Below are 72089 nucleotides of genomic sequence, written 5' to 3'. Positions count from 1 at the left end.
AACGACCACGGTAGGTCGGCGCGAACGTGAAAATATAATGTGAATTGTCCAGCACGCTAACCACTACGCCACAGAGCACTGCAGCTTAGTTTAGTGATTTTAAAAAACTTCACATGAAAGAACTACGAAGCCAAACCGGTGTTCTCTTCTCAACTGTTCCTTGTGAACGATCCCCAAACGGTGTTAAGTGGTGGCAGGGTGAGGAGGAATTTATTAGAGAGAAAATATTTTACCACTTCCATTGATCTTAACCGATTTTGGCCGTGACTTCTCAGCAGAAAAAGTATAGAAATCTAAGATTATCGAGGAATTTGAGAAATAATAAGCCTATAACACACCTCAGATATTGTTCTGCCGTTTGTGCATATTATATTTGCATGAAATATCTTGATTTTTAATCCTATTAATGTCAAAATCAGACGGGAAAAAATGAGTTCATTTTATATATATATATATATATATATATATATATATATATAAATATATATATATATATATATATATATTTACAATTTCCTTTTGTTTTATTGAAAAGTTTTTGACGTTGGTGAAACCCCATTAAAATATCTAGTAAATTTGCATAGGCAAATATTTTTGTTACTATTACTTACATTTCCTAATTGTACTCGTATTTAATGAGTATCCAAAGGATGTTTGTATTTTAACAGATAGTCAGTACTAGAAATAACTGAAGCAGTTTACAATTTTAACAACACCTCACTTTTTTCTTTCTAAAAAGCTTATTTTCAACTTTAATTTAATGTTCAGAGAGGCTAAGTTGCTGTTTAACATAACCCAACGATTTGCATTCATAGTCTTGTATGTCATTTTACATTTATCCCTTTTTGAATCTTAAGCAGTTTCGGCCATTTCCGGGACTGACTCGGGATTTTTCATGAAAGTACTGAAATCCTTTGCATACTCAAAAAAGGTTTAGGGTTAAGTTTAAAAAGGATGGTAAATGCTGTCATTTTCAAATGCTTCCTTTATAAATTTTCTCTGCTTTACTATTCAGCCAAACCCAATTGAGAAAAATGTGGATTCTATTATCCTCCCCGCCATTGTGTGATTTGTAAGCAAACAATACAGAAAAAAAAAAATCCCCAGAATTCCTTTCCAAATTTAACATTCCATTTTTATTTCTTTGTCGTTCTCATTCTTTCCTTGTGACAATTTTACGCATTGCTAAAGACCAAGCCTTCACAAAATACCGAACTTAAAAGGAAACAAAAAACAACAAAAAAAGAACGATGGAGAAATAACTTTTGCACAAAGAAAAATCTAATTGCGACATTTCTATTAATGAAATTGTCCACACCCAACCTCCAGCTGGTATCATTTTCTAAAGTGGATGAATTCTGGAATTCTGACACTTTTGAGTTCTTTGTTTCCTCAGTTTTATCGAAACACAGACTTGTTTTGCCATGATTGACTAAACAGCAGTTATAGTTATGTTATCAAATATTTCAAACGTGAAAAATAGTTTTGCTTTTAGAAATTCTACAACGCAGAAGCATATAAATAACGCGAAAGCAAATTGTTATGCAGAAACTGGTTAAGAGCAAAATGACATTTTAAATGATTAAATCACCAGAAACATGTAAGTAAATGCTAAATAATACGATGCACTTATCAAGTAACGCTTATATTAAAGGCATAGACGAATCCAATGAAGCACTGATTTATACGACGGAAGTATTTGTCAATCACCTGATGCGTTCTGATAATAATCAAGCATGTTCACCATTCATACTATCAACATGGATCTTAGAAAACCATACTTTCTACACCTGATAACTTAAAATAGCGTATGTTTATCTAACTTTCTTGGAAAGGAAATCTTATAACATTAATGGCAAATCACACGTGATATGATCCTAATAGATTTCTCTCCTGTAACTAAAGTTTCTTTCAAACCTTCAACAAGACTAATGTGACACAAAACTAATGTAAGAGAGGAAGTCATTTATTCAATGTGATCTTCGTTTGAAATCATTGACCAGTAGGAGAAGAGAGATAGAGAGAGAGATAGAGAGAGAGAGAAAAAGAAAGAGAGAAAGAGAGAGAGAGGGGGAAAGGGAAAGGAGAGAGAATGATGTCATATCTTAGTCTTTTGCAATTCCTATTTTTCGCACTAGTTTTTTGTTCTTACCTCTGATTCTTATCGACCTTTACGTTGTTCCTTTTTCCTTCTTTATCAGGCGCCACATTTAGCATCTCTTACTTCAATATCTTATATATTTCCAACGCCACTGCTATTTAGTACAATTAGATAGGGTTGGCATTCAGAAGAGATGGTAACAATTATATCTTATTTGAGCTATCCGTAATTATAAACGTCGAATCATTATGCATAAATCATCGTCGGGTGAATTATTAGCGTGGGTTACTATTTAAGAGAAATGGAAAATTGTTATTTATGTCATCCTGATCTAATAGCGACCGACTTGCTTAAACAATTGCAATGCATATCTGATAAAGATCAAACAATATCCAGTCACTAAGAAGATGGAGATTGCAAGCCATAAAATAAACGAATGCTCAATAATCTCTGGGGATTAATAACATTTGCTTACGCTTTTCTCTTGACATTTTTGTTTTAGCCTCGCATTTTGCGAAATTTCAACTTAAGGAAATCAAAAAATAAAGTTTTATATTTTGACACGCGAAGAGCTTTTTTTAGGTTCAAATAGTTGCACAACTTGATGCGTTTATTCAACATTAATTCAACTACATGTGAAGTTTATGAGTTTAATGGTTGTTTCTTACTAAACCGAATCGATTTATTTCACGAGTAACATTTCACGTGTTGTAATAAAATAACATTAACGTATTTTTACTTACAAACGATTATTGTAATATAATCAAACTTCGATCATTAATCGAATTTCATTTTATTTTATTACACAGAAAACTTTTTTCATTCAAACAAAATATTGAATCAAATAAAACAATAAAAACATGTAAAATATTAAATGCTTTTGTATGCTTTTTACATGTTTTTTTATGGAGGTCAGATGTTTTAGAGAAAATCTAGTACATTGAGGAACAAACGCTTAATTTTAAACAACAGATGATTTTTTTTACATTTGATGCATTGTAATCTAGAAATGTGTCATGCTGACATTTCGTCGTTGATTATATTTCACAAGAATACAAGTCGGATATGTGTGTGGTATATTGCTACTCTCGCATATGATGGAATCCTTGCGTTTTGTAAAAAGGATTAACAGCTGCTTGAAGACTTTCCATATAGCAGATACATCGTCTTTTAATTGTACACGTTCGCCCACTGGAATGACTTATGCTTACTTAGTATTGAATTCATTGATTCCTTCAAGATCTGCAACAACTCTTTTCATCGGAGGTTGATTTCGACAGGTGTTGCAGATGAAGTTAGCTGCATCTTTTGCGATGCTACTTGTTGCATGCTCTGCATTTGATGAAGGTTTGTGTCAGGTTCAGGTTTACAATCATTTCTGTGGAACAGTTATGATCTCTTTAGTGTCAATTATTATATGCTACGTCTTTTTCATATTAACCTATCAAGCCCCTATCAAGTGCCGATTTCCTCCCGAAAAATTGTTCTGTCGCCTTAGTTGCACCGATAACAATATAATTCACATATAGAATCTTCCATGGAATACCATGTCCGTAAGTTTTTGTCGGTTTCTCAAGGACAGTTATAAGCCAAAATTGGTAATGTTCAGACAGTACATCAGCAAAAGTTAAGGTTGTGGTCGATTTATCGTAGAGTCTAGAAACTGCATCGGAATAAGCTTGCACTTGAGAAATAGTCTGTTTATGGCATCTTGTTATAGGCCTTTACCAGATAAATGAAGACATGAAAATGTTGAAGAAATTTCTCGTCAAGTTGCTATCGCAGAAAAAAAGCACTGCAAAATCTGCTTGTTTCGATAAAGAGATGATCGGATTCACGAGTACCCTTTTATAAATCTTTTATCGATTCTCATAATTATTAAGTAGCGCATAGCAAAGCGATGCCTTATTTTATTAGTAATTGGGAAAAGCAAAAATACACTTTGAAGCTTTAATAAATTTAGTTTGCTGAAATTAAAACCGAATTTACATCGGCTGGATCTGGAATTCCATTCAAATATACTGATTTATATCAACAAATGTTTACACAAATGATGTTTCTTATGTCAATATTCGCTCTAAAGTATTTTGATATATTACTCGAACATCGTTGATGTCACAGTTTTGAAACTTGTTTATTTTAGTATATTTTTACGTAATGTGAAATGTTGGAAACACTTTTTAAAACGATCCACATGTTAGCAGACATTCTATAATCAATCTAGACTTTAATAACCGTCTTCATTGGATCACAGGAGAGCTCGACTATTATTGTGTTTTTCGGTCTGCGTATGTGAAATGAACTTGCGTAACAACTTACAAAAAATGAATAAAGTATTACTATTCACGTGGTAATTGTATTTTAAGTCACCAATTTTGATTTAATTCAAAACAAACAGAACAAAAGAAAGACTGTGTTGTTTTCTCTCTTTACATCACGAGTTCTTCATCAGGAAAATACTATTGTATTATTATTTTAACGGATGGAAATAAAAAATATTTATTGTTTCATGTTGGGAAAAATACTAAAATTCCCGACCGTTTTTGTATTGCGTAATTAGCGAGTTTGTCACACAAAACAAGAGATAGTGACTATAGTTTGTATGCGGATACAAGATTCTATTAAAATGTATTTAATATACGAGGTGTGTCCGAAAAGTAATTCCAAATTATAAACGACATAGTTTATCCTCCAATGATAATTCCTTCCAATGTAAATACAGTTTTGTCATTCTTCTCTGTCATACTTCTGTAAGCTGCTGGAAGGATTTCTCTGTAATGCCTCTCAGCTTCACGACCTCATTAATGTCCCATACGGATTCAAAATATAAGACTTAAATTATTTCTTTTAGCTTGTGCAAAATTAAAACACACCAGAAGTAAAATTTCATTAATAAAGAAGTTGTTCCAATACGATGATGTTTTAGGCCAGAAACTTCTGGGTGTTCTCGGCGTTGTGAGAAGGTGCACTGTCGTAGTGAAAGATACATCATATTATATGATAAGATCCCTTTTTCGATATGGTTCACACACTATACCCAGTCATTCATTGTTGCAGACAGACTTTGTATATAAATATAAGTACGTTTGTATGTTTTGTTTGTTTACTAATATTTTAAGAGCAATAAACTTGAAAATTGGAAGGAATAAACCCCAATCTATACATATCGCCAAAGCCATTCATGTTAAAGTGATTTTGACACTATTCTAACGGCTTTTAATTATGCTGTAATTTTAAGATAACCATCTTTGATTTTTAGATATTTTATTCTTGTTAAGGTTTGTTCGCTGTGTTTAGTTCACTTTTACCTTATATTTTCCAATTTTACCTTATACTTTATACTTTCCAATTCTTCAGTGCCTTGATCAGGTCAAATACATCGCATAGTTAATATTTTTGTTTTCTTTTCATGCAGTTGCACATAGTTGATACGCAGGGCATCATTCGTACCAGTCCTATATAAATCAGTACTGCTTGTTACACGGTCTGTTCTCAGCAACTAAACTGGTTCCCCAAGCAGAAATGTATGCCGCGGAAGGTATTAAATTACACGTAAGGATAAAACATTAGATCAGCTGTCATATCGAACAGCAACTCCCAGCTACCTTGTTGTTATTATAGATAAAAAAAAAGTTATGAGAGAAAACCACAAGTAAAAAAAGTCGGTTTTCTGATAACCTTCAACTTCGTTAGGCCAAAACCTGCAGCCATCGACGCTGAATGTTTTTCGTGAATCATTTAACACTGTAAAAATGTAAAAAATTCTGTTTCGAACGAGTGAGTGAGATTACCCCCTTCCCCATGTTCATGTACTGCAAAATATTTGTGCTAAAGTTATTGCGTGTAAGAATTTTCGAATCCAATCATTTACAAAGACAGGTGTGTTTCCAGCGAGATTGAAGTATGATTATAATTTTATCAGTATTCTGGATTCTACTGAATAATCTGTTTAAGTTATCAAATCTCACGGGATTCATCCAATAATAATAATAATAATAATAATAATAATAATAATAATAATAATAATAATAATAATTAATTCAAAATTCACAGAAAGAGGAAATTGAGATGGGAAGAGAACTTTTTCTATTGCATGTGGACCTCTTGATTAAATTACTCTGAATCATTTTCTCATTGGCGAATGTAAATCACCTTTTTGTGTCATTCATATCTCAGCTGAGAGTTGAAAGGCGCCATTACCGACTGGGAGGAAATCTTTGTTTGTTGTTTAAAAGACAATCGTCAAATGACAAGAACTGCTCATTTAAAAATTAAATGTCAATTATATGGAATGCCGCTGCGTGAAAAAGGTTAATAAATGATGACAACGAGACACATTTTGAACTGTTAGTCTTTTCAGGTAATCAAACACTAAAATTGCCGAAGAGCAACCGAATATACATTGCCTTATAAAAATTCGTGTACAAAATATAGATGACACAAAAGTCTTCAATTTGTTATGCTCAACTCTCATTTGAATAACCTTTCTCGAAAAGTGTCATAATCCAAGCTTCACTGGCGTTTTATCGTTTGGACTGCTCGTACTTTGTATAGAATAAGAGAAATTATTCAAGAGTCACCGTACTGACGATCAGGGTCAAGGTCATATTCTTAACATAATTCCTTTCGGAAAGTGGTTCTCAAATTCTTGCAAAACCAACAATGATTACTGTTCTTGTAAATGAAACATTAGATGAATAAATGATTAGTTCTTGTGAACGCATACTAAGTCAAATAAGCCTTTCTGAGGAAGCAAAATTTTTTAATTTTCAAAGTAAATCATGCAATTCTGTTTTCTAGATCATTGCTAGAACTTGAGTAACAGCTTTTTATAACCAATTAATTTCTTAAACAATACTTAGCTCTTCAATTGACTATAATGACGTTGCTCGTTAATAGTACTACAACTGGAAGCTATTTTTATTTAACTTTAAAAATATATTATTACTAATGAATATCCGGCGATGGTATGAGTAACGAACCTTCTGGAAATTATAGACAGCATTATAGAATTTCATAAAAATATTGTGAACAGTTAATTAAAAACAGTTATTGTTTATTGTTTTGTTTTGACCAGAAATACTTATAAAACATTAATAAGTGCAATATGTAAATGATAGTAATAAATAAATAACAATAACAGATAACTTTTTTAATGAAAGTCCATATCACTTCTCATGGTTTGTCTTTCTTGTTTCACTTTCATATGTTCAAAAAGGAATAACTTCGAATATAAAATTAACAAAACACATCTTTTACAATTTTCGAAATGATTCAGTGATGACATGATGAGACTGTGCAAAAGCAACATTTTAAAATTAAAAAGGATACTGAGAAACACTCAGTTCGGGAATTAGTGAATCAAGAAGAGTGTCAATACCTCTGAGTCTACAAAGACGATAAAGTCAAAGAACAAATAAGAAGAGAACATTACAGAAGTTTTCATACGATGTTTGAACACATAATTGAATTGGTAAGATAGAATATGAGTTATAATCACCATAGCAACTCTGTGCTTTAATACAATTTCAATATTTTGAATAGACAATCTATATATCTATAAAAGTGAACGTGTCTGTGTATCTGTCTGTGTGTCTGTCTGTGTGTCTGTGTACATTTTCCTACGCAATAACTCTGTTAATTTTAAGTCTACAGATACGGAATTTGATATACAGGATACTGAGATTTGGGAAAATCTTTATAATCCGTTTTCGCCCAGAAATTTTTCTGTTAAGGGGGTCAGAGTTCAACGATTTGACCTTTGAGAACTCTACCAAACTTCTCCGCCAATTTTTTATGTAAACACTTTATATTTTAGATATAGATTCCTTGGACATGGATCTAATTTTATAATTTAATTTGAGCCCAAAACAATAAATGTTAAGGGGTCATAATAGGGGTCAAAGTTAAAAAACATTTGACCACTGCTGTCTCTACCAAATTACTCAGACAATTTCTGGTCTAAACATTTGAAATTTTACATAAAGAGTATTCAGAGATAGGGCAAGCTTTTTAATCGGTTTGGGTCGAAAATATTTTGTTATCTATATATATAAATCCCAAATGTCTGTGAGTTTGTATGTTTGTATGTAACGCTAAAACTTTTGAAACACACAACCAGACTTGATAAATTTGGTATCATATCGAAGCCCCGTGTCCCGGATGACAAATATCGAAATTTCACGTCAAACGGACGAGGAGAAAGGGGTAAACGTATCAGTTATCTCCAAGGGGGTCCCAAAAAAAACTGTCATTGTAATGCTTTTTATTACGTAATTCTTGAATGATCCAATGTAATTAATACGTAAAAAAAAAAAAGCTTAGTCATGTCACGTGACGTGACGTCAACGTCCACTAATGGCGAACAATTGTTAATAAAAAAATCTTTCTCCGATACTTTTGCATTTTTCTCTTCGGCTCAGTTATATCTTTTTTTTTACTTTATGCCAATGTGTCCATCGTTATTACCTGGTTAAAAATATTATTTATACAAGAGTTTTAACGAAAAATGTCAGGAAAAAATGTACGGGAATAAAAAAATTCACCTTCCAAAATATTAGACGATTATAAAAATATCGTAATATTTATGTAATGTAAAATAATTAGCCATTTTGTATATTACCACGTGACCTCATACCTCTTAAGCTGGAAGGGGGGGGAGTAAAACCAACACCGTCTCTCTCTCTCACACTTACTCTCTCTCTCTCTCACTTTCTCTATCACCCTCTTTCTATTTTTCTATTCGTTTAAAAACGCTTAGTCATGTCACGTGACGTGACGTCACGGTTTGGTTACTATGGAAACACTTACTTTTTGTGCTGCTTCGAAAAGGAACAAAATTCAACATACACCGCTTCCTCTTCCCTCCCTCCCTCTCTCTCTCTCTCTCTCTCTCTCTCTCTCTCTCTCACACACACACACACACTTTCTTCGGTGTGTTTTTGTTGTTACGTACGTATTTTTTTATATTTTTATCTCAGTAATTTTTATTATATTTAATAGCATTTTCTTTTTTTTTTTTTCATGGGAAATTATTTTTCTATTCGTTTTAAGAAAATGCTATTAAAAAATAAAAATGCGATAAATTCTGGCAACAGTTATTTATTTATGCTATTCGCAGCCGGCCGGAAGAAACGCGCATAGACATTTTGTAAACATTGTTTTTAAAAAATAAAAAATAATACTTCTATTATGTTTTAAACGACTGTAATAGTTTATTTTGGAAGTATACAAAAAAAGTCCATTAATTTGAACTTAAAGCCTGTTTGAATAAAACTTATATAAAAAAAAACCGACACTTCCGGCAAATGGCTATGTAAACAACTGGTGGCATTTTTCGAATACATCGGTAAACACTGTATGTTTTTCGAGCTGAATAAATATGTTACAGTGATTAAAAACACAAAAAATATATCCAGTTGGATAGAAAAGTAACTTATCTTGCCTTTCCTAACATTTATTTGTTATATATTTGTCTTTTGACCGTCCACTAATGGCGAGTAACAAACTAAACTCTTTTATTTATAATAAAACTCTTCGACAGTTTAAATGCTTTCAAAATCCTATGTAAGTATATCGTTTTTACTGTACACAGATTCGAAAAAGTTGTCATCAAACAAATATATGAATATGACAGAGTTGAATAAATATGTTACATTGATTAAAAACACTTCTTATTAGCATTTTCTTTTTATATGACAACGTTAATGTTCATGAATCTCTCTTTTAATCATTTTTATCGACTATCAGCCAAATAACCGGGGTCTAAAATTTGGGAAATTATTTTTCTATATTTTTCTATTCATTTAAAGAATATGCTATTAAAAAAGAAAAAGTCGATAAAAGTTAGACATAAACAGTAAAAAAATAGAAGATATTATTATTAAATAACAATAATTATTAAAAATAAATATTAACATTTACAATAATAAAATGAGTTAGTATTAAAAATAATTATTAAAATAAAAATGAGTTTATTATTAAAAATACATATTAATATTCAAATAAAATTGTTTTTATTATTAAAAATAAATATTAATATTTAAAGTAGAATAAAATGTGTTTATTATTATAAATAAATATTAATATTTAAAATAATATGTGTTTATTATTAAAAATAAATATTAATATTTAAAATAATATAATGTGTTTATTATTACAAATAAATATTAATATTAAAATAAAATGTGTTTATTATTAAAAATAAATATTAAGGAAGGTCAACAGGTGGAGGAAAAATAGTCAATGCAGGTCATACCACCTGACCAGCTAAAATCGCCTTTTTATATAAGGCAGACAGTCAGACTATTTGCCTTGAGGGCGGGCTAAGCCCTCCTACCCCCCACCCCCCCACCCCAAAGCTGAGAGCTGGGGAAACTTCTCTCAGAAGGGGTATGGGAGGACAGGGAGACCTTCCCTCTTTCAACTAAGAGATAGATATCCTTTTGTATGGTTGATTGACCCCCCCCCCCTGTCGGTTCTGCTTACTCCATTCCGAAAGAGATCAACCTTACACAAAAAAAAAAAAATATGGGGACAGGGAAGCCTTCCCGGGCCCCCTTTCTGGGAGGAGAAGTTCCCCGGCTCCTACCTTTTTGGGAGTGCTCAGCCCGTCCTCCAGTCAACCACAATATTTGAAGAATAAAGATATTTTTGTTTTTGTGTTTTAGGTGGTGAAGGTGATCTGGGGAGTGTTTTTTTTTTTCACAAAAAAGGTACTTTTTACGAATGGGTATCCAAGAAAATTACAGTATTTTGTCAGAAATTAAGATTTTCATTGACCACTCTCAATACTATCAGAAATGAAAAAAGTTAATTAAACAGTCTACACAATATAAACTAACTGTTTTGTTGGCTTTTTATTCTAACTCCAAACTAACCCATAACTACATTTTTCTTTTATTTTGCAAATTTGATTTCCTTTAGTTTATATTGTGTAGCTGAATCAGAAATTGATTTATCTTTTGTCATTTGTAGTTAACATGCTATCAGCGCAATTACTACAGTGTAATCACACATGATCTACCAAAATAAAAACACTTCAGATAAAGTCTTAAATAGAATTCAGTTCCTTACATGACATCTGATGAAGTCAGTACAAACGTTACAAACTAATACTTGAAAAACAATTTGACATTTACTGTACTACAATATCACATTTGTATAGAAGTAGAAATCTGGATACCTATTCTGATACCTAATAAAAGAAAGGACACTCTTTGGGGCGGATTTTGATGATAACAAGTCACTAATTAGAAATTATAATAAACATTGAAATAATTTAAGAATTTTACCAAAATAAAATTACTTGGTAATCACCCAATTTCTGCCACAAAATTTTATTTGGCAAAACTCATAAGCATAAAATATATATTTTCTAATTTCATCTTTTTTTTTTTACATAATCTGGTTTGATGTTTTCCTAAATATTCAAATCACTATATTTTGCTGCTTAATATTAAATACAGCAAATGAGTTATTTTTATGCATCAAACAATTACATTTTCTCATTCATCCAAACTAATCACTGAACATCAATTTCATATTTTCTTCACTAAAATATTACTATGCTTGATGTCATCAAGTAGAGCGGATCATTTTTTTTTACATTTGTTTACACATTTTTTACAAATGTTTTTGAGAGTCCATACAAAGTTATAAGTGTTCAACATTTTTTTTCATTTGAATATATTTTGTCTAAGATTCTTAGCCTATGTCATTGCATACCAATTTGTTTCTTGAAAGTTAAGTTCACTGTAAAAACATCTGATACACCAAAATCCCTGATACCTGTTTCTTATAAGCGCCAAATAACTATCACTATTTCGCTTTGTGTTTCATGAGAACAATTCAATATTGATACATTATAAGAAACATTTCCAGTGCTTTTCTCTTTTTAGCAATAGTTGGTTGATAATTAGAGGACAAAACTAACCCTATACTATGCTTTACTTTGTTTTGTATATATATTTTGTATTGTGTGAAATTAACAAAGATTCATATGCAGGAATCTGTTGATACATTCCAAGAATCCCAATGCGACCAACAAACTTGAAAGACTACAATTTCTTTTTACTATGACCAATAAGAAAGCTCAAGGACTATATATAATATTAAGCACACCATACCAAGACCACTATTTGAGCATCTAATAAACTGCCTACCAAGACCAATGTTTTCAAGTGACAATGGAGAGTATTCATGTTATGTTTCACATTTTTATGTTTTGAAATATTTTGCTGCTTAATATCAAATTCAGCAGATGTTTACTTTGTTTTGTGTATATACTTTATATTAGGTAGAATAAACAAATCTTAATTTCGCTACCATCATTATTTGTAGTGACATGCACTGTTAACATAAATAAAATCACTGGTGACAATCCCTGATACCTGTTTCGTATAAGCACCAAATAACTATGATAATGTGTTATTGTTGATACATTATAATAAACATTTCCATTGACTGGTCGTTTGCTTAGCTTAGGTTTACATCATTTTTTCACAATGTTTCTCTACTTGCTTTCAGCATGAGAGCAGATCATATTCTGCACATGTTTCATGCATATCACAAAAACTTATAATATTTGATCAACATTTGACTAACAATTTTACAAAAAAGACCTACCACCTTAAGGGGGGTAAAGGTAAGGCTCCCCACATAACCATAAAAGAAAGCCGCCCCCCCCCATACAGTGGGAAAGAGCTCCCTTCCCATTCTGGGGCAGAGAAGGGGCAAGGAAAACTCTTAAACATAAATGGTCAACGGAGGGTATACACCCTGGGAAACTAAAAGTCTATATGGAATCTGCATAAATTAAAATATCCTGTTTAAGCGAAAAGGAAAAAATGTACGGGAATAAAAAAATTCACCTTCCAAAATATTAGACGATTATAAAAATATCGTAATATTTATGTAATGTAAAATAATTAGCCATTTTGTATATTACCACGTGACCTCATACCTCTTAAGCTGGAAGGGGGGGGAGTAAAACCAACACCGTCTCTCTCTCTCACACTTACTCTCTCTCTCTCTCACTTTCTCTATCACCCTCTTTCTATTTTTCTATTCGTTTAAAAACGCTTAGTCATGTCACGTGACGTGACGTCACGGTTTGGTTACTATGGAAACACTTACTTTTTGTGCTGCTTCGAAAAGGAACAAAATTCAACATACACCGCTTCCTCTTCCCTCCCTCCCTCTCTCTCTCTCTCTCTCTCTCTCTCTCTCTCTCTCACACACACACACACACTTTCTTCGGTGTGTTTTTGTTGTTACGTACGTATTTTTTTATATTTTTATCTCAGTAATTTTTATTATATTTAATAGCATTTTCTTTTTTTTTTTTTCATGGGAAATTATTTTTCTATTCGTTTTAAGAAAATGCTATTAAAAAATAAAAATGCGATAAATTCTGGCAACAGTTATTTATTTATGCTATTCGCAGCCGGCCGGAAGAAACGCGCATAGACATTTTGTAAACATTGTTTTTAAAAAATAAAAAATAATACTTCTATTATGTTTTAAACGACTGTAATAGTTTATTTTGGAAGTATACAAAAAAAGTCCATTAATTTGAACTTAAAGCCTGTTTGAATAAAACTTATATAAAAAAAAACCGACACTTCCGGCAAATGGCTATGTAAACAACTGGTGGCATTTTTCGAATACATCGGTAAACACTGTATGTTTTTCGAGCTGAATAAATATGTTACAGTGATTAAAAACACAAAAAATATATCCAGTTGGATAGAAAAGTAACTTATCTTGCCTTTCCTAACATTTATTTGTTATATATTTGTCTTTTGACCGTCCACTAATGGCGAGTAACAAACTAAACTCTTTTATTTATAATAAAACTCTTCGACAGTTTAAATGCTTTCAAAATCCTATGTAAGTATATCGTTTTTACTGTACACAGATTCGAAAAAGTTGTCATCAAACAAATATATGAATATGACAGAGTTGAATAAATATGTTACATTGATTAAAAACACTTCTTATTAGCATTTTCTTTTTATATGACAACGTTAATGTTCATGAATCTCTCTTTTAATCATTTTTATCGACTATCAGCCAAATAACCGGGGTCTAAAATTTGGGAAATTATTTTTCTATATTTTTCTATTCATTTAAAGAATATGCTATTAAAAAAGAAAAAGTCGATAAAAGTTAGACATAAACAGTAAAAAAATAGAAGATATTATTATTAAATAACAATAATTATTAAAAATAAATATTAACATTTACAATAATAAAATGAGTTAGTATTAAAAATAATTATTAAAATAAAAATGAGTTTATTATTAAAAATACATATTAATATTCAAATAAAATTGTTTTTATTATTAAAAATAAATATTAATATTTAAAGTAGAATAAAATGTGTTTATTATTATAAATAAATATTAATATTTAAAATAATATGTGTTTATTATTAAAAATAAATATTAATATTTAAAATAATATAATGTGTTTATTATTACAAATAAATATTAATATTAAAATAAAATGTGTTTATTATTAAAAATAAATATTAAGGAAGGTCAACAGGTGGAGGAAAAATAGTCAATGCAGGTCATACCACCTGACCAGCTAAAATCGCCTTTTTATATAAGGCAGACAGTCAGACTATTTGCCTTGAGGGCGGGCTAAGCCCTCCTACCCCCCACCCCCCCACCCCAAAGCTGAGAGCTGGGGAAACTTCTCTCAGAAGGGGTATGGGAGGACAGGGAGACCTTCCCTCTTTCAACTAAGAGATAGATATCCTTTTGTATGGTTGATTGACCCCCCCCCCCTGTCGGTTCTGCTTACTCCATTCCGAAAGAGATCAACCTTACACAAAAAAAAAAAAATATGGGGACAGGGAAGCCTTCCCGGGCCCCCTTTCTGGGAGGAGAAGTTCCCCGGCTCCTACCTTTTTGGGAGTGCTCAGCCCGTCCTCCAGTCAACCACAATATTTGAAGAATAAAGATATTTTTGTTTTTGTGTTTTAGGTGGTGAAGGTGATCTGGGGAGTGTTTTTTTTTTTCACAAAAAAGGTACTTTTTACGAATGGGTATCCAAGAAAATTACAGTATTTTGTCAGAAATTAAGATTTTCATTGACCACTCTCAATACTATCAGAAATGAAAAAAGTTAATTAAACAGTCTACACAATATAAACTAACTGTTTTGTTGGCTTTTTATTCTAACTCCAAACTAACCCATAACTACATTTTTCTTTTATTTTGCAAATTTGATTTCCTTTAGTTTATATTGTGTAGCTGAATCAGAAATTGATTTATCTTTTGTCATTTGTAGTTAACATGCTATCAGCGCAATTACTACAGTGTAATCACACATGATCTACCAAAATAAAAACACTTCAGATAAAGTCTTAAATAGAATTCAGTTCCTTACATGACATCTGATGAAGTCAGTACAAACGTTACAAACTAATACTTGAAAAACAATTTGACATTTACTGTACTACAATATCACATTTGTATAGAAGTAGAAATCTGGATACCTATTCTGATACCTAATAAAAGAAAGGACACTCTTTGGGGCGGATTTTGATGATAACAAGTCACTAATTAGAAATTATAATAAACATTGAAATAATTTAAGAATTTTACCAAAATAAAATTACTTGGTAATCACCCAATTTCTGCCACAAAATTTTATTTGGCAAAACTCATAAGCATAAAATATATATTTTCTAATTTCATCTTTTTTTTTTTACATAATCTGGTTTGATGTTTTCCTAAATATTCAAATCACTATATTTTGCTGCTTAATATTAAATACAGCAAATGAGTTATTTTTATGCATCAAACAATTACATTTTCTCATTCATCCAAACTAATCACTGAACATCAATTTCATATTTTCTTCACTAAAATATTACTATGCTTGATGTCATCAAGTAGAGCGGATCATTTTTTTTTACATTTGTTTACACATTTTTTACAAATGTTTTTGAGAGTCCATACAAAGTTATAAGTGTTCAACATTTTTTTTCATTTGAATATATTTTGTCTAAGATTCTTAGCCTATGTCATTGCATACCAATTTGTTTCTTGAAAGTTAAGTTCACTGTAAAAACATCTGATACACCAAAATCCCTGATACCTGTTTCTTATAAGCGCCAAATAACTATCACTATTTCGCTTTGTGTTTCATGAGAACAATTCAATATTGATACATTATAAGAAACATTTCCAGTGCTTTTCTCTTTTTAGCAATAGTTGGTTGATAATTAGAGGACAAAACTAACCCTATACTATGCTTTACTTTGTTTTGTATATATATTTTGTATTGTGTGAAATTAACAAAGATTCATATGCAGGAATCTGTTGATACATTCCAAGAATCCCAATGCGACCAACAAACTTGAAAGACTACAATTTCTTTTTACTATGACCAATAAGAAAGCTCAAGGACTATATATAATATTAAGCACACCATACCAAGACCACTATTTGAGCATCTAATAAACTGCCTACCAAGACCAATGTTTTCAAGTGACAATGGAGAGTATTCATGTTATGTTTCACATTTTTATGTTTTGAAATATTTTGCTGCTTAATATCAAATTCAGCAGATGTTTACTTTGTTTTGTGTATATACTTTATATTAGGTAGAATAAACAAATCTTAATTTCGCTACCATCATTATTTGTAGTGACATGCACTGTTAACATAAATAAAATCACTGGTGACAATCCCTGATACCTGTTTCGTATAAGCACCAAATAACTATGATAATGTGTTATTGTTGATACATTATAATAAACATTTCCATTGACTGGTCGTTTGCTTAGCTTAGGTTTACATCATTTTTTCACAATGTTTCTCTACTTGCTTTCAGCATGAGAGCAGATCATATTCTGCACATGTTTCATGCATATCACAAAAACTTATAATATTTGATCAACATTTGACTAACAATTTTACAAAAAAGACCTACCACCTTAAGGGGGGTAAAGGTAAGGCTCCCCACATAACCATAAAAGAAAGCCGCCCCCCCCCATACAGTGGGAAAGAGCTCCCTTCCCATTCTGGGGCAGAGAAGGGGCAAGGAAAACTCTTAAACATAAATGGTCAACGGAGGGTATACACCCTGGGAAACTAAAAGTCTATATGGAATCTGCATAAATTAAAATATCCTGTTTAAGCGTATTGTATGACAGGGAGGGAAGGTCAACAGGTGGAAGAAAAATGGTCTACGCAGAGCATACCGCCTGACAAGCTAAAATCGCCTTTTTATATACGGCAGACAATCAGACTCTGATTGCCTGGACGGCGGGCTGAGCAATGAATGTGGAAGCCGGGGAACTTCTCTCAGAAGGAGGATGGGAGGCCCAGGGAGCCTTCGGTCTCCTCCTAAGAGAGGGATATCCTCTTACTCCCTTTGGAAAGAGATCAACCTTACACAAAACAAAAAATATGGGAAGAGAAGCCTTCCCGGGCCCCCCTCCCCCTTCTGGGAGGAGAAGTTCCCTGGCTCCAACCTTTTTTTTGGGGGGGGGGGGCCTAAGCCTGTCCTCCAGGCAACCAAATGAAAAAGAAATTTACCCATCCCACCTTTGTAGGAAGTGTGCTCAGCCCACCTTCTGAGCCACTGTGAAAGTTTCCTTCCACCAAAAGGGAAGGGAACGAGGAAGGAAAAGTCTCTGAGAATCTTCATGCAATTTCTTTGACAAAGAAACTGTTTTCACTTGATTCCACACAAAATTTTTATTGCTTTTTCATCTATTGTCTTATATTAGGATTTCTTTATGCATGTTATTTTATTTAAGAGTACTAAATAGCTTTTCAGTTTCTTGAGACTCTTTCAACTGTCTGGATTCTGCAGCAACGTTGTGGAGTGATATGTAAAACATAAATTGGTACTTTATAACAATAGGTATGTAGAATTCTAACTCGCCAGTGTTGATCGTTTCAATTATTTACAAATTCACCAGGTCCTGGATATGACCATAAACTGTATCCAAACATGGGGCTTTGTGAAGTGTGAAGCCACCATTTAATTGCTATTGCTACCAGGTCCACTCTGATCTGGAGTAGTAGTACCTGTTAGGGTCCCAATTATGAGTTAAATAGAAACCAACATTAAATAAACAAATATATTCTAGGAAAAAAAAATGTCACTAGATTGGGCATGATATAGTGTTGATATGTCATAAAACAAAATGAACCAACAAATTCAACAATCGACACAATATCAACAAATGTATCTTTCTTTTCCTTATTCTGTGCTTATTTCTTGGTACTAAGCTTATCATTAACTAACCCTGACATTTCTTTTACTTTGTTTTGTGTATATATTTTATTTTGTGTAGAATAACCAAAAAGACATTTAGCTACCACATTTGCAGCGAAATGTTAGCATACATAAAATCACTGGTGACAACCCATGATGTTTTTTCTTATGAACACGAAATAACCAACACGCTTTCCATTGGTTTTTCATGATAACAATTTAATATTGATAAATTATAATAAACATGTCCATTACTTTTCTTTTTTTATCAATAAATATACTTGGTTGATAATTAGAGAACACAATGTTTATTGTAATAAAACTTGTGATCTATAACATCCAATTCTAAAAATTAAACTTTCCTTTCTCAATTGAAACAAACAACATACCCCACACTATGTTCCTAAAAATGAGGATTTTACTATTGCGTTTACATAATTTTTTAGCTATGTTTCTCTTACTTTCAGCATGAGATCATTTTCTACACGTGTTTCATGCATACCACACAAACATTTTACCTCTGACATTTTTAATTTTTTTCCAATTTCCTTTCACCATGAACATTATCATTAGTACAGTTTTCATTTAAAATGAAGCTGTACATGGTTACTATTACTTGGAAAGCAGATATAAAAAAAAAAAAAAAAATACTTCTATTATGTTTTAAACGACTGTAATAGTTTATTTTGGAAGTATATTTCATAAGCAAAATAAACAACCCACTTTAAAAACAGAAATTACGAGTTTTATATATTTTATTCGCAGTTTTTTGTTGGGGGTAGTCCATTATGTCTGTAACAGTTTGTTGAAAAAGTGTAGAATTCAATTAAAAAAACAACACCGTCTTCTTTTTTTTTTTTTTAAATAAAACTAAAAACTTTATTTTTAAAATTTCGATGTTTGACAAACAGTCCATTATGTCTGTAACAGTTTGTTGAAAAAGTGTAGAATTCAATTAAAAAAACAACACCGTCTTTTTTTTTTTTTTAAATAAAACTAATTTTACAATTTCGATGTTCGAAAAAGAGTCCATAAAGAATAAAACAGTTATTAAATACAAAAAAAAGTCCATTAAGTTCAAATAAAGCCTGTTTGAATAAAACTTATATAAAAAAAAAACCGTCACTTCCGGCAAATGGCTTTGTAAACAACGGGTGGCATTTTTCGAATACATCGGTAAACACTGTATGATTTTCGAGCTGAATAAATATGTTACATTGAATAAAAACACAAAAAATATATCCAGTTGCCTTTGATAACATTTATTTGTTATATATTTGTCTTTTGACAACTTTTTTGAATCTACGTGTACAGTAATACAACCCCAAATATTTTTTTTTTAAACAGTAATGAATTTTCCGAACTCAATATTTTACAATTTTTTAAATTTTAAAATCTATCAAAATTTTTCTATTGATTCTATTTTTACGATATTTTCAGGGTCAATGTGAAATTTTATGTTCTTTCCAATAAATCGAAAATAATATTTTAGACTATCGTTTTTTTTTTTATATTCACGAACCCCCCCCCATGTACATTTTTCGAATACATCGGTAAACACTGTATGTTTTTCGAGCTGAATAAATATGTTACATTGAATAAAAACACAAAAAATATATCCAGTTGCCTTTGATAACATTTATTTGTTATATATTTGTCTTTTGACAACTTTTTTGAATCGACGTGTACAGTAATACAACCCCAAATATTTTTTTTTTAAACAGTAATGAATTTTCCGAACTCAATATTTTACAATTTTTTAAATTTTAAAATCTATCAAAATTTTTCTATTGATTCTATTTTTACGATATTTTCAGGGTCAATGTGAAATTTTATGTTCTTTCCAATAAATCGAAAATAATATTTTAGACTATCGTTTTTTTTTTAAATTCACGAACCCCCCCATGTACATTTTTCGAATACATCGCTAAACACTGTATGTTTTTCGAGCTAAATAAATATGTTACATTGAATAAAAACACAAAAAATATATCCAGTTGGATAGAAAAGTAACTTATCTTGCCTTTGATAACATTTATTTGTTATATATTTGTCTTTTGACAACTTTTTTGAATCTACGTGTACAGTAATACAAACCCAAATATATATTTTTTTAAACAGTAATGAATTTTCCGAACTCAATATTTTACAATTTTTTAAATTTTAAAATCTATCAAAATTTTTCTATTGATTCTATTTTTACGATATTTTCAGGGTCAATGTGAAATTTTATGTTCTTTCCAATAAATCGAAAATAATATTTTAGACTATCGTTTTTTTTTTAAATTCACGAACCCCCCCCCCATGTACATTTTTCGAATACATCGCTAAACACTGTATGTTTTTCGAGCTGAATAAATGTTACATTGAATAAAAACACAAAAAATATATCCAGTTGGATAGAAAAGTAACTTATCTTACCTTTGATAACATTTATTTGTTATATATTTGTCTTTTGACAACTTTTTTGAATCTACGTGTACAGTAATAATACAAACCCAAATATTTTTTTTTTTAAACAGTAATGAATTTTCCGAACTCAATATTTTACAATTTTTTAAATTTTAAAATCTATCAAAATTTTTCTATTGATTCTATTTTTACGATATTTTCAGGGTCAATGTGAAATTTTATGTTCTTTCCAATAAATCGAAAATAATATTGTAGACTATCGTTTTTTTTTTAAATTCACGAACCCCCCCCATGTACATTTTTCGAATACATCGCTAAACACTGTATGTTTTTCGAGCTAAATAAATATGTTACATTGAATAAAAACACAAAAAATATATCCAGTTGGATAGAAAAGTAACTTATCTTGCCTTTGATAACATTTATTTGTTATATATTTGTCTTTTGACAACTTTTTTGAATCTACGTGTACAGTAATACAAACCCAAAAATTTTTTTTTTTAAACAGTAATGAATTTTCCGAACTCAATATTTTACAATTTTTTAAATTTTAAAATCTATCAAAATTTTTCTATTGATTCTATTTTTACGATATTTTCAGGGTCAATGTGAAATTTTATGATCTTTCCAATAAATCGAAAATAATATTTTAGACTATCGTTTTTTTTTTTAAATTCACGAACCCCCCCCCCATGTACATTTTTCGAATACATCGGTAAACACTGTATGTTTTTCGAGCTGAATAAATATGTTACATTGAATAAAAACACAAAAAATATATCCAGTTGGATAGAAAAGTAACTTATCTTGCCTTTGCTAACATTTATTTGTTATATATTTGTCTTTTGACCGTCCACTAATGGCGAGTCTTTTTTTTTTTTTTTAAATAAAACTAATTTTAAAATTTCGATGTTCGAAACACAGTCCATAATATGTCAATATAAAAATTCTATTTTTGTCTGATAAAAAGAATAAACAGTTAATAAATACAACAAAAAAGTCCATTAAGTTCAACAAGCTAAACTCTTTTATTTATAATAAAACTCTTCGACAGTTTAAATGCTTTCAAAATCCTATGTAAGTATATCGTTTTTACTGTACACAGATTCGAAAAAGTTGTCATCAAACAAATATATGACAGAGTTGAATAAATATGTTACATTGATTAAAAACACTTCTTATTAGCATTTTCTTTTTATATGACAACGTTAATGTTCATGAATATTTAAATAAAATACATTACTGCACATTTATTAATATTATCTCTCTTTTAATCACTTTTATCGACTATCAGCCAAATAACCGGGGTCTAAAAGTTGGGAAATTATTTTTCTATTCATTTAAAGAATATGCTATTAAAAAAGAAAAAGTCGATAAAAGTTAGACATAAACAGTAAAAAAAAAGAAGATATTATTATTAAATAACAATAATTATTAAAAATAAATATTAACATTTACAATAATAAAATGAGTTAGTATTAAAAATAATTATTAATATTTAAAATATGTGTTCATTAATAACAATAAATATTAATATTTAATATAAAATAAAATGTGTTTATTAATGAATATAAATATTACTATTTAAAATTATAAAATGTGCTTATTATTAACAATAAATATTAATATTTAAAATAATATGTGTTTATTATTAAAAGTAAATATTAATATTTAAAATAAAATAACATGTGTTTATTATTAAAAATTAATATTAATATTTAAAATAAAATAAGTGTTTATTATTAAAAATAAATATTAACATTTACAATAATAAAAGGTGTTTATTATTAACAATAAGTATTAATATTAAAAATAACATAAAATGTGTTTATTATTAAAAATAAATAATAATATTTAAAATAATAAAATGTGTTCATTATTAAAAATAAATATTAATATTAAAATAAAAATGTGTTTATTATTAAAAATAAATATTAATATTTAAAGTAGAATAAAATGTGTTTATTATTATAAATAAATATTAATATTTAAAATAATATGTGTTTATTATTAAAAATAAATATTAATATTTAAAATAATATTATGTGTTTATTATTACAAATAAATATTAATATTAAAATAAAATGTGTTTATTATTAAAAATAAATATTAAGGAAGGTCAATAGGTGGAGGAAAAATAGTCAATGCAGGTCATACCACCTGACCAGCTAAAATCGCCTTTTTATATAAGGCAGACAGTCAGACTATTTGCCTTGAGGGCGGGCTAAGCCCTCCTACCCCCCCCACCCCAAAGCTGAGAGCTGGGGAAACTTCTCTCAGAAGGGGTATGGGAGGACAGGGAGACCTTCCCTCTTTCAAGTAAGAGATAGATATCCTTTTGTATGGTTGATTGACCCCCCCCCCCTGTCGGTTCCGCTTACTCCATTCGGAAAGAGATCAACCTTACACAAAAAAAAAAAAAATATGGGGACAGGGAAGCCTTCCCGGGCCCCCTTTCTGGGAGGAGAAGTTCCCCGGCTCCTACCTTTTTGGGAGTGCTCAGCCCGCCCTCCAGTCAACCACAATATTTGAAGAATAAAGATATTTTTGTTTTTGTGTTTTAGGTGGTGAAGGTGATCTGGGGAGTGTTTTTTTTTTCACAAAAAAGGTACTTTTTATGAATGGGTATCCAAGAAAATTACAGTATTTTGTCAGAAATTAAGGTTTTCATTGACCACTCTCAATACTATCAGAAATGAAAAAAGTTAATTAAACAGTCTACACAATATAAACTAACTGTTTTGTTGGCTTTTTATTCTAACTCCAAACTAACCCATAACTACATTTTTCTTTTATTTTGCAAATTTGATTTCCTTTAGTTTATATTGTGTAGCTGAATCAGAAATTGATTTCACTTTTGTCATTTGTAGTTAACATGCTATCAGCGCAATTACTACAGTGTAATCACACATGATCTACCAAAATAAAAACACTTCAGATAAAGTCTTAAATAGAATTCAGTTCCTTACATGACATCTGATGAAGTCAGTACAAACGTTACAAACTAATACTTGAAAAACAATTTGACATTTACTGTACTACAATATCACATTTGTATAGAAGTAGAAATCTGGATACCTATTCTGATACCTAATAAAAGAAAGGACACTCTTTGGGGCGGATTTTGATGATAACAAGTCACTAATTAGAAATTATAATAAACATTCAAATAATTTAAGAATTTTAACAAAAATAAAATTACATGGTAATCACCCAATTTCTGCCACAAAATTTTGATTGGCAAAACTCATAAACAGAAAAGTATATATTTTCTAATTTCATCTTTTTCTTTTTTTTTTTTTTTTTTTTTTTTTTTTTTACATAATCTGGTTTGATGTTTTCCTAAATATTCAAATCACTATATTTTGCTGCTTAATATCAAATACAGCAAATGAGTTATTTTTTATGCATCAAACAATTACATTTTCTCATTCATCCAAACTAATCACTGAACATCAATTTCATAGTTTCTTCGCTAAAATATTACTGTGCTTGATGTCATCAAGTGGAGCAGATCATTTTTTTTTTCATTTGTTCACACATTTTTCCAATTTATATATATTTTGTCTAAGATTCTTAGCCTATGTCATTGCATACCAAGCTGTTTATTAAAAGTTAAGGTTCACTGTAAACACATATGTTACACCAAAATAAAAACGCTTCAGATAATGTCTTGATATTCAATTCAGTTTCTCACATGACATCTTATGAAGTTAGTAGAAATGTTACAGACTTTTGAATCTCAAACATTTTCAATACTGAGCACTGATATTTTCTTTTTTGGAATATAAGCACATTCATGATTTTTTTTTTTACAAACGTCAACAAATTTCACATTGTGTAGCAATGTACTGAAACAATTATAAAAATATTTGTTTTTATTTTGGATGATGCAGGGCATCCGGAGAGAGATGTTTCTAACAAAATGAAAGTATAATTTTTAGCAATAGGTATCTAAGAAAAGGCCACTACATATGTTATAAATTCCAAATTTCCACAACCTGGCAAATACTGGTACACGCTAGCAAATTTAGATTTGCAATTACAGAATATGATTCTAATTTTTTCCTTTGCTCTTTATTCTAACACTACACTAAGTTTACTGTTTTATTTCGCTACAGTTGATATTGTGTAGAACAATAAGAAAATCATAGTGAACAATGCATTCAACAAAATTTCATACACATTTCTAGATACCTATATCTAATAAGTTCAAAAGAAAGGACACACTTAGGGAGGTATTTTGGTGGTCAAGTCACTAAATAGAGATTAGCTGGTTTCCCGGCATAGCCCAGGATGTAATAAAGATTGACTGAAATACATGTTCTAGCTGGTTTCTAGGCGTTGCCAGGGATGTAATATAGACACATTATGTTGTATATTACCTGTTCTCTTCTCCCTAAGGTAAAACAATTTCATATACATGCTGTAAATTACCTACGCTAGGGATAAAACATGAACAATACCAGTCCTAGGGTAGATAAAACAAATAATACATAGAGATGAAAGATTCCTCTCCCCTAAGAATAAAACATATATTCAATATCTGCTTTTGTTTTTTCATTGTTTATACGGTCCCGAGCAACGCCGGGTAGCCCTGCTAGTCTATATATATAAATCTCAAACGTCTGTGAGTTTGTATGTTTGTATGTAACGCTAAAACTTTTGAAAGACACAACCAGACTTGATAAATTTGGTATCATATCGAAGCCCCGTATCCCGGATGACAAATATCGAAATTTCACGTCAAACAGTAGAAAGGGGTGAACTTATCGTTTTTCTCCCAGGGGGGCCCCCAAAAAACCTGTCATTTTAATGCTTTTTATTACGTAATTCTTGAATGATCCAATGTAATTCATACGTAAAAAAAAAACGCTTAGTCATGTCACGTGACGTGACGTCAACGTCCACTAATGGCGAACAATTGTAAATAACAAGTTCTGTCTTCGATACTTTTGCATTTTCTCTTCTCCTGCGTTATATATATTATTAAACTTTATGACAATGTTTCCATCGTGATTAACTGGTTAAAAATATTATTTATACAAGAGTTTTAACGAAAAATGTCAGGAAAAAATGTACAGGAATAAAAAAATTCAGCTTTCAAAATATTAGACGATAATAAAAATATCGTTATATTTATGGTAGAAAATAAATAGCCATTTTGTATATTACCACGTGACCTCATACCTCTTAAACTGGAAGGGGGGAGGAGAGGAGGCCGCTTCAAAACCAACACCGTCTTTCTCTTTTCTCTCTCTCTCACTCACCCACTTACTCTTCTCTCTCTCACCCACTGTTAAACTGGGGGGGGGGGGGAAGAGGCAGCTTCAAAACCAACACCCTCTTTCTCTTTTCTCTCTCTCTCACCAACTTACTCTTCTCTCTCTCTCACCCTCTTTCTCTTGACCTCCTACTACTGTTAAACTGTGTGTGTGTGGGGTGGGGGGAAGAGGCAGCTTGAAAACCAACAAAAACAGTGCACAGTTTCCCAAGCATTATCTCCTATTAAAAAAAAGATGCACACTTTATAATTACATAGTGGGGTGGGGGGGAAAGAGATTAGAACCGCTTTTGTCGGGAAGGGGGGGAAAGAAGCCAAGTGCACAGTTTCCCAAGCATTACCTCCTATTAAAAGAGGAAGCACACTTTATATTTACTTAGTGGGGTGGGGGGACGAGATTAGAACCGCTTTTGTTGGGGGAATGGTGGGGGGGGGGGGAAGAAGCCAAGTGCACAGTTTCCCAAGAATTATCTCCTATTAAAAAAAAGATGCACACTTTATATTTACATAGTGGGGTGGAGGGGAAGAGATTAGAACCGCTTTTGTGGGGGGAAGAAGCCAAGTGCACAGTTTCCCAAGCATTATCTCCTATTAAAAGAGGAAGCACACTTTATATTTACTTAGTGGGGTGGGGGAGGGACGAGATTAGAACCGCTTTTGTGGGGGGGGGAGAGGGGGGGGAAAGAAGCCGTGGGGTGGACGAGATTAGAACCGCTTTTCTGGGGGGGGGGAAGAAGCCAAGTGCACAGTTTCCCAAGCAAGCACACTTTATATTTACTTAGTGGGGTGGGGGGACGAGACTAGAACCGCTTTTGTGGGGGGAAGGGGGGGGAAGAAGCCGAGTGCACAGTTTCCCAAGCATTACCTCCTACTAAAAAAAGATGCACACTTTATATTTACTTAGTGGGGTGGGGGGAAGAGAATGACACCGCTTTTGTAGGGGAGGGGGGGGAATAGGCCGAGTGCACAGTTTCCCAAGCATTACCTCCTATTAAAAGAGGATGCACACTTTATATTTGAGTGTGTGAGAGAGAGAGAGAACAATTCTCAACCTATATACTCAACAAATTTTTTATCTACAGATTTGAAAGTTTGTATATAGGGTATTCAGACATATGGAAATATATCTAGCATAATCAATCTATTATATCTATAAAAGTGAAAATGTGTGTGTGTGTGAGGTAGCCAGAGAGAGAGAGAGAGAAGGAGAGAGAGAGAGAGAGAGAGAGAACAATTCTCAACCTATATATTCAATACATTTTTTATCTACAGATTTGAAAATTTGTATATAGGGTATTCAGACATATGGAAATATATCTAGCATAATCTATCTATTATATCTATAAAAGTGAAAATGTGTGTGTGTGTAAGAGAGAGAGAGAACAATTCTCAACCTATATACTCAACATATTTTTATCTACGGATTTGACCATTTGTATATAGGGTATTCAGACATATGGAAATATATCCAGCATAATCTATCTATTATATCCATAAAAGTGAGAATGTGTGCGTGGGAGAGAGAGAGTAAGTACAATTCTCACCCTATATATTCAACAAATTTTTTATCTACCGATTAGAAAATTTGTATATAGGGTATTCAGACATATGGAAATATATCTAGCATAATCTATCTATTATATCTATAAAAGTGAGAATGTGTGTGAAAGAGAGAGAGAGAAGAGAGAGAGAGAACAATTCTCAACCTATATATTCAACTAATTTTTATGTACAGATCTGAAAATTTGTATACAGGGTATTCAGACATATGGAAATATATCTAGCATAATCTATTATATCTATAAAAGGTAGAATGTGTGTGTGTGTGTGAGTGAGTGAGTGAGAGAGAGAGAGAGAGAGAGAGAGAGAGAGAGAGAGAGAGAGAGAGAGAGAGAGAGAACAATTCTCAACCTATATACTCAACAAATTTTGTATCTACAGATTTGATAATTTGTATATAGGGTATTCAGACATAAGGAAATATATCTAGCATAATCTATCTATTATATCTATAAAAGTGAGAATGTGTGTGAGAGAGAGAGAGAGAACAATTCTCAGCCTATATATTCAACAAATTCTATCTTTACAGATTTGAAAATTTGTATATAGGGTATTCAGACATTTGGAAATATATCTAGCATAATCTATTATATCTATAAAAGTGAGAATGTGTGTGAGAGAGAGAGAGAAAGAACAATTCTCAACCTATATACTCAACAAATTTTTTATCTACAGATTTACAAATTTGTATATAGGGTATTCAGACATATAGAAATATATCTAGCATAATCTATCTATTATATCTAGAAAAGTGAGAATGTGTGTGTGTGTGTGTGTGAGAGAGAGAGAGAGAACAATTCTAAACCTATATACTCTACAAATTTATTATCTACAGATTTGAAAATTTGTATATAGGGTATTCAGACATATAGAAATATATCTAGCATAACCTATCTATTATATCTATAAAATGACCATGTGTGTGTGTGTGTGAGAGAGAGAGAGAGAGTCAGAGAGAGAGAGAACAATTTTCAGCCTATATATTCAACACATTTTTTATCTACAGATTTGACAATTTGTATATAGGGTATTCAGACATATAGAAATATATTTAGCATATTCTATCTATTATATCAATAAATGTGAGAATGTGTGTGTGTGTGTGTGTGAGAAAGAGAGAGAGAGAGAGAAAGAGAGGAAGGAAAATTCTCACCCTATATATTCAACAAATTTTTTATCTACATATTAGAAAATTTGGATACAGGGTATTCAGACGTATGGAAATATATCTAGCATAATCTATCTATTATATCTATAAAAGTGAGAATGTGTGTGTGTGAGATAGAGAAAGAGAGAGAGAGAACAATTCTCAACCTATATATTCAACTAATTTTTTATCTACAGATTTGAAAATGTGTATATTGGGTATTCAGACATATGTAAATATATCTGGCATAATCTATGTATTATATCTATAAAAGTGTGAATGTGAGTGATGGAAAGAGCAAAAAATTCTCAACCTATATTTACAACAAATTGTTTATCTACAGATTTGAAAATTTGTATGTAGGGTATTCAGACATACGGAAATATATCTAGCATAATCTATTATATCTATAAAAGTGAGTGTGTGTGTGTGTAGGTGTGTGTGAGAGAGAACAATTCTCCACCTATATACTCAACAAATTATTTATCTACAGATTTGAAATTTTGTATATAGGGTATTCAGACATATAGAAATATATCTAGCATAATCTTTCTATTATATCTATAAAAGTGAGAATATGTGTGTGAGAATGAGAGAGAGAGAACAATTCTCAACCTATATATTCCACACATTTTTGGGCACAGATTTGAAAATTTGTATATAGGGTAGGCAGACATATAGAAATATATCTAGCATAATCTATCTATTATATCTATAAAAGTGAGAACGTGTGTGTGTGTGTGTGTGTGTGTGTGTGTGTGTGAGAGAGAGAGAGAGAACAATTCTTAACCTACATACTCAACAAATCTTTTACCTACAGCTTAGAAAATTTGTATATAGGGTATTCAGACATATGGAAATATATCTAGCATAATCTATCTATTATAACTACAAAAGTTAGAATGTGTGTGAGAGAGAGAACAATTCTAAACCTATATATTCAACAAATTTTTTATCTACAGATTTGAAAATTTGTATATAGGGTATTCAGACATATGGAAATATATCTAGCATAATCTATCTATTTTATCTATAAAAGTGAGAATGTGTGTGTGTGAGATAGCGAGAGAGGGAGAGAGAGAGAGAGAGAGAAAAATTCTCAACCTATACATTCAACAAATTTTTTATCCACAGATTTGAACATTTGTATATAGGGTGTTCAGACATATAGAAATATATCTAGCATAATCTATCTATTATATGTATAAAAGTGAGAATGTGTGTGTGTGTGTGTGAGAGAGAGAGAGAGGACAATTCTCAACCTATGTATACAACAAATTTTTTATCTACAGATTTCAAAATTTGTATATTGGGCATTCAGACATATTTCATTATATCTGGCATAATCTGTCTATTATATCTATAAAAGTGAGAATGTGTGTGATAGAGAGAGAGAACAATTCTCAACCTATATACTCAACAAATTTTTTATCTACAGATTTACAAATTTGTATATAGGGTATTCAGACATATGGAAATATATCTAGCATAATCTATTATATCTATAAAAGTGAGAATGTGTGTGTGTGTGTGTGTGTGTGAGAGAGAGAGAGAGAGAGAACAATTCTCAACCCATATACTCAACAAATTCTTTATCTACAGATTTTAAAATTTGTATATAGAGTATTCATACAAAAAGAAATATATCTAGCATAATCTTTCTATTATATCTATAAAAGTGAGAATGTGTGTGTGTGTGTGAGCGAGAGAGAGAGAGAGAGAGAGAGAGAGAGAGAGAGAGAGAGAGAGAGAGAGAACAGTTCTCAACCTATATATTCAACAAACTTTTTATCTACAGATCTGAAAATTTGAATATAGGGTATTCAGAAATATCGAAATATATCTAGCATAATCTATTATATCTTTAAAAGTGAGAATGTGTGTGTGAGAGATAGAGAGAACAATTCTCAACCTATGCACTCTACAAATTGTTTATCTACGAATTAGAAAATTTGTATATAGGGTATTCACACATATGGAAATATATCTAGCATAATCTATCTATTATATCAATTAAAGTTAGAATGTGTGTGTGTGAGGTAGCGAGAGAGAGAGAGAGAGAGAGAGAGAGAGAGAGTAAGAACAATTCTCAACCTATATATTCAACAAATATTTGATCTACGGATTAGAAAATTTGTATATAGGGTATTCAGACATATGGAAATATATCTAGCATAATCTATCTATTATATCTCTAAAATTGAGAATGTGTGTGTGAGAGAGAGAGAGAGAGAGAACAATTTTCAACCTATATACTCAACAAATTTTTTATCTACAGATTTGAAAATTTGTATATAGGGTATTCAGACATATGGAAATACATCTAGAGTAATCTATCTATTATATCTATAAAAGTGAGAATGCGTGTGTGTGTTAAAGAGAGAGAGACAGAACAATTCTCAACCTATATATTCAACAAATTTTTTATGTACAGATCTGAAATATCACATTTGTATAGAAGTAGAAATCTTGATACCTACTCTGATACCTAATAAAAGAAAGGACACTCTTTAGGGCGGATTTTGATTATAACAAGTCACTAATTAGAAATTATAATAAACATTCAAATAATTTAAGAATTTTACCAAAATAAAATTGCATGGTAATCACCCAATTTCTGCCACAAAATTTTGATTGGCAGAACTCATAAACATAAAATATATATTTTCTAATTTCATCTTTTTTTTTCTTTTTACATAATCTGGTTTGATGTTTTCCCAAATATTCAAATCACTATATTTTGCTGCTTAATATCAAATACAGCAACTGAGTTATTTTTATGCATCAAACAATTACATTTTCTCATTCATCCAAACTAATCACTGAACATCAATTTCATATTTTCTTCACTAAAATATTACTGTGCTTGATGTCATCAAGTGGAGCGGATCATTTTTTTTTCATTTGTTCACACATTTTTCCAATTTATATATATTTTGTTAAAGATTCTTAGCCTATGTCATTGCATACCAATCTGTTTATTAAAAGTTAAGGTTCACTGTAAACACATATGTTACACCAAAATAAAAACGCTTCAGATAATGTCTTGATATTCAATTCAGTTTCTCACATGACATCTTATGAAGTTAGTAGAAATGTTACAGACTTTTGAATATCAAACACTTTCAATACTGTGCACTGATATTTTCTTTTTTGCAATATAAGCACATTCATGATTTTTTTTACAAACGTTAAAAACTTTCACATTGTGTAGCAATATACTGAAACAATTATAAAAATATTTGTTTTTATTTTGAATGATGCAGGGCATCCGAAGAGAGATTTTTCTAACAAAATGAAAGTATAATTTTTAGCAATAGGTATCTAGGAAAAGGCCACTACATATGTTATAAGTTCCAAATTTCCACAACCTGGCAAATACTGGTACACGCTAGCAAATTTAGATTTGCAATTACAGAATATGATTCTAATTTTTTCCTTTGCTCTTTATTCTAACACTACACTAAGTTTACTGTGTTATTTCGCTACAGTTGATATTGTGTAGAACAATAAGAAAATCATAGTGAACAATGCATTCAACAAAATTTCACACACATTTCTAGATACCTATATCTAATAAGTTCAAAAGAAAGGACACACTTAGGGAGGTATTTTGGTGGTCAAGTCACTAATAAGAGATTAGCTGGTTTCCCGGCATAGCCCAGGATGTAATAAAGATTGACTGAAATACATGTTCTAGCTGGTTTCTAGGCGTTGCCAGGGATGTAATATAGACACGTTATGTTGTATATTACCTGTTCTCTTCTCCCTAAGGTAAAACAATTTCATATACATGCTGTAAATTACCTATGCTAGGGATAAAACATGAACAATACCAGTCCTAGGGTAGATAAAACAAATAATACATAGAGATGAAAGATTCCTCTCCCCTAAGAATAAAACATATGTTCAATATCTGATTTTGTTTTTTCATTGTTTATACGGTCCCGAGCAACGCCGGGTAGCCCTGCTAGTCAATATATAAATGTATGTATGTATGTTTGCATGTCTGCCTAAAACTTTCGACAGAGGGGACGGATTTGACCAAAATCGGTATCATTTGAAGTTCGACCTTTCAGACGACAAATATCGAAAAATTGGCTAAAAACATTGATATCTTCACCTTCAACTGGGCACTTTTCTACAGGAGGGTCCCTTTTTTTGAAAGTCATCCTCTCCTTTCGATTGTCTAGCCTTAATTTAAACCTACATCACTTCCGGTATGGCGGTGGTCGTAACAGCAAAGATGTCACATTCTTTTCCTCCTTTGCAGGAGCCTGCCTTCCCACTACCGCCTTTTTTTTTGTTCAATATGCACTTCGAAACACCTGGGCAACGTCGGGCTGAAATGGTAGTGACATTTAATGAATAAATGTTAAAACGAGCAAACTTATTTTTTATCACATGCGTCATTTTATCGGCGTAAACCATGCGGGCGAAATGGTTTAGTTAAACTAAAACCTTCATATAACATGACAACCTAACCGGGTAGATTACTACAGGAAAGAAATAAAAGACTCTAAAATGAGATAAAAAGTCAACAAATTCTTATTAGAACAACAGGCGGGTGAAAAATGGGTGTAACTTAATCGGTACAATATTTCAACAAGGAATATGAAAAAATCCTACATAATTGATCACTATGCAAGATAATATGCAGGATAAACATCTACTGCGCCAATAAATCATCTGTATTGAATAAATTAACGGAAGAAGAAACCACTGAGCCATACATGTAGCGTCATGCTTGATTAATAAAGTGAAATAGAGCTTTTTATTCTGAGTGCAGAGGATCAATTCTGACTAAATAGACATTATTAAGCAAGCATACTGGAAGTACTGTTGGCCTCAAATGCAGATTATGCGAGGAATATACAGGAACAATTGATAATCTTTAATCAAGTTGCTAAGTGTCCATCGAATATGACGCTCAGCATGATATCGGTAGTCATTGAAAATGTTCATGATATTCTGCACTCAATTGCTATAAGCATCATCCAAACCTGGTTAGAAATGTATGTGTTGTAACAATTTTATGGGGCCTTGCAGGCAGAGCAATCAAAGCTAAACGTTCAGACTGAACAAACATTTTGTAAACGTTGATAATTGTTTATAATTGCACGTATTACTTTTGATATTTTTGTCTGTCAATATGTCTATTTTTTATTTGACAGTTGAACTATCTGTAGTCACCAAAAAGTGAATAACTCTTGATTTAACTTCAAATAATTGACCACCAACTTGCAGTTTATTAATAAAAATTGTTTTAATGCTAAAACTAATATCACATTCTCTTATTCCTGCATTGGTTATTAAAAAAGATGATGCTATCTCAGTTTTTCCATAAAAAATAGGGGTTTGCATTTGCATAAATCTCGACATTAAATGTGCTTGCCTTAAAAATGTTCAGTTCATGCGCATATGTTGAATTTTGAACTAACAGGACTCATAACTCCACGTTACTCGGAAAAACTGAAGAAGATTATTATGAATTTTACATCTTTCTATGACGTGTAATAATTTAAACTGAATTGATAAATTAAGGCATAGCAAAATAAGCCCCAACGCGGAAATCTCAAAGCCCTATTTTCCTAAATGGTTCGACGTTTGCAATTGCTATTATGCATAGACAGGAAGTATTACTTTGTTTTAACCGTCATAAGTCAGCTTATAGTATGTACTAATTTGTAACACCAAGAAACGACTGTGATTATGTAATAACCGTAGTTAAGAGTAAGTATACCGAAATTACTAGAAATCAAATCACGTCACAGAAACTAAGAAATAGTACGATAAACGATGGACAATCAATAATTCCCAATTATCTAACAACCATAATATCGCTTCTACAGAAACGGATAGAGCTTAACTGTTTTTCTAGGTGGTTTGCGCAACACACCACCTAGTACCCCATAAATACCTTCATCCTCAATTTCACACTGCAGACAAAACCGCATTGGATGATCAACTCATCAAATTTTATCGCCATTAGCAAAACATAACACCTCCAAAACATGCGTACAAGATATTATCTCTTCTATAATATAAAGGAATGCTATTAGGGTTAGGGTTCATATCCTCTCCTAACTCTATAATAAATATCTGGTAGATTATTGCTTCTTTGATAGCTGGAAAATTTTATCCGTGTACCAACTTTCAAAAACTTTGGAGAAAGAACTAATCTGCAAAATTAGCGGTCTATATGTCACCTACTTCTCTTTGCAAAAATTTTAATAAATCTAACGATAATCCAGCACCTCGAAAATGAAAAACTTCCATATGACTAACGGTATGGATTTAGGACCCCCTTTTTCTGGCGATATATTAAATATCTTTGAGCGCATATACACCGATCTGACAACAGAGCGACATACTCACTAACAAGATAATCTTTCTATTCGTAATGCGAAAATACCTTCATATAAGTGCTTCAACAAATGGTGAAAAACGAAAAATAATCGCTTTGGTGGACACCAAAAAAAGTTCTCCAAACTGTATTTAAAAAATAAATTCGGTCAGTGTTCACCATTACGCCAACTCAAGACGCCTTAACATTTTTCAATAAATCGACAACTTTTAAAGGTTTTTGCGTATGCTGAATACGAATATCGCTCAGATGAATACTTTTCGAGATATTAACACCTGTAATATGTAACGTAATTTCTAGTAGTTTGAATTGACCGCCATATTTGTTATTTCAACGAAATGGGATAGTGAGTATGCAGGCGCACGCTGCAGTGAGCATGAACAGACGATCTGTGTACTAAAGTCTACGAGATGCAAACGTTTATTCATCATTTCTTTTGGAATAAACTTCCCACCTCCCTCATGTTAAGAACGGCTTTCGGAATAAAAACCCTCCCTAACTTCCCCATGTTAAGAACAGCTTTCGGAATTGCGCTTAATAAAATGAGGATCGACGACTTTTATAGGTTTTCGGGTATGCTGAAAACAATTATCACAGGGAAAATTAGCGATTAGCGCAGGCAAATAGTTTTTGAGCTATTTTGATATGTTATTCACTGGCGATCATATTGTTAAACTTTCGTTATTTCAAGAATCTTAATAAAATTTCAGTTCAGCTTTATGCTTATAAAGCGCGCCAGGTTGGAGGAAAAAATTTGTGGAGTAATCTTGTGGTGTCAGTTTAGCTTTTAATGAACAGGTATCTGGTTAATATCGAGCCACAAGCGTTCGATATTCTACGTGTGCACACAAGCATCATGTTGGTCAATAAAAGTTTTTGAACAGTTGATAGTGTGATACGGTGTAGTATTTATGTAGATTTACATATGCTTTTCAGCAATCGCTATAGCGTACCGATCCTGGAAGAACAAACTATTTTAGGAGTAAAGTTTGCTTGTCCCTTTTTTTTCGTATGCTCGTGTTAAATCTATAACTAAACTACGCTCAATTCCGCCAAATAACCAAAGTTGGCTGAAGATTCTACCTCGGTTGTATTTACGCCGAACTATCAGGGTTTCATCCATCTCGACGCATACTCTTTCGCCACCTATGGGCTCTTGGTGTTGGAGCCAGTGTTCACACACTTCGCTGCTGTACAACCTACGTATCGTCCTTTGGTCTTAATGATGGCTTAGGAAATGATTTACAAAAATGACTATTTTTCAAGCTGGCATTCGTGCAATGAACGTTCCAGCATTTTCACTAACACTGAAAATGCAACACTTTTGCTTCTTCGTTTTTTTGCACCACTGCGAAGTTCATGCATCGCCACATATTGTTGTTCTTGCGAAATGCACACAGGCTATTGCATCTAGGGCATGTTACAGTATTTGATAAAACATCGTGGTTTCTGAGAAGCTCGCGGCTCCTTTCCTCTTGTTTGTTTAACTCAGACATAGCGTCGATGTAATTGTATTCACACTGGACACAGAATATTTTCTTATTTTTTCTTTCTTTCAACTTTTTCTTTGAAAAATTGTTTTAATTTTTGACTCATCTTAATTGTTTACGATTTACTATAATCATGAACTAAACTGACTGTTTCCTGACAAGCTGACACATGTGAACAACTCATCATTGTACTTTTTGATTTTCTCCCCACACCCGCTCACTTAGCCCGTCTTCCGTCACCATTGGATAAGTAACCTTAAATTAACATAATACCCTTTAGTATTGATCAGGACTTACTTTGGCCTTTGGCTAGCAGACCGGGCGTTGGTCATAGAGCAAAGTGTATAATCAAAAGCAACCAGCAATTTGTTCTGTCGAGCATTCAAACACAACAGTTTCTCTCGACGCAAAACTAACAAATCGCTGTATCATCAACGTTCGATCTTCGAAGCCCCTGGACTTGATTGCTGGGAATGTTTTCAGATCTTCATTAACAGAGTTTCATTCTAACACAAACAATGTCTTCTTCATTGAATCATTAAACGCGGCGTGAATCGATATGAACTTTGGCTTAACAAGAGTTGCCTCATTTGTATTCATAACGGAGACATTTGAAAGTGAATTTTCTTATTTGAATCTCGACATCTTATTTGTAACGCTGAGAAAACTCCGTTACAAAAGCAAGCTGACATATACGCAACCTGAGGCGAATTTACTAGTTTGAACAAATTATAAAAGTAAATCAATATTATAAATGATTATGTTTATTAATTTATCATGATGCCCGTTCATCACTAATAGGCACCATAGCACTATGAAGCGTTTTTGGCATACCGGGTTTCTCATAAACATGAGTAATCATACTATTAATAGCATCTGTTGAAACACAATATTCATTTATAGGTTTGAAAAGATGTGAATCACATTTCACATTCCGCTGTTTAACAAATTACTCGACGCTTACTACTACTACTACTACTACTACTACTACTACTACTACTACTACTACTGCTACTACTAGCAAGGATAAACGTTAACTAATAACCCCGAAGGATTACCGATTGGAAGAAAATAAAACGAAAACAAAAAGGTGAACACACAAAATTACTGACATGAATTTGTAATTATAATAAATTCGTTTCTGTAGAAAGGGATTTTCGAACAAAACATGAGGCGATCAAGTTTAAATGTGGAACTAAACTGGAATTCCAGATAAGAAAGATATAAAGATAATGAAATCCTATAATTTATCTCCCTCAAAAAGGCGCAAGTTCGGTTGGTTCTACAGAAAATGGCTGTGAAGGGGTTGACAGTATGAAAAGGCAGATATAAGGAAGTTTGAAGGTGCAAGAGACCTTCGACAGGCTTATTGTCATTAAAATATGTCATTTTATTAAAAAAAAAACTACTCATTACACTTCTGGTGCGAAATCACAAAAGAAGTTACAATTGTGATCGAAAGAAAAATATAGAAAATCTTCGGACACTCGTATATATATATATATATATATATATATATATATATATATATATATATATACATATATATACATATATACGTTTATATATATATATATATATATATTATATATATATATATATATATATATATATATATATAGTGTGTGTGCGTGAAATGCTTATGACGAAAGATACATTTTTACAATTGATCCCACCACAAAGTTTGTAAAAATGTTTTTCTCAAATTTACATCTCATCAGTTTTCATTTGTTAATCATTCTACTTGAAAAAATTGCATAATTTCATGCGATTTTCATAATTTTGTAAATTTGCAGTTGATAATAAAAAGCAAGAGTATTCATCGGAGATTTATTATGGAAAGACACTCTTTGACTTCATAATAAGTTGCACGAAGAAATTTAACCCTGAGCAGAAACTTACTCAACGTAGACAATGGTATAAAATTAGAGTTTAAGAGTTGTTTATCTTGAGTTAAGTCTGTTTTCACGTCTTGAATTTTGATAGCAATTACAATCAGAGCATTTTAACCTAGTTTTAGTACTAGGACAATTCACTCAATAAGTTCAGGACCTGGCAGATAGATGGCGCTACTAATAAAAAAGAAGATATGCCTTTTAAAACATTGGAATAAGTGTATAAAATTAGAAGAAAACTGTTGATGTAAAAAGATGCATTTTGTCAAAAAGTTGTTTTAACTAAAGCACACCACTTTTTTATGCTGTATTGTCACAATAATATAAGACTTGTGTGCATAAAAGTGTGTGTGTGTGTATGTGAATAAGTATGTGTATATATGTGAGTATATTGTCCATTTTTTTATTATATTTACTACCTTTAATTATTGAAACAATACAAAACTTAACAATCAAGAAGTATTTTCAGTGAATGAAACAGTTTGTAAAAGACAACTAATATACCGCGTTTTAGTCGTAACTGACTTGCTACCTTTTTGAGAAAGATTCATTACAGCAACTATAACGCAGACCGAAATGGCGATTGGTCAAAAGTTGATTCGCTTTAGAAAGATGTCTTTGTAATAAAATCTGTAGAAGTTAACGAAATAATAACTTCAACATAAATTCTGATATGCCAAGCGAAGCGTTATAGTATTGATTGTTGATAAGTTTTTTTAGAGAAACGTAATCGATATTGGCCTGTAAGTTGTGACCGCGTTTCTGATAAGATACGGTCGATATTGGTGACGTCATTGGAGATCAGAAAATTACAGCTACAAATGGTTATGTCAACAGATGCAATCAAGGCAAGAGTTAGATTAGAAAAATACCAAATTAACTAAAACTATGTCGCAAACGAAACTGCAACGTATAAAAACACGTAAGATTGTTGAGTATTCGACACCACACTCTTAACGGAAAAACGCATTGATATAATCGAACTTACTTAGAGAAATATATACAACATTTTATTTTAGATATACTAAAAAAAGATTATATCAGAATCGACACAGTTACTACTACTTACTCACATACAGGGTTTCGACATATTTACATAACGATTATACTGTTTCAATAATAGTGAAGCTGTTTCTATCAATATACAGATTGGTTTACAACAGCTACTATTTTTACTACTACTATTACCACGAGCAATAATAATAAAATTATTATTATTATTATTATTATTATTATTATTATTATTATTATTAATAATAATAATAATAATAATAATAATAATAATAATAATAATAATAATAATATATCCTGAAACTACAATACCATATGACCTGGAAAATTATATTTCATTTCATTTAAAAGTAGTACGATAAAAATTGTGCGGCTTGCAGTTAAGCTTAAAATCCATAAAAAGAAATGAATATATATATATATATATATATATATATATATATATATATATATATATATATATATATATATATATAATTTTGGTCGTGGTTTATTTCTTGTTAACTTGTCGAGGTGATTGCACTGAGTCTTTTAGAATCTGTTAATATTCATACCCGCCTTTTGTATGCCTGGTTTATTTGCAGTGTATTGTGCGCGGTCGGGTTGTCGCTAAGCTACATTACACTTTCCTCGTAATCACCCTCAATGAACCGACAGCCATTACATTTGTCTTTCATTTTACTGATTCATCCAAGTAATCACTTTCCGCTACCCTGTTTCCGCTTCCGGTATTGTTGATTACAGGCTACAGTTAAATACTGGGCATGCATGTTATTATGTGAGACACAAAGGCAGTGTAGAGAAGAAAAGGGGTGGCTAGTGCACCACAAAGGAAACAAAAACGTGTATATATATATATATATATATATATATATATATATATATATATATATATATATATATATATATCAGAAAATGACAGTAAAACAATCGTTGTTTATGGTATAAAATGCACAAAAAAGTTGCAAAATGTAGGATACGAAAATAAGAATATAAGAATAAGTAATCGATGTTCGGTTATTCATAAGAATTTCATATTCATTTCCATTAAATATTATATTGAAATTTGTTTGAAATATTAAATCTTCAACCTGAATTGTTATTGTTTAAATGCTAAGTTGTTAAGGAGAAATTGCAGATAACTGGAAACAGTGCCAGGATAAGCAGACGAAGTCTTGTAATGATTCGGAATTTTACTTCTCATCAATTTACTGAATCTTGGGAATCTTGTCTATTCTACTATTTAATTCATTGGGTACGGATAAGAGATGGATTTATATTATTCTAAATATTAGAGAATGAACCTCGACTTTTCCCCAGTTGAAAAGGGTTTATTTTGGTTGACATAAATTGATAAAGAGATCGATTTTTTTTCTTTCTTTTCACAATGTTTCTGAAAAATGAATCACTTGACGTTAAGTAAAAATTGTTTTCTTATTTTTTTTTAAGATTTGGGATGGTAATGTAGCAAATCTGTTCTATGACTCCGGTTGCACGGAATGCTATATTATTGTAGTAAGGAGCAGTTTTAAAGTAAAAACATTCAATGACAGGTTTGTAATTTTAAATATGTCTTTATTTACTAACGGTGGTTGGCTCATTTCTATATTGGTTTTTCCTTTGTTTGACAGACTGGGTGTGGCAACTGGACTCGGCGCTGGCCCAAGTGAGACCAAGACTTAGCTTCAGAAGGAGTGCTACAACTTTGTAGCCTTCTCTCACTGTTCCCCCTCCTCTCCCGACCTGAACCAGCTGGATTACCTCATTTGGTCATACGTCGAATCACCAACATGACCTCCTACAACACCAAAACAAGCCTGATCGTCGCCATCACCCGAGTATTCGCTAAGCTCCCGCCAGTGCATTTCCGAGCCTGCACCAAGGCAGTGATTGAGGCTGAAGGCGGCTACATTGAATATATGTACACTCTACTACTGCTTTTTACTCATTCAGTATAGTTTTTTCAGATTGCTCGAGAAATTTTATATCTGTTTTCCTTGCAGGTTTGAAGTGAATTTTAGATATTATTATGAAGAGATCTGACAGTGTCCGACAAAGATGTGTTATAGAACATTCAAACTTATTCGGCAGATCACTTCAATATTGACGTATACTTTATTGAAGGTGTGTTCAATATATATATATATATATATATATATATATATATATATACAGTAAAACTCCTTTAATTTGAACTTCCTCTAAAGTTGGACTTCTTCTCATTTGGATTTCCTTTCATTTGGACTTCCTCTCATTTGGACCTCTTCTAAACCTGGACTTTCTCTAAACTTGAACTTTCTCGTCATTGAAATATCGAATATTGCATGAGTGGTTTGGAGCATAACAGAATGAAGGTGCAGCAATATAAGGGTCCATGTTAATTGCTAAAGCAAAATCTCTTAAGGAAGAGTTGAATATCGCAGAAGATATGAAATTCAGTGACGGCTGGCTTAGGAGCTTTAAGAGTAGACATGGTATAAGACAATTAACAATGTCAGGCGAACAATGGTCTGCTGATACACACGCAGCATCAAATTATTATGATAAATTCAAGACGATAATTGCCGATTATGGTTTAACACCAGAGGATGTTTACAACGCTGATGAAAGTGGCGTAAATTCGAAGTGCTTACCTAAAAAAACATGAACCGGATCCGAGGAGCAGAAAATAAAAGGATTCAAATTAAATAAAGAAAGACTAATATTGATGGTATGCGCTAATGCTTCTGGAACTCATAAACTTAGGCTTCTTGTCATCGGAAAATCAAAGTGTCCCCGAGCATTGAAAAGAGTTTCGCCTTTGCCAGTATCCTATTATTCTTCACGAAATGGATGGATAAATCAACAGTTGTTTAAAAACATGGTTTTTGCAAGAATTTGTGGCAGTTGTCCAGAGGCGTTTTCTTGAATTAGGTAAACCTGATTCAAAATGCTTGCTTCTGTTGGACAATTGTAGAGCACATCTTCCTGAGTCAGAACTAGTGTAATCTTGCGGGAATATTTTTGTGTGCTACTTACCACCTAATGTGACTTCTCTCATCCAACCTATGGGTCAAGGGATTATTTGGAACTTAAAATGTTTTTACAGAAATGATTTCATGATGAATATGATAAATAGTACCGTGAGTATAAGCGATTTTCAGCGCCATTTTACTATAAAAGATGTCATATTTTCTCTCGCAAGTGCATGGAATCAAGTTCGAACAAGCACATTAACAAAAGCATGGGGTAAATTATGCCCAACGCCAAAGGCTAGTGAACTGAAAGAATCTGGTCTAAAAACATCTTGAAACATCTGGTCTAAAAACAATTCTTGGAACCAAACGGTTACCGACCAACCACGCTGTTCTTAAATCACTTAATGCAATGATGTTGAAATGTGGGTACAACAAGATGAGGAAACGACTGATCAATATCCTGAAGGCAGTAATGGGGATGAAAATAGCGATAGCTCCCATTATCTTGACCCTAATGTAAATAACCAAGAACACCCTGATGACGCAATATGTTGGGATGATGCAGAAAAGTCTTTGGAGATGGTTATAAACTTTCGAGAAAATGTCCTTACTTTAGTGAAAACTATGTTTTGCAAGCAATGTCACCCTGAAGAGATATAATCATAAAGAAACTACAGAACCAAGAAATTGTAGATTTTCGTGATCGCTTACGGAATACAATGGCAGCGCCCGAGAGCTCAATCGATGAAAATAGAAACTGAAATGAGACTAATTCAATGAATAACTAAAAAAACTGTATTTTACATAAATGCATGATTTTTTTACATGGGGATCACCACTTATCAAGGCCCGTAAGCCACTCGGGGATAAGGGTTATTTTGTGTGCAATAATCAATGGGATAATATCGTAATAATAGTTGGTGTTGGAGATTTGATAAAGCGTCTTACTCAAGGGGGCGATTAATCAGGAATTTGTTTATGTTGGACTTGAAGACGTCCAAGTTGCAGTCAGGTGGGAAACAGGCAAACGGAAGAGAATTCCACAGGCGTGCACTTCTAAGAAAAAAGCTATGTTCATGGAATCTACGTTTTGATTTAGGCACAGTTAAAGAGTGGAGGGAATTACTGACAGTGGTTTTAGCTAGACGGGTGTTTATCATGAAAGATTGGCGAGGAGGGACCAGAGATTGGAGCTCAGGCGAGCACTTGCCATGGAAATAACGATAAAACAAAGACAGGCTCGCAATATCTCTTCTGTGGGAGAGAGGTTGCAGGGAAGAGAAGAGAGCATCCCCCACTAAGCCACGAAGTCTATTTTGTACTCTGTCAAGGCAGGATAGACTGTTTTTTGAAGCTCCAGCCCAGATGTGGCAGCAGTGCTCCATCTTTGGACGTACTTGGCTTTTATAGAGATAGAGAATTGCATCAGTAGTGAGATATCTTCTGGAGCGGTAGAAGGATCCTACCATTTTCCCAGCGGCCCGGGCAACAGACTTTATATACGTGGTCCATTTCAGATCAGGAGTAAAGGTCAAACCCAGGAGCTTCTCAAAACATGAAGCATCCCCAAGACGAGAGCCATCTATTTCAATTGATGCTAGATGAGGAACAGAGCGTTGGTGATGTAAAGTTAGGAGCTTGGTTTTAGATGCATTAAAAGTAACCAGCCACCTCTTCCCCTACTGTACCACAAGATTAGAGGAGAGTTAATCAGAGAGAACTTTGTCATTTACGGCCTTTGATGTGTTGCCGTAGATGATGGTGTCATCAGCATAGATGTCAACGAATGATTTAAGTATGTGTTTTGGGAAATAATTGATGTAGACCAGGAAGAGAGTTGGGCCTAGGATGGACCCCTGAGGGACTTCAACATCAATACTGCGGGCTTCTGATTTCTGCCCATCAATCACTACTCTTATGGGCCTATCAGAGAGAAATGATTTAATGATTGAGAAAATATTTCCAGTTATACCGTAGCTGGAAATCTTGTGAAGTAGGCCCTTATGCCAAACCTTATCGAAGGCCTTTGATATGTCAAGAGCAATTGCCCTAGAAAGGAAGCCTTTGTCGGGAGATTCACTAATCCTATGGGATATAACTGTTAGCACATCAGCTGTAGATCTAGCAGAACGGAAACCATATTGCATGACACTAAGGATGTTATTTCTGCTGAGGTGGTTGACTACTTCTTTATTTAATATGGATTCCAGTAACTTACTCATGACACAAAAGAGACTTATTGGTCTGTACTGAGAGAGGGATGATTTATCATCCGAGTTCTTAAATACACGGCATACTGACGAGGTTTTCCAGGGTGTTGGAAAGCACTTCTCCTTAAGGCAACGCTTAAACAGTTTTGTAAGTATGAAGGCAAGTTCTGGTCGAAGCTTTTTCAACACTATAATTGGAATGCCGTCTGGGCCAGTTGCTTTACTGGAATAAAGGTTCTTGATTAGTTTTGCGACCTCGTGCACAGATATTTGTATGTTGGATAGGGTGTTGTCTGTTGTAAGAGGAAATTCGGGGAGTTGATGCCCTTCGTTGGGGAAGGTGGAGTTAGCTGCAAAGTTCTTGGCGAATAGTTTGGCCTTGTCTAATGCTGATGAGATGATGATTATTGATGATGGTTGGGATGGAACGCACGCTTCTGTTCAGGATCCTGTTTGTTATTTGCCAAAACTGGTGGGAACCAAGCCGCTGCTCAGCTACTTTGGATTTGACGGACTGAGCATATAGCGCTCTTGCATTTTTTATTGGGTTTTAACCTCTGGAAGGTTGGAACGCAGACCCCCTGATGTTGGAGAAGGAGACATGGTAGTGGGGGTCTACGTTGGAGGATGGAGTTCTAGGTTTATTCGTGTTTTTTTTTTGAGATATTTCATGTTGAGTTTTTGGGGTTTGTGGAACAGGTTGACAGATTTGGTTCGAGTAGGACAGAGAGGGAAAGTAAGTGAGAGATAGAAGGAATTTTTTTTTTTTTGTAGCACATGATAAGGTAAAGCTGTAACAATTACCCACTAGTATGGCATCGATAGGCCTCACTAGAAACTTCTGCATGGTCCAGAATCCATTCACCAAATGGATTCTGGACCATATATAGTGAGATAGATGTACGAACAAATGAGTGCTGACAAAAAATAGAAACTAGGGATAGAAGAAGATGGAGATTAAGAAAATAGGATGATACGGAATTAGGGAGAGATATGTAGAGAGAAAAGGAGCGATAGTGTCACTGAGAAAATGAGAGAGAAAAGGCAATAGGGACAGCTCTGGAGAGATAAAGAGGGACATTGCAAATATTGACATTATTGCAGTTTAGTTACTTTTTGTTTATTGTGCCATTTCTTTTCCTTTTCGCTTATGCACATATTTTATTGCACGCCAAGTTAGTTGGACTCTTATTCTGTGTTGTTATTCAACACAAAAATATCGGATTTCTCTTCAAGTAACTACATAATCGTATCACTATTCAGAAAAAATGGCATGAAGATTTATGGAAGCATACGGAATGAAAGTTTATTTAGTTAAAAAGCAGAGTGAAAGATGGTCAGATAGAAGAGTATATGGATGAAGAAGAAGAAGAAGAAGAAGAAGAAGAAGAAAATTTGTAGGAAAACCGAAACGACAAAATCATAAGAAGAATAAGGTGATAAAGCGATGGCAGATGAAGAAAACAGAAAAGAGAACTAAGTTCTGTGGATGTTGATGAATATAAGTCAGGTGTTCTCTTTAATATTGACAGAGAGTCAATTTGACCCTTTTACCCTGTATATTTCCCAACGGCTTTTTATTCGTCTCAATCAATACACTTCATTTGATGCAATAAATCTCCGGTTAGTCAGCCAACACAAGTACCGAGAGCGTTTCAGCAACCAACAATACTCTTACGAATCTCCGTCTCTTTCTCTTTTCTTAACAATACATCTCTCTCTATCTGTCTGTCTGTCTCTCTCTCTCTCTCGCTCTCTCTCTCTATATATATATATGTTTATATATATATATGTTTATATATATATATATATATATATATATATATATATAAATCCTCACACTCAGCCTGTTCATGGTACTAACCCTAGAACTGGCACGCTCTCCCGTTCCTCATGAACCGCCGTAAGTAGACCCACTAACCCTCGTTCGCTCCTTCGCTCGCAACCTAACTACTATTTAAATAAATAACCTCATAATTCCCACTGATCCTCTCACACATATTCCTAGAGATGTGTAGATGATTACACAAACATTTAAAAGTTAAAAACCGTGGATACTCCGAGAAGAAAAAATGCTTCGACCATACGTACATACTTTCGATAAACGAAAACAATAATACGAAAGATTGAAAAAAAAAAAAAAGACAAAACGTATTACAAAACAGAAACTTTTTATTGTCTTTAACAACGTCTGTTTAAATGACAGAATGCCGGCTATATATATATATATATATATATATATATATATATATATATATATATATATATATATATATATATACGCTATAGTGTCATGTCATGTCATATGCTACTGACACACAGTACTATCTGCCTCATGGTCGGGTCACCGGCGACTAAACTGGTTCCCCCACCAAACTTGTTTGGCGAGGAGGGTGGCTAGTCTCCCTGAAGGATTAAAAACAAGACCTACCAAAGGGCGAATGAACCCTTTTTCAGGTCAACGGCCAACTAGCACCGTGCGTGTTTGTGTGTATGTATGTGTCTCTTGGGGTTGAGAGGGCTCCTGTAAGCCGTGGTGAAGGCAACCTTTCTAGGAGAAGCAAATCTCTGATTTTAAAAAACCATAAAGCGGGAGACCAGTACCCACATTAAGCTGGTCTGCAGTTTAACTTATTGCTGACTATCTTGCCTTTGCTTGTTGCTGGATCTCAACATTTTGAACCGAGAGAGACTTCACTGTCGTACAAAGCTAAGACTCTGTAACATCATCTGTGTATAGATACTCCCTCTGGGATTTGTCTATAAAAATGGTCCTGTGGCGATGGAAGTTATTTTGGGCTCATGGACTTTAAGTGTCTGAGGGAGTGGCACTCGTCTGACAAGACGTTGCAATCATTATATATATATACTTATATGAGAAAATAAAAAAAAATGCTTCATCGAAAACGCTTTATTGCACAATTGATACGCTTATGGATGGTCACTAATGGCCAACTCAATAAACTTATTACCACCGACTATTCGTCACTGTGACTACATATTTAACTAGGAACATGAATTGAAATTCTTACTTCTAATCTTTAAATTGTACACCGCATGTAATCACTTTCATACTGACTTCCTACAAAAATACAATGCAGCATTTTATTAAATGGTAGGAATAAAATCTTTTCGAAAAGAAAGAGAACTTCGAGTCCGGAACACCAATCTCACATACACGGTGAGACACAGCTGAAACGATTTTATGTGATAAAAGTTCATAATGTTCATTACCATTTATGGTAGATATATACTATTATATATATTATATAACTTTTTAAATAAATATTCAACAACACAAATAAACAACTATTATACCGTATGGATGAAACAGTTAAACAGAAGACCAATTCTTTAAAAAATCTACATGTGATTAAAGATCATTATTTAAGATAAAACTTTAAAAACCAATAAAATGTCTCATTTTAAAATATTTTAAAAACTATTAATTCTTTTAATGTTTATATGCGCGAATGCCAACAGTTCTAACAGTACTGAAATTAGGTCAGATGAGCCATTCAATGGCACACTTTTCTAATGAACCTTTACATCCTCATCACATGACGATATGAATACGAAGAACACACTTTTACAAACCGTTGTAAGCTAAGCGTACACACGTAGAAAACACATATGCACATACATGTAAGCAGATACATATACTTACGCAAAAATGCATATACACATACTTTCACACACACACATACATACACACACACACAAATATATATATATAAGCAGAATAGCTCTAAAAGCAGATAGACAACTTTCTCAGAATTCATACAGACGCGTATATAAACATACACTTGCCAACTTTTAACAACTAAAAACCACAAATATACGCATATAGTCTTTAGTATAAACAATTATTTTAGATGTCATAGTAAATAATTTCAAACAAGATTAATTACTATATGATGCTTATTTTACGTTTAATGGTGCTATTTGCTTGATAATTGTAATTGCAATAATTGTATTTTGTTTCACTTTTGGTTACGCATATTCTTCTTCACCGCGGCAATGCGTTTGCTCACAAAGCGTTAAGCATCAGGAAATTCTTCGCTGATAATTTTGCGATTATGAATATCTCCAATATCAAATAATCTTTATACACTGTGAAATTTACTTTATGTATGAAAACCAAAGAGGGGAGGTATAACATATGAGAAATATTTGGAATCAAGTCTCCCCTTGCTGTTATTTCGAATCATTTGAAGCAATAACAGCAAGTTTTAGTCCACCTTTATCAAGGCCAGAGATTTTGGGGAAATATCATATATTTTGTAATTCATATGCAAAACCAGAAAAAAGAAATGACTATGATTGAAATATTGGTAAATGTGCAGTATCTTTCTACCCACCAAAACCTTTTAAAATCACCACTTTAGAAGTTTTCGAGGGTGCTGAAAACGACAACACCAGTTAAAATTCCAGAAACAACTAATTTCAATGATATGAATAAATTATAGTTTTAAAAAGCGGGAGTCACTTTCTATATTAATTTAACGTAAAATAAACAGCGACTTTACAGCCAATGTAGCTATAAAGTGAGTGTTCATTTTACGTTTAATTATATAAGAAAGTGATCCCCCACTTGTTGAAACAATAATGTGCGACCTCAAGGGAAAATGTCACATAGCCCACTACACAATTCAGATCATTAGCTTTCAAACAAACCTTCATTTGTTACATTCTGATCTATAGTCGCCGAGATAATATTGCCAAAAAAGTGGTATATATATATATATATATATATATATATATATATATATATATATATATATATATATATATATATACTAGTAGCCAAATTGAATATGGAAATGCTCATATTTTTGGTTCTATGGGGCGAAAGTACATGAAAATTTGTAGACTTTTTAAAGATTATAATACTATTCTATTGCTAAAATTTTATGATAATTGTTTAAAAACACCTATATTTTCAAACAAATAAAATATGACCAAATTTGTCTACATTTGTATATATAGTGTCCTCGCAGGCCAATTGTAGTTTTGCTTTTATTGTCTCCTCTGTGGCCTTAGCAGTCCACTAATATATATACTAGCTGAAATACCCATCGTTGACTGAGGTCAAAAAGAGCGTTCAAAAATGGACCCTGATGTATGATAATATGAAATGAAAAGGGAGTGTCCGTGTAAAAAAAAATAACTTTAAATTTTGGGCTATCGAAATCAAAGCAAAATATGATGAAAAGGAAAGAAAAATTTTGCAGAAATATATATTTTTATATCAACTTTGTTGTCCTTCGTAGCTAAGAGTGACCAACAAAATACATGGTTTTAGAAAAGCAGAAAAACGGAGATTTTATCATCCGCACCCATTAACCTATTTTAAATTCTCAATTGCAAAAACGATGTAAAACAATATAATATTTGCCAAAATTTTATCCATCAATAGTTCTTAGAAATTAAAATAAAGTCGGTCGTCTTATTTCATGACGAAGGAGTCTAAAAAAAAAAAAATGATGGTTACGTGGGTGTACAGAATAAACTCTTCCAATTGTAGTGCCAAATTTTACACCTGGATGACCTTCGCCATTTTCTCCTGTGCATGTGTTGTTACTCTATGTGTTATAAGATGGAACCTGATTATAAAGAATTTTTTTGCAAAATTATCTTGTTCAAACAATTTTAAAAAAGCAGTAAGTAACTTAAATATATTTTATAAGAGAAAACACGACTGCATTAAATCCCTTATGTATTTGCAAACATATTTAATAGATTTCACAGTAATGCAAAAGGCCTTCGATAAGGTATGGCATAAAGACCTACTTCACAAGATTTCCAGCTACAGTATAACTGGAAATGTTTTCTTAATCATTAAATCATTTCTCTCTGATAGGCTCATAAGAGTAGTGGTTGATGGGCAGAAATCAGAAGCCCGCAGTATTAATGTTGAAGTCCCTCAGGGGTCCATCCTAGGCCCAACTCTCTTCCTGAACTACATCAATGATCTCCCAAAACATATACTTAAATCATTCGTTGACATCTATGCTGATGACACGACCATCTATGGCAACACATCAAAGGCCGTAAATGAAAAAGTTCTCTCTGGTTCACTCTCCTCTAATCTTATAGTACAGCAGGGGAAGAGATGGCTGGTTACTTTTAATGCATCTAAAACTAATCTTCTATCTTTAAATAATCAATGTTCTGATCCCCATCTGGCATCAATTGAAATGGATAGCTCTCGTCTTGACAAGCTTCTGGGTTTGACCTTTACTCCTGACCTGAAATGGAGCACGTACATCACATCTGTTGTCAAGGTCGCTGGGAAAATGATGGGATCCTTCTACCGCTCCAGTAGATATCTCACTGCTGATGCAATTCTCTATCTCTATAAAAGCCAAGTACGTCCAAAGATGGAGTACTGTTGCCACATTTGGGCAGGAGCTGCTAAAAATAGTCTATCCTGCCTCGACAGAGTACAAAATAGACTTCGTGGCGAAGTGGGGGATGCTCTTTACTCTTCCCTGCAACCTCTCTCCGACGGAGAGACGTTGCGAGCCTGTCTTTGTTTTATCGTTATTTCCATGGCAAGTGCTCGTTTGAGCTCCAATCTCTGGTCCTCACTCGCTAATCTTTCACGAAAAACACACGTCTAGCTGAAACCACTGTCAGTAATTTTCCCTATTCGTTATCTGTGCCTAAAGCAAAGCTTCTTTCTTAGAAGTGCAGGCCTGTGGAACTCTCTTCCGTTTGCCTGTTTTTGATTTTGATTAATGCAAATTTCGTATTTATTATCTTATATTGGACGCAATATATAGTAAAAATATATAGTAAAAATATATAGTAAAAATATATAGTAAAAAGTTTTTAAAAAATGACTCGTGCGCCACCACCGAGAATTGATACCAAAAGGTTTTTGATATAAATATCAATACACAAAAACACAAATTCATAGCATTATGGATTATTTTTATTTGCAATGTTCTTGTCTGTCTGCCCTGGATTTGATTTCTACATTTAACAGATTTTAGAGTTTGTTATCATCCTGTTGCGGCACTTCAACTAGAAAAGTAGGGCTTCGAAGGCCAGTTTACTAAATAAGAGGTTTCCTTTCCAATATAAATACACATTTTTCTAGTAAGTAAATCTGTATATTTGTAAAATGCAAGATTTTTATGGTGTACGAATTCATTATTTACAGCTATATTATACATGAAATATATCTCTATTTTGCAGGTGAATACTAAATGGTCCAGTTAACACATCGAAGGCACATTTAAATCGCTTTTAGAAATAGTTATCCCGTATTTGTTGTAGTACGTCAATTGATATATATATATATATATATATATATATATATATATATATATATATATATATATATATATATAGTGTATTTAGGCAGCATGTTTTCATTCAGAAAATTATTGTTAAATAGCACGAAGTGTTTTTAGTTAATGAGCTTTTTGAAATTTTTCAATTTTTCGAATTGTCGTTCTTATTTCTCGGTCGAATTTGTGTAAGAAAGTTCCATCGTCGTCTTCGTCAATCTGTTTTTGTCTTTTGTTTTTTTTTTGCAAGTACTTTCAACTGAGTTTCATCAGTCGTCCTCAGGCTGTTTTTGATTACCGTTTTGTTTAAAATCTGGATGCTTTTATATACTTCAGTTAAAATTACATTTTCATTTTTTGAACTAGTGGAGCGTCGCGTGTGTAACATTTTTAACGTTTTTAACGCGTTAAGAACGTGGCTAAAATGAATGTACAATTGTTTAAAGGTGTGATTTACAAAATAGTATAGAAATTACAGGTTTTTTGAAAAATAATTCATAACTTTATATTAGAACACACACACACATATATATATACATATGTAACTGTATGTGCGTACACACACACACACACACACACACACACACACACACACACACACACATATATATATATATATATATATATATATATATTCGATGGCTACATACCCAAGCACTTTAAAATGTTACTACCGTTTTTAAAATTTACATTGTTAATTTTTAGCTGTTTAGTTCATATATACAGAGCTTCCAGCATTTTAGCCTTTTAATGTTTGAATACATATGGATAATTTTTGTGTTTTCTAACTAATTTTTTTTTAGTGGGAATGTAGGCAGCCATGTTGTTTAGGTGCTGGCAAATCGTAATGTAGCGTGTATCTGAAAGGTGTAGGGTTAATCGTCTGGACAATGTGTTGGTCGTGTGTCCAATGTAGCTAATGGTATTTCTGTTGTTTGAGATGCTTTCTCTCCAGGGATATTTGAATTGGTTTCGTCGACTGATTTTGCTGTCCGGGAAATGTTGTTTTTAATTATAAGGTTAGCAGGTGTTAATTGCTTGTAGTAGATGATAAATCCGATCGTATTATTATTGACTGGAGATATATATCGATGTATTATATTCCTTTGTAACCTTTTCATCTTATTTACAGTTGCGATATAATATATTGATGAGGTAGGAATTGTTAACCTGGTTATTAGTTTTGTCTAGATTTCTTATTGTTAGTTAAATTTACTTATCTACTAAGACATTGGGAAATGTGTCATTAATAATCAAGACCTGTTTGATATTCTTTAATTCACTGTAGAATAGTTTTTTATTTGACGAGATTAATAAGGCTTTTTATAATTGCGGTCTTGTATCGATAGCGACACTCACTTTTTAAGTTTAAGATACATGAAGTGGTTGCAATAGTCTTTTATTCGGGAAAGTAATGAATTCATCTTTGCTGGAGTCTATGAACGTCAAGAAATGAAATACTATAGTCTGAATTTAAATCATAATTGAAAGCAAATATAGAGTTTGTTTGAAAATAATCCTTTAGTTTCCCCATTTCGTTATTATTGTCAGTAAAAGTAAGAATATCATCGACGTACGTAACGTAAATAGACTTTTTTAATAGTATTAAATATTTTTTTCTCTAGGTTTGACTCATAAAAGTTGCTAAAGGTACTTTGCCAATACGGACTCTATTAAATCAGATGAAAATGAGATGACTAAGGAATATAATACATCGAGAAATAATTCCAATTATATGATTACCCCAATTATATGATTAACCCAATTATATGATTACCCAATTATATGATTAACCCAATTATATGATTAACCCAATTATATGATTACTCAATTATATGATTACTCCAATTATATGATTAACCCAATTATATGATTAACCCAATTATATGATTACCCAATTATATGATTAACCCAATTATATGATTAACCCAATTATATGATTAACCCAATTATATGATTACCCAATTATATGATTAACCCAATTATATGATTAACCCAATTATATGATTACTTAATTATATGATTACCCCAATTATATGATTAACCCAATTATATGATTAACTCAATTATATGATTACCCAATTATATGATTAACCCAATTATATGATTACCCCAATTATATGATTACCCAATTATATGATTAACCCAATTATATGATTAACCCAATTATATGATTACCCCAATTATATGATTACTCAACTATATGATTACCCCAATTATATGATTAACCCAATTATATGATTAACCCAATTATATGATTACCCCAATTATATGATTACCCAATTATATGATTAACCCAATTATATGATTAACTCAATTATATGATTAACCCAATTATATGATTAACCCAATTATATGATTACCCAATTATATTATTAACCCAATTATATGATTAACTCAATTATATGATTAACCCAATTATATGATTAACCCAATTATATGATTACCCAATTATATGATTAACCAATTATATGATTAACCCAATTATATTATTAACCCAATTATAACAAGATCAGATTTATCATCTACTATAAGAAATTAACAACTGCTAACCTTATAATTAAAAACATCACTTCCTAGACAGCAAAATCATTCGATGAAACCAATGTAGTCTACTAATTCAAATGCATATATTTAGACATAAACACGAAATCTCATTTTTTGGCGCAAATTATCTAATAATTTACATATCTTGCATGCACATTTGTCAACGGATCTTTTGTGCTCATGCATTTAATAGTATTTGCGTGTTCAATTTCTTTTTTTACGTTATTTTTATTTCTTAGATTGTGAAACTAAAGAATAGTTAGAAAGCGCACTCCCCTATAATACATAAGTACCCCTTCTCTTTTTTACAAGGTTGTCACCATTTATCAAGGCGCGGAAGCCACTCGGGGATAAGGCTTATTGCGTGTACAGTAATCAATGGGATAGTGTTGCAGTAATCGTTAGTATTGGAGATTTGATAAAGTGTCTTACTTAAGGGGGCGGTTTATCAGGAATTTGTTTATGTTGGACTTGAAGAAATCCAGGTTTTAATCAGGTGAGAAACAGGCAAACGGAAGAGAGTTCCACAGGCGTGTAGTTCTGACAAAGAAGCTTTGTTCATGGAATCTTTGTTCATGGGCAATCTTTACAATTATTAGGCTTACATCTACACAATGACTGTTTTCACATGTTCTAGAGTCAGAAAACCTGAACATTTCTATATTTGTTCGGAAAATCGAACAATAAAAAGAATTGTGTATCAACAAGTACTTGGAAATTAAACATACAAGAAACATGCATTTCCTCTTTCTTTTTGGATTTTTTCGATTCCAGAAATTGAGCCACAGCAACGCCTGGCAGGGTACAGCTGGTATATATATATATATATATATATATATATATATATATATATATATATATATATATATATATATATATATATATATATATATATATATTGCTGGGTACAAAATTTTATTATGGCTGTATAAAGACTAAATTTAAACGTGTTCGAAAACATTTTTTATTTAAGATTGTGAAATTAAAAAATAAAAATGAATGTGTCAGCTGACCGGTTTCAAAGCTCGCTCAACAGAGCTAAAATCGAGCTTAATTACGTTGTAAAAAGAAAAGGAGGGAACAATGAATCGGAGATGAAAAAGTAGGGGGGAATATATGTATAAAGAAAAAAAAGGGGGAATTAATCATTAAATATAAACTAGATTAAACCCTAAGAGATTCTCTTTTTGTTTGCATAGAGAAGGTCTCAGAGTCTTAATATATATAGTTTCTAGAATTTTAAGGTGATAAAGAGAGTTCGACTTTTAAGGTGATAAAGAGAGTTCGAATTTTAAGGTGATAAAGAACGTTCGATGGAAAAAAAGTCAGCACTAAAATTCAAAGCACAAATACGATTATTTATAAGGTGATCTCCTATAGATGAGCCATGGGTATTGTTCAAAACGTCCGAAGGTAGGTAGTTTCCATTTCGAATTTTTGATGGAACATGTTGTTTTACCCTATTATCTAATCTTTGAGACGTCCGCCCGACGTAGCGCACACCGCAGCTACATTTAAATAAATAATAATAGAATTGTTATCGTGAAGGGGGGAGACCGTCTTTACAAATTGAAGACAAAATGGGTTTACAAGAAAAAACAACCCGGGTATTTGATGCAAAGTAAAATTGTTGTACGACAGAAGAAATTTGCTTGGAAAATCTTTCACTAATATTACCTAGACAAGGTAGGCGTAGGTAGATAGGGCATTTGTCGACAGATGCCTGTTTAATTTTATTGATTCTTCTTCTTCTTCTAATTATTATTATTATTATTATTATTATTATTATTATTATTATTATTATTATTATTATATTACCAAACTAGTATTCACAAACAAACCGAACAATTTCAAGAAAAACTTACCCTCCGATATCAAGAGATTTCAAAGAAATAGCAAAGAACTAGTATTCTTTAACAAAACCAAAACATTTCGCAGTATATAAAAAAATTAAAACACTATTAACCATAAACCTCATACCTGACAAATACCAATTAACAAAAAAAAGAAATTACAGATCTATAAACCAAGAAGTCACAGAAGTAGCTATAAAATTGGGCATCGAATACAGATCCTCTATACATGAGAGGAGGAGAAATGCATCTGTAACTGAAAAAAAATAAAGAGAATTTCTCAAACAAGCAAACGTGCAGACTAATTAACAATGCAAAATAGGTTTGGCCTGTAAGACAATTATTAGATAAGTAGTCAAAACAATAAGAAGCAAGTCTAATCTACACATATGGGGAAAACACTAAATTAGTACTAAACTGATTCCACTAGATAACAGAGCCACATAGATGCAGATTCACCAAACTGGATATCATGGATTTTTATCACTAAATTAAAAAAGAAAACTAGAAAAGCATTGCAATTTGTATTGGCATGAGAAAAAACGTGATTTACATAAAAAAAAATAATTCAGGTCTTTGAAAAAAAAACCGGAATAAAAAAAAACCGGAATAAAAAAAACCCCTGAGAACTCATATGATTTAGCAACTGTAATTGACTGTGATTTACTCGATATTTTTTTCCTGGAGACTCTAAAAAATACAGTCTCTGAACATTTCTTTTACTTTATGGCATCGACTGCTGTTGCCTTTAAAACGACTGCATTAAACCATCATAAAATAGCAAGAAGTCAAAAAACTTCTATCACTATAAACATCATGGGGAAAAGAATATCTATAAATCATAGGAAAAAAACTAATATAACTATTAACATCAATGGGGAAAGAATATCTATAAATCATAAGAAAAAAACGAGTATCACTATAACCACCAATGGGGTAAGAATATCTATAAATCGTAGAAAAAAAATAAGTATTACTATTAACATCAACGGGGAAAGAATATCTATAAATCGTATGAAAAAACTAGTATCACTATTCACATTAATGGGGACAGAATATATATATACATCGTAGGAAAAAAACTAGTATCACTATTAACATCAATGGGGAAAGAATATCTATATATCGTAGGAAAAAATAGTATCACTGTTCTCATCAATGGGGAAAGAATATCTATAAATCGTAGGAAAAACTAGTATCACTATTCACATTAATGGGGACAGAATATCTATAAATCGTTGGGAAAAAACTATTATCACTATAAACATAAATGGGGGAAGAATATCTATAAATCGTAGGAAAAACTAGTATCACTATTCACATTAATGGGGACAGAATATCTATAAATCGTAGGAAAAAAAACTATTATCACTATAAACATAAATGGGGAAAGAATATCTATAAATCGTAGGAAAAAAACTAGTGTCACTATAAACATAAATGGGAAAGAATATCTATAAATCGTAGGAAAAAAACTATTTTCACTATAAATATAAATGGGAAAGAATATCTATAAATCGTAGGAAAAAAACTAGTGTCACTATTCACATAAATGGGAAAGAATATCTATAAATCGTAGGAAAAAAAAAACTAGTGTCACTATTAACATAAATGGGAAAGAATATCTATAAATCGTAGGAAAAAAACTATTATCACTATAAACATAAATGGGAAAGAATATCTATAAATCGTAGGAAAAAAACTATTATCACTATAAACATAAATGGGGAAAGAATATCTATAAATCGTAGGATAAAAACTAGTGTCACTATTAACATAAATGGGAAAGAATATCTATAAATCGTAGGAAAAAAACTAGTGTCACTATTAACATAAATGAGGACAGAATATCTATAAATCGTAGGAAAAAAAACTAGTATCACTATAAACATAAATGGGAAAGAATATCTATAAATCGTAGGAAAAAAACTAGTGTCACTATTAACATAAATGGGAAAGAATATCTATAAATCGTAGGAAAAAAACTAGTGTCACTATTAACATAAATGGGAAAGAATATCTATAAATCGTAGGAAAAAAACTAGTGTCACTATAAACATAAATGCGGAACGAATATCTATAAATCGTAGGAAAAAAACTATTATCACTATTAACATAAATGAGGACAGAATATCTATAAATCCTAGGAAAAAACTAGTATCACTATTCACATTAATGGGGACAGAATATCTATAAATCGTAGAAAAAAAAAGTATTACTATTAACATCAACGGGGAAAGAATATCTATGAATCGTAGGAAAAAAAACTATTATCACTATTAACATAAATGGGAAAGAATATCTATAAATCGTAGGAAAAAAAACTAGTATCACTATTCACATTAATGGGGACAGAATATCTATAAATCGTAGGAAAAAAACTAGTATCACTATTAATATAAATGGGGACAGAATACCTATAAATCGTAGGAAAAAAAACTAGTATCACTATTAACATAAATGGGGAAAGAATATCTATAAATCGTAGGAAAAAAAACTAGTGTCACTAGTAACATAAATGGGGAAAGCATATCTATAAATCGTAGGAAAAAAACTAGTATCACTATTAACATAAATGGGGAAAGAATATCTATAAATCGTAGGAAAAAAACTAGTATCACTATTAACATAAATGGGAAAGAATATCTATAAATCGTAGGAAAAAAACTAGTATCACTATTCACATTAATGGGGACAGAATATCTATAAATCGTAGGAAAAAAAACTAGTATCACTATTAACATAAATGGGAAAGAATATCTATAAATCGTAGGAAAAAAACTAGTATCACTATTCACATTAATGGGAACAGAATATCTATAAATCGTAGGGAAAAACTAGTATCACTATAAACATAAATGCGGAACGAATATCTATAAATCGTAGGAAAAAAACTAGTATCACTATTAACATAAATGGGGACAGAATATCTATAAATCGTAGGAAAAAAACTAGTATTACTATTCACATTAATGGGGACAGAATATCTATAAATCGTAGGAAAAAAAACTAGTATCACTATTAACATAAATGGGAAAGAATATCTATAAATCGTAGGAAAAAAACTAGTATCACTATTAACATTAATGGGGGAAAGAATATCTATAAATCGTAGGAAAAAAACTAGTATCACTATTCACATTAATGGGGACAGAATATCTATAAATCGTAGGAAAAACACTAGTATCACTATTAACATAAATGGGGAAAGAATATCTATAAATCGTAGGAAAAAAAAACTAGTATCACTATTAACATAAATGAGGAAAGAATATCTATAAATCGTAGGAAAAAAAAAACTAGTATCACTATTAACATAAATGGGAAAGAATATCTATAAATCGTAGTAAAAAATAGTATCACTATTAACATAAATGGGGAAAGAATATCTATAAATCGTAGGAAAAAAACTAGTATCACTATTAACATAAATGGGGAAAGAATATCTATAAATCGTATGAAAAACTAGTATCACTATTCACATTAATGGGGACAGAATATCTATAAATCGTAGGAAAAAAACTAGTATCACTATTAACATAAATGGGGAAAGAGTATCTATAAATCGTAGGAAAAAAACTAGTGTCACTAGTAACATAAATGGGGAAAGAATATCTATAAATCGTAGGAAAAAAACTAGTATCACTATTAACATAAATGGGGAAAGAGTATCTATAAATCGTAGGAAAAAATCTAGTGTCACTAGTAACATAAATGAGGAAAGAATATCTATAAATCGTAGGTAAAAAAAACACCGTCGCTAGAAATATAAACGAAGAAGAATCATGATATCGTCGTGTAATCGAGGAACTAAAACTAAATATCTTGGCGAATATAGGCATTTTTTTTCCTAAAACACTTAAATGAAATAACTCTAGTATATGGGAAAGTCTTTTCTACTCACACAGAGAGGGGGGTCCTCATCGTTACACTGAAGACGTTAAAATTATTAAGTTTATTTTTATAGTAAACCTTGTGTATTATGTGGAATCAGCTGTCTGAATATACCTTACCGCATTATTTTTTATTTACCAAATGCTGCCCGATTGATGACTCGTGAATCGCTGAGTGCCCGAATGTTTTCTGTATACGTCCAAATGTATTCCTTAAGCACACACATGCGTTCGTTAATATCCAAGGTGCCTTAAATAAGTGTCGAGACAATTTTTATATGGGTACTTTTATCGATAGCACCACGTAAAAGTCCCTTTTGAAATTATCTCCTTCGGCTGGAAATTTTGTACCGTTCTAACAACTTCTGGAAGTCCTGTTGTGTAAAAGTGTCAATAACCCTCTTTCATTTTCTCAGTTGTTTCATGACAGCAGCCTCTAAAGTTTTCCTTGAGCTTAGGAAAATAACCAAAAGTCTCAGGGTGCAAGGTTTTGACTACAGGGAGGGTGAACAACTGTCTTGATGCTAATCTTGATCAAATAGTCTGATATTCTTCGATCACTCTTAGGACAAACTCTGCGCATACCTTCCGCATCTTCAGTTCCTCACGAATGATTTTGTGTACAGTTTCCACACTGACATTAAACTGAGGACCGTCGTGTGTCTCTAAATACACACGACGGTCCTCATCCATGTAATTCTTTATTTAACCAATCAACTTTGTTCTTACTTCCTCCCATACCTCTCATTATCACTCACAGACTCCCTGCCTTCCTTGAATCTCTTATGACACTCAAAAACTGATGTTCCATCCATACAAGATGATTCAAATTCCGTCTGAAGCATTTCGTACGTTTCTGTGGCATTTTTCAAGTTTAAAACATATTGCATATCCTTCATCTAAAGTGTCCTCGCGTTCAGGTTGCAGTTTTGAAATTCACCATCTATGACAATCAGGCGTTAGTAAAATATATTCTAATTCTTGCTGTAACTGATTATTTGAATCTGAAATCATAAAAAATAGTCAGTTATCTCATAACATGTATAGCAATAGCATACTGAATTTTCAAGCGTGTATGACAAATTTAAATGCCTGTACGAAAAGTTGGAAACTTATTGAAGATATCTTATATTTCTTTCAAACATCTGTGACTTCCAAAAAAATGAAGGGATATGTTGTGCAACAGCGATGAAGAGTTTGACCCATATAGTCAGCTTCACACCGACATTTACATTTATAGATTACTAAACTTTTATCTAGTGTGAGAAGAACATCTTTCTGAAAGTCTGAGAAAACATACTTTCTACTAAATATCACACGGAGTTGTACAGCATAATAGTAACGAGGCACAACGGATCTAATTCTCCGAGAAAGAGATAGAGCCAATGAAGGAGAGCTTCAAGAAGGCTAGACACGTGGATGGACGTCAGAAAATGTTAGCATTGGATTTCGCAAGGTTTTATTAATATACTTGGAAATAATGCCCTCGGGAAAATCATTACAAATTAGATCAATAATCTTTCTTACTGCTAATTTTCTGGTCGTGCATGAGAGTCTCCCAGTGTTTGGCCTTGTTTCCTGGCTAGAGCAATAAACACCGTCTCTCACTTCATTCCCTTTTCCTAAAACTGGGCATCTTATTTTCCGTGTATGCTTAGGCGACTGAACTAGACCACTCTTGTCTGACGAGTGTAAGGGTACCTGTGTGACAGTTTTTCTGGTTGCTGTCTTCCAACTGACAGTACATGGGCCTAACTTTATGGTAGCGCTTTGAACGGTTGAGGCCCATATTCCTGTGGACAAGGAGTCGGTTGATAGTCTACTTGTGTTGCATGTGGGGGAGGTTTATGCACATTCTCTTTGTCCAACACCCCAAACCCTGAAACTTAAACTATTAAATGAAATGACAGCTCAATCAAACAAAAACGATCAAATCAGACGCACCCTCTAACAGCACTGCCTCTTTCCTTCAGGATCGCATTCACAAATATCTGTGGACTTAGAACTAACCTAGACGATGTAGAATAATTTCTCCTCGCAAACCCGCCATATACCTTAGCGCTAAGTGAAACTAACTTACATTCCTGTATCCCTTCTGACCACTTTAACATTTCTGGTTATATCCTACTTTGCTGTAAGGACTCTGAAAGACACATGCACGGCTTTTCAGTCTATGTTCGCCCCCCCCTTGACTGTATGGGTATATTTGCTGATGACACGACGCCATTTAACAGAAATGACCGGAAAACTAATGAACACATACCAAAGGAAATGGCTGAGACTTTAGAGGAAGACCTCCAATCTGTAGCGGAATAGGAACATAAATAGATGGTAACATTTACTGCTGCCAAGACTTCTTTATTTAATAATTACAAGAAACCTTCTCAACCATCGAGAGCCATGGCTTATGATACATTGCTTGAAAGATCTTCGTTCAAACTTCTCGGCTTAACGTTTACAGGAAACACGAATTTGAACAGATACATTGATGGCATTGCTAGATTGATAGAGTTTGAAAATATGAAGACAGACAGACAGACAGACAGCCAGACGGATATAGTGAGTTTTATAAATTATATATATAAAGAGAGAGAGAGAGAAAGAGAGAAAAAGAGAGAGGGAGAGAGAAAGAGAAGAGCGTAAGAAAGAGAGAGGTAAGGAAAGCATTAGAGACTGACTTAAAAGAGGATTGCTCCGCTATGATCAGGAGAGTATTATAATGGTTGCCCAATGCTTTTAAAAAGATCATTGATCTCAACAATGACACGTCTGGTTCTGCCGTAAAGACGTAGAGAGTATGAGCCAGCTGATACCCAGCTGTAAGGTTCTGCTGTGGGACGGCTAATATACGACGCGACACAATGGAGTGTATAAATATCTCCATTGGACGATTGAATACAGCAGTAAATATACGGAAAAGAACAGTTGGGAATAAGTCGTACGCCATCCACTATGACTGAAATTTCTACAGCTTGAAGACAGAGTAATACAATCTGACAAAGTAATATTGGATAAGAAGGAGAAAGAAGCAACCTTAGTGGAAGTTAATGTCCTCAATAATTTTGGATTAAACAGATCTGAAACAATAACGAAATACCAAGGTCTTATGTATGACATGAAACGATAACGAAATACCAAGGTCTTACGTATGACATGAAACAATAACGAAATACCAAGGTCTTATGTATGACATGAAAAGATAACAAAATACCAAGGTCTTACGTATGACATGAAACGATAACGAAATACCAAGGTCTTATGTATGACATGAAACGATAACAAGATACCAAGGTCTTATGTATGACATGAAACGATAACGAAATACCAAGGTCTTATGTATTACATGAAACGATAACAAGATACCAAGGTCTTATGTATGACATGAAAAGATAACAAAATACCAAGGTCTTATGTATGACATGAAACGATAACAAGATACCAAGGTCTTATGTATGACATGAAACGATAACAAGATACCAAGGTCTTATGTATGACATGAAAAGATAACAAAATACCAAGGTCTTATGTATGACATGAAACGATAACAAGATACCAAGGTCTTATGTATGACATGAAACGATAACGAAATACCAAGGTCTTATGTATGACATGAAACGATAACAAGATACCAAGGTCTTATGTATGACATGAAAAGATAACAAAATACCAAGGTCTTATGTATGACATGAAAAGATAATGGAATGTTGGGAAGATTTCTATCATTCCAGTAATTATAGGAGCAATTGGACTCATGAAAAAGAATGTAAAAAATATACCTGGGAAATATACCCGGTGAACCAAGTGCAAGAGATATTCAAACAATTGCGCTTAATAGGATGGTCAGAATCTTAAAAAGATCTCTCAGAATATGAGTTAGCTGGCGAATGTTTGGCATCTGGTAGTATGCCCTATCCCGAAATTGAACAAAATAACAAGAAAAAATGTGCTTAGTTATGTTTTGTTCATCTTGATGCGTTTCCGTTTTCGAAACTAAACAATTGAGGTTAGAAAAAATAACCCCCCTCCCCCCCAAAAAAAACACTGTTCACGTTCAGAAAGTAAGCAGGTTGTTCTAATACAGCGATATTCTTTTCAGTCCAAAATTGCCAGATGCTTACAGTTTTGTCAACAATGTGTGTCATTTCTTGAAGAAGTTAAGAAGGTATAAGCAGAATTACATGTATATCCTCTCAATCTATCTTGTACGGTGATCACATAATCCGATAATTTCGCATTCGACTATAGCTCACACCCAGCCTCATTTCAGATATTGTAGACCGATTTCAAGTAATTCCTCTATCATAGTAATCATATGATAAAAAAAACCACACAACTGAAACGTTGCACAATTCACATGCGAGGTGTGTGACAATACATACAAATGAGAAGAGAAAACCATAGTCAGACTTAAAATCTTTCATTTTAGGGGCCTATTTTTCGCAAACGTGGGAAGCTTGTTAGTAAACTTGACTCCAAATTGGTGATGATTGATGAAGATGTCGTTTTTCTTTTTCAATTCTTTATTCGTTATATTTTTTTATTTTTTATATATTTTTTTTCTTGTCAGGTAACCTTGTGGGTGAGAAGTTTCGTGATTACAGACACGATTTACCAGAAATGGAGATCGATTTCGGAAAGAAAATGTTTATATGCGTCTGAGAGGATCATGAGAATGTGACCTCCTTCTCCCCCTCTTCCTCCTCATTTCTACTGTATACCTTCACTATTTTAAGAAAATTATGCTACGCTTCTAATTCATAAAAAGCCGAGAAAAGTAAATAGAGAATATATATATATATATATATATATATGTATATATATATATATATATATATATATATATATATATATGAAAAAAACGAATAGCGAATATATATATATACTTATATATATTATCTATTCACTTTATATATATATGTATATATATATATGAAGTGAATAAAGAATATATATATATATATATGAGAAAAGCGAGTATATATATATATGAAAAAAATGAATAGAGAATATATATATATATACTTATATATATTCTCTATTCACTTTATATATATATATATATATATATATATATATATATGTATGTATATATACAAAGTGAATAAAGAATATATATATATATGTATATATGAGAAAAGCGAGTATATATATATATATATATATATATATATATATATATATATATATATATATATATATATATATATTCTCTATTCACGTTTCTCGGTTTTTTATAAATTAGAAGCATAGCATAATCTTAAAATACAGAAGATATACTGTTTCGAAAAGCCAGGACATTAATTACTATCAACAGAACTACGCGACAACATAATTCATAAAAAGCTGAGAAAATTAAATAGAGAATATATATATATCTATATATTAAAAAAAATGTAAATTTGGTTTGTTAAAAGTGAATAAAACCATATTTCTACGTTACCAATTTATTTGAAATTTTCAGACAACCCATTTTTAGAGTCGCTGCATGTTTTTATGTCATGAAAATAAATTTACCTCGCGAATTATTAAAATATTAAATAAAATATAAATATTTTTCGAAGTCGTTTCTGCGAGACTTGTCCGGTTTTATTTCTGGTAACTTCCGTTTAAACTACTACAAGGTAAGTAAAAAAACAAAACAAAATAACTTACTCATGCAGAGAATGATCCGTGCTGAAATAATAACGGTATTATTTAAAAAGCCATTCTAAACATGAGGAAGGTAGGGTGTTTTGTACCTATTCTGTACTTTAACCTTACAATTGAATAAAAAATATCATAAAACTTTAATTAATCGTGGAAATACGATTTAAAAAAAAATAGCGCTGATCACTAGCACAAAAAAATAGCGCTGATCATTAGCACAAAAAAAAATAATCCCATATTTTAAAAATTTAAATTCATTTATGTACTTACCAATTTTATGTTGCCGTAACTAAACGATTATTTGTCACATTTACAAACATTTATTTATTTATTTATTTTGAAAAAAGTTTTACTTTTTATGAATATTAAAAGAAAAATGGGTAGTCATGCAGAGAGTGATCTATGCTGAAATAGTAACGTTATTATTTAAAAAGCCATTCTTAACATGGTGTTTTGTACATATTCTGTACTTTAACCTTGCAATTGAATAAAAAAACACGATTTAAAAAATAGCGCGGATCACTCTCTGCATTAGCACCGAAAAATGTTACTAAACATTTATTAATAATTTCTCACTTTTACAAACATTTGATTTTAAATTTCTTTTTAAATGACGATTTTATTGCTTTTTTTTTAAAAATATCCCCCCCCCCAAATGGTGTTTATTCCGAAATCCGTTGTTAACATGGAGAGGTTGAGGGTGTTTATTCTGAAAGCCGTTCTTTAACATTTGTGGAGGTGGACCTAATGTAAAAAAAAAAAAAAATAAATAAATAAAAAAAACAACTAAATCATTTACTGATAACTTCTCACTTTTATAAATATTTTTTAATTTACATGCGCGGATGAACAAATTGTTGAATAGTGCGAAAACAAAACGTTTTTGTAATAAACTTCGGGATAATTCTTTGGGTAAATATTTACATTTAGGTCCACCTCCACAATTTTCTTTTTTAAATGACGACTTTTATTGATAAATAAATTTACTTCTCCACAACTTTTATTGATAAATAAATCTACTTCTCTGCCACGGGCACTGAACCTCTCCCTTTTTTTTAAATAGTATTTTCAGGTGGGTATGATGACAACAAATATCAGTTAAATTTTGCAAATAATTCCCCCTATAAAAGTGGTGTTTATTCCGGAAGCTGTTCTTAAGATGAGGATGTGGGGGGGTGATTATAAAATGGTCCTAATCTAAAAAACAAAACAAAAAAAAACAAGTTTTTTATGCGCACATAAGCAACTACTTTTTTAAAAACTTTTTTTTTACTTTTTTATTTAAAAATTTGTAAATTTCAATGAATAGAATAATAAATCATTTATCATTAATATGTGATTTTGGTTTTGTGTTGAATGAAACTTTTTTTTTTCATTACAACAATAATGAACCAATTTAAATCTTCTGGCATGCGTTTAAGGTTTACGAAATTATCAATAAATCGTTTAGTTACTAAGCCAACGTCAGTAAATAAAAAAAAATGTTACGTGCGCATGCATTAGCCTTGACTAGGGGGGGGGCTAAGGGAGCGACCATTAAATAATTATGCTGGTCGCCATGGAACTCAACGCCCAAGGAGTACCTAAAGTGGCACTTATGCACTTATGTTATTGTGCTATTTTTTAAAATAGTATTTTCATGTTAAATTCAAATTTTACAATATGTTTTTCTTTTATTAATTTGTTAAGTGAAAGTACAGATAACCCGGTCGGTTTCTAACGTGAGGAAAATCTAGCCCCCCCAAAAGGGGTACTCTGGATAATAACAAAACATTAAAATTGCCTCAGTCTCGAAAGATTTATTCTCTACTGAACGAGGAAAAAAACGATGAAGTGTAGTTCACCTGTTTTTCTCCCCCTCTCTCTTCCTCTCTTAATATCTCTCTCTATCCATCTCTCCCTTTCCCTCTCTCAATCTATCTTTCTCTCTATATCACCCCCTCCATCTATCTTTGAGCCCCTTTCTCTCTCTAACTCCCTCTATCTCTCTCCTTTCCTCTGTCTCATCCCTCTCTGTTTCTAACTCTCCCCCTCTCTCTTTATCTATCAATCCCTTTATCTCTCTATCGCCTTCTCTTTCTCTATTTTCCTCTCACTTTCTCTTTTCTATCTAAGTACCTTCCTCTCTGTCTGTCCATCTCTAATCCCTCATTCTATTTTAGTCTCCTAAATTAATTACAGTGAATAAGGCATTGTCAAAATATGGATAAATCCTATTTTAGTCACCTAATTTACTGACTGTGAGAATAGAAGTTATTTGGAAATTACTGCTACCTTGAACAGCACCAGAAGTAACTGGTAAAACCTTTCTAATTAAATTGATTTTGACAGCCATTTGGTAACAAAATGACATAGCCTTAGCCCTTGCTGCATGAGGAATACCTGCGACCTTGCTGCCAAGTAGAAGAATTATTTATTCTACTTTAAAACATTCAATTTTTAAAACATCTCATGTTCAACATCTCCAAAACATCCAATAAAATATTGCAAAAATGCAAACTTATTGTTTAGGATGAATGCACAATGGTACGCAAAAAATCACTTGAGGCTCTTGGTCGATCCTTGCAAGATTTGCGTGGCAATGTCAGACCATTTGGGAATGCAGTAATATTGCTTGCAGGAGATTTCAGACAAATGTTACCTGTTATTCTTCAATCAACACCAGCAGATGAAATAAATGCTTGCCTCAAATACTCTACTTTTTTGTTCAATGTGAAGACATTAAACTTAACTCAAAATATGCATGTCCAGTTGCAGACTGTTCGATCTGCACAAAAACTTTTGCATCACTTGTGGGAAATTGGGTACGAAAAAGTGCCAGTTGATCAGAGTTAAGGGCAAAATTCTTTGAGCTTTAACTTCTGTAATTTCTGTGATTTTATTTCATCAAAAGAATAGTTAGTTTAAAAGGTTTTTGCAGATATTCAAATTATAAGAATTCCATTTGACTGAGTGAATGAGCTATTCTTGCAGGTCAATACAAAGATGCCCATGAACTTAACGCTATTATTCAATGTAAAATTCCAAGTGAGGTAGTCAAATACAAATCCATCGACACTGTTGTGAAAGCAGATAAAGTGGTTAATTATCCAACAGCTATATTTGCCAGGAATGCCACCGCATGTATTGCAACTAAAATTTGGTGTACTAATTATCATGTTGTTAAATGTAAACCAATCCAAGCTTTGCAATGGCACATAGCTTGCAGTAAAAAAAATTAACAAACAATATCATAGAAACAACAATCTTAACAGGACCTTTCACAAATGAATATATCTTCATTCCATGCATTCCTATGATTCCAGCGGATACATCATTACACTTAAGGAAATTGTACTTTCCAATTTTATTGTCATTTGCAATAACCATCAACAAAGCACAGGGAACAATCTTTACAATTGTGGGCCTTACAGTTACACACTGACTGTTTTTTCACATGGACAATTTATATTACGTATTCAAGAGTCACCACGCCGGAAAATCTCTATATCAGCTAAGAAAATGGAACAACAACAACTGTGTACCCATGCAAAATGGAAATTTAAACCTATAAGAAACATGCTTTTTCTCATTTTGGAACTTTTTCCATTGCGCCAATTTGAGCCACAGCAACGCGTGACAGGGTACAGCTAGTATATATATATATATATATATATATATATATATATATATGAAATATATATATGCATATATATGAAAAAATATATGTATATATATGAAAAAATGAATAGAGAATATATATATACTTATATATATTTTCTATTCACTTTATATGTATATCTATATCTATATATCTATAAAAGTGAACGTGTCTGTCTGTCTGTCTGTCTGTGTACATTTCCCTACGCAATAACTCTGTCAATTTTTAGTCTATAGACTCGAAATTTGAAATACCGGGTACTGAGATTAGGGAAAATTGATGTGACAGGTGTCAGCCAGAAATTTGACTATTAAGGGGTCAAATTTCAACGATTTGACCTTTAAGAACTCTACCAAACTCCTCCGACAATTTTGGGTCTAGACACTTGAAATTTTAGATATAGGTTCCTTGAACCTGGATCTAACTTAATAAAGTGATTTGAGCCCGAAACAATAAATTTTAAGGGGTCATAATAGGGGTCAAAGTTTTAAAAAATTAACCATTTCTTTTGTTTTTTTGCTTTTTTTGCACAGCATACACCTCCAAACACCCGAGCAACGCCGGGCACCCCTGCTAGTATATATATATAAAGTGAATAGAGAATATATATATGTATATATGAGAAAAGTGAGTATATATATATATATATATATATATATATATTATCTATTCACTTTTCTCAGTTTTTTATGAATTAGAAGCATAGCATAATCTTAAAATACAGAAGATATACTGTTTCGAAAAGCCAGGACATTAATTACTATCAACAGAACTACACGACAACACACAGCTCAATTAAAAACATCACCAAATCTATCAAAATTTTTAACACTCGTCCCACTTTTAAACTGGAAAACAAACATTCTCAATTAATCAAAAACAGTAAATGGAAAACCTTAGGACATCCAGACCTGATACATAACCTCACTTCCAACCCACTCTCTTACATTGAAACTGAAGCCCTAAGCTACGGCCTAAAATTTGCTACCGGCAGACATTGAAACATCACCACAAACACAACCCTAAAAAGCTATAGACACGATGACTCAGAAAAAAATGCACACACTACTTTCAGACGCAGATACATATGCCCCGACAAACTTAAAATCCATGCATAAAGATATTGAAACCTTCAATAACTCCCTAAAAAACTTATCAAAAACGATAAAAAATTAACAGCTTATATTGAGTAACATCCCATTTTCCCCGTATTGTATGCCTCCCTTAAACACATAAAGAAAACATTCCCATGCGACCCATAATATAAAAAAATGGCAGTGTCACACATAAGGTAGCACGAGCCATTGCCCACATCTTAACTCCATTAATTGGCAGCATTAGTAGTGCACATATTAAAAACTCTGGCGCCCTCCTAAATAAAATTAAAAAAAAAAAAACATTGACATACGTAACAAAACCACGCGCAGTTTATATATAGTTTCCCTGTATACTAATGTCCCAATTAAAAATGCTCAACTCTACTTCATAAACACCTAAACAAAATTAACATCGATCTACCTTTTTCTCCGGACACATTGATACAAATAATTAAACTTATTACTGATATAACCTATTTTCAATTCAATAATTCCTATTACAGACAACAATTCGGACTTCCTATGGGAAACTCCCTTAGTGGAGTACTACCCTGCCTATTTTTAGAATTCTTAGAAACCAGCTCCTTCAAATTTAGGTTACCTGAAAACATTGCATACGCGATATCCTTAGTTTTCTACCTGTAAATGCGCAAATAGAACAACTAAAACATAAATTAAATTCAGTTGAATCTTCTATAAAATTTACACACGAATCCGAACAAGATAACTCCCTAGCTTTTCTAGATGTACTTATCATCAGATCAGAAAACGATCTAATGTTCAAAGTACACAGAAAAACTACACATAAAAACGATTACATTCACTACTACTCGCACCACAATGATAGAATAAAAACTGGCATGGTCATTGGCTTTTTCTTACGTGCCTTCAGAATATGTAGTCCCCAATATCTTGATGATGAAATTCAACATATAACGAACGCTTTAAAAACATTACGATATCCAACTTATTTCATTTCTAATGCGAAAGAAAATGCACAAAAATATATTGTAACATAAGCAAGCAGAAATATAAAACAACAAATACCTCCCTACTAAATAGATATCTCCTCATACTAACCCATACTAATAATACACAAATTTGAAACTCTCAGCAGACTTGGTATACATACAATACAAACAACTGCTTTAAAAATAAACCAAATATTAATAACCACTAGTCACTCATCCAAAATCCTCACATCCAACGCCGGTATATACTCTATCCCTTGTAATGATTGTCACCAAACAAATATAGGAGAAACACAACGTAAGTTAGAAATAAGACTTAATGAATATAGAAGAGACATAACGAACGGCAAACTCTTACATGCACTTTTATTCCACTGTGCTGAACATGATCACTCGTTTAACTTTGCACGTGCAACAATGATCAAATTCGTTGTAGATAGAGCTAAACGAAGACTTCTA

At 32.1% G+C, this 72089-nt stretch overlaps 1 long non-coding RNA gene across 1 annotated transcript; it reads left to right on the top strand.

Annotated features, from left to right (window-relative positions):
* Positions 1-12948: 12948 nt before the first annotated feature.
* Positions 12949-65245, top strand: LOC145252407 (uncharacterized). Its single transcript, XR_013863592.1, has 3 exons — positions 12949-13378; positions 40965-41068; positions 64844-65245. It is a non-coding gene; the product is annotated as an uncharacterized LOC145252407 (long non-coding RNA).
* Positions 65246-72089: the final 6844 nt, after the last annotated feature.

The sequence above is a fragment of the Euprymna scolopes genome, chromosome 29 (genome assembly GCF_053919585.1).
Source record: "Euprymna scolopes isolate OS-2025 chromosome 29, ASM5391958v1, whole genome shotgun sequence".
NCBI lineage: Eukaryota > Metazoa > Mollusca > Cephalopoda > Sepiida > Sepiolidae > Euprymna > Euprymna scolopes.
This window is presented reverse-complemented; position numbering and strand designations above follow the sequence as displayed.